Source organism: Bidens hawaiensis, unplaced genomic scaffold (assembly GCF_021521415.1).
Source record: "Bidens hawaiensis isolate Kalapana, Puna unplaced genomic scaffold, B.hawaiensis_p1.1 tig00033584_1, whole genome shotgun sequence".
Classification (NCBI taxonomy): domain Eukaryota; kingdom Viridiplantae; phylum Streptophyta; class Magnoliopsida; order Asterales; family Asteraceae; genus Bidens; species Bidens hawaiensis.
Window position 1 is genome coordinate 127,690 of NW_027495774.1, and position 72,089 is coordinate 199,778.

General features: G+C 34.2%; 3 protein-coding genes, 1 long non-coding RNA gene and 1 pseudogene across 4 annotated transcripts; 2 read left to right on the forward strand and 3 right to left on the reverse strand.

The window, feature by feature from the left end:
• Positions 1 to 13,973: 13,973 nt before the first annotated feature.
• On the forward strand, positions 13,974 to 16,842 carry LOC143585153 (BTB/POZ domain-containing protein At5g47800-like). The gene is made up of 5 exons (XM_077067001.1): positions 13,974 to 14,297; positions 14,371 to 14,440; positions 14,545 to 14,940; positions 15,026 to 15,769; positions 15,882 to 16,842. Exons 1-5 carry the CDS (start codon positions 14,239 to 14,241, stop codon positions 16,365 to 16,367), a joined length of 1,755 nt encoding a protein of 584 aa, XP_076923116.1. The 5' UTR covers positions 13,974 to 14,238; the 3' UTR covers positions 16,368 to 16,842.
• An 11,116-nt stretch (positions 16,843 to 27,958) lies between these two features.
• Positions 27,959 to 29,161, forward strand: LOC143585154 (uncharacterized). The gene is made up of 2 exons (XR_013144510.1): positions 27,959 to 28,586; positions 28,694 to 29,161. It is a non-coding gene; the product is annotated as an uncharacterized LOC143585154 (long non-coding RNA).
• Positions 29,162 to 31,825: 2,664 nt separating this feature from the next.
• Positions 31,826 to 34,301, reverse strand: LOC143585151 (glucan endo-1,3-beta-glucosidase 5-like). Its single transcript, XM_077067000.1, has 2 exons — positions 33,893 to 34,301; positions 31,826 to 33,123 (listed from the first exon to the last, which is right to left on the reverse strand). Exons 1-2 carry the CDS (start codon positions 34,240 to 34,242, stop codon positions 32,022 to 32,024), a joined length of 1,452 nt encoding a protein of 483 aa, XP_076923115.1. The 5' UTR covers positions 34,243 to 34,301; the 3' UTR covers positions 31,826 to 32,021.
• A 9,399-nt stretch (positions 34,302 to 43,700) lies between these two features.
• Positions 43,701 to 50,457, reverse strand: LOC143585148 (zinc finger BED domain-containing protein RICESLEEPER 2-like; annotated as a pseudogene).
• Positions 50,458 to 68,351: 17,894 nt separating this feature from the next.
• LOC143585149 (protein SRC2-like) lies at positions 68,352 to 68,987 on the reverse strand. Its single transcript, XM_077066999.1, has one exon. It carries the CDS (start codon positions 68,985 to 68,987, stop codon positions 68,352 to 68,354), a length of 636 nt encoding a protein of 211 aa, XP_076923114.1.
• Positions 68,988 to 72,089: the final 3,102 nt, after the last annotated feature.

A 72,089-nucleotide genomic window follows, 5' to 3' on the forward strand; every position in this document is an offset into this window, starting at 1 on the left:
TATGATTGGGAATAATATGAAGTGTAAATACCACATGATAAATATCAAATAGTAATAAGTTTACAACAATAAACAATTTATCTTCCAAACAATCATCTTCATCTTCGTCTAAAGAGTGGTCAGAATAAATCATTTCATCATCAGCATCAGCATCTGTAAGGCCCTGGTCCCGGTGCCCTACTTTTCGCATTGGATTTAATTAAAACTTTCGCGGAAAAAATAAAACTTCAAACATCCATTATAATCATTCGATACTTGTCTTAAAAACATAACATAAATAGTTTATTTAAAACATCATGACAAAACTTCTTTGGATACCAGTCTCTTCAATCCTGCCAGGTGTCCTTCTCTCAAGCCAACTACTTCAATCTATTCATCTGCGTGAATACTAAAAGTCAGCTACGCTGAGTGAGTTCTAGTTAATACAGGTAACATACAGTACATCCATATAGTTTCTTATATACGCGTCCGAAGATACATATAACATACTTAGATTTTTACCTTTCTTCGTACTTTCATACTTTCATTCTTTCTTTCATACATACATATATACATACATACATTTCGTCCTATAACCTTCGCAGATATTATTAGGGTCTGTTCCCTTCATTCGCAGATATTATTAGGGTCTGTTCTTCATTCGCAGATATTATTAGGGTATCTTCCCTACCTTCAATCTACCATACTTTCATACTAACATTCATACAATTTCGTACATACCCTGCTTCATCGTTCATACATACACAATTATATATATTCTAACACTTACCTTCCTTGGCGATACGTGCAATATCCGAAGATCGTTTACGTACCGACAAGCTTTCATTTATATTCACAATATAATATCTATCACATATACCATCCATGCATACACTTACCACTCAAGGTAAGTGTATTAACTAATCACATTGAGTATGCACACAGCCCCTAAATCATAACAAGAAAATGGGGCTAGAAACTCACTTGAACTCGGTTACGTTCACCGTTAATGGTTATTCCTTTCTTTAGTTGTGCGTGAATAACTATATAACAATTACACGTATCAATTAACTATCACTTTATAACCCTCAATGAATGGGGGTCCGGGGGCAGCGCCCCTAACAGCGGGGTTTTAGGGGCGGCAGCCCCTAGCAGGGTCCAAGGGGCAGAGCGGCTGGCAGGGGTCGAGCTGCCAGGTGAGCTTGGAAAAATTTTATTTCTATTAACTGTCTTAACACAATTTCATTATAATTCTTAATTTATTATTTATTTGCTAAATCATAAAGTTCGAGGGCTTCTTTGTAATTAAACAATTTTATTCAGTCATTATTTAAATCTTATTTCGTTGTCCAGTTAGTTAACGAAGGAGGCTCCTTCGTTATTTCTTAACTAATAGACCCCTATAACGAATGGACTATTATAACGAATTGGCCTTTATAACGAATTGACGTTTATAAGGAATTGGCCCTTATAAACGATCTGACCTTCATAACGAATTGGCCCTTATAACGAACTGACCTTCATAACGAATGGACTCATTCGTTTGGTCTGGCTAACAAATTAACTCTATAACGAATGGGTTCGTTCGTCCCTTAATTAACGAATGGCCTTAATGAATGGGGTTAGTTTGTCATTCTTCCTTAATGAATGGGCATAACGAATGGCCGCTCATTCGTTATTTTTCCGTAACGAATAGGGTTATTTTTCCGTAAAGAGTTAGGGTTGGGTCAGAGAATGTCAGAAACATTCTGACATACTTAACCTCGTACGCCGCCTTTCCGGCACCGTCGTGCCGAAATAACGTATTTTCGCACTGTTTTTCGTCCCGTTCGATCCAGATCTAAGATAGGGAGACCCCTAAATCTTTTGACCGGTTTATACCCGATTCCATCCGGATTTCGTGACTTTAACGGTTGAGGGTGTCAGCTCGTCGTTTCGCGACTAGATCTAGCGGGTTTGGATCCATAAGATATCATAACATCAATACCTCGGAGCGCTACTCGGTTTTCCTTTTTGGTTTCGGTTAGAGAAAGAGAGAGATGAGAGAGAGCTTAAGTGTGTGTTTTGGATGGTGTATGGAATGAGTGGAATTGGTTGGATTAAGGAGTAATTATGGTTTATATATCATGGGTCATGGGCTTAAGCGCATGGTCTTTCTTCCTTCCTTATTAATCCAAGTTCATTACCCATATTTATTTAGCCCAATTCATAATAACTAGTATTATTATTTTATTAACTGAAACAGGAAACAGGATGTTACAGCATCATCATCAGCATTAACAACGTCACCATCTTCAGCTAGTTCCTCCTCCTCCTGATCGATCATTTGCTCGATTGTAGTGGTGTTTGTAACCCAATCCAAGCGTTCGCTCCTAGTTACTTTTTCTGGTAATTCAAACCGTTCATTAACATGAACGGGCACATTTGCTTCCATGTTTTTACCGTTTTGACTTCGGTTTCAGGTGTAGAAATCTCATAAATTTGTCGGGCTTTTGTCTTGGCAACTGCCCATAGATCTTTTGTATCACTTGTCATAGCAGGGTATGATGTGTAAAATACTTGTTATGCCTATGATGTAAAGATAAATGTGTCGTCACTTTTAAGTCAGGACTTGTGTTTGACATCAACTGTAACATCCTAAAATTTTTATATGATAAATAAAAGAAAGTTATGTTTAGTAATTTCACGTTTTAGTTATTTAATGTCGAGAAAGGAACGGGTCATGGGCTTAGATTACGTAAGATGGGTTAAATGAGAATGGGCCTTGGGTCCGTGGGCTCGAGAGATATAAATACCCATCCCGAGCCCAAAATACCATTTCACTAACTCCCTTTCACTCCCGCACCCAAACACTCTCAATTCTAGAGAGAGAAGCTAGAGAGAGAAAGTTCTCAAATCACAAATCCGAGTCCACAATCTTGTTCCTAATCGTTTTTGGTAAGTCCCTCTCGAAAATCATCCGTTTTCATAACCATTTTCGGCCTCAAATCGAGCAAAAACTCCCATTTTCGTAACTTGAGTTTTCGGGTCAAAAACCGTCTTGTTTTGGTGTCAAAATGCAGGTCTTTGTGTTTAAAATCACTAGGAATTGATAGCCCTTTCAATCCCGAACATTTCCATGTCAAAAACTTCGATTTTGGGTCAAAAATCTGGAAAATCTGGAAAACCCGTAGGTTTCTCCGTCGCCCAGCTTGAAGGCGTCGAATCAGACTTATTCGATCGAATGAGTCAACCGAATCAGTCCATTCGATCGAATAGGGAAGCAACCGAATGGTCTCCATCTTATTCGACCGAATGAGCTTCATATCCGACCGAACGAGTTCCTATTCGATCGAACAAGTGCCATGTCCGACCGAACGAGTTTTCCCAACTGGTTCGATCGAGTGTGTGTCTAGTTCGATCGAGTGTGCCTCAGATTCGATCGAATATGTCCCTATTCGACCGAATCAAGCCAGAACCAAGCCGAACGAGTTTTCCCAACTGGTTCGATCGAGTGTGTGTCTAGTTCGATCGAGTGTGTCTCAGATTCGATCGAATATGTCCCTATTCGACCGAATCAAGCCCGAACCAAGCTGTTTCCAAGTTCGCCTAAGGTTTAACTTCGCCTGAAGTGAAGTTCGTTTAGAAAATAAATTAAAAACCTAATGGAAAATGTGTTAAGGCAGTTATCGAAAATAAAATTTTTCCAAGCTGACCTGGCAGCTTAACCCCAGCCAGGGGCTCTGCCCCTTGGACCCCGCTAGGGGCTGCCGCCCCTAGAACCCCGCTGCCAGGGGCGCTGCCCCCGGACCCCCGTTCGTTGTGGGTCATATATAGATAGAAATACAAAACGAGTAGTAGTAGTAGTTAATTGATATGTGTAAATATTATACAGTTAGCCGAGCCCAGTTAAAGAAAGGAATTACGATCAACGGCGAGCGTAACAGGATCCAGGTGAGTTTCTAGCCCCATTCCTTGTTATGTTTTCGGGGCTGTGTGCATACTTGATGTGTTGTTAATACATTTATCCAAAGTGATAAGTGTATGCCATAGGTGATATATGTGATATGTATGAATGATTGCTTGATGGTTCGTGAACGATCTTCGGATATTGCACGTACTGTCAGGTTGTAACGTTATAAATATGGCAAGTATGATATGTATGTTTATGTGTATGAACGTAAGAAAGTTAATAAAAGAAGGAAATGACGGTTGTATGGTTGTATGGTTACGAAAGGGGTACCGAGCCCTAATAATACTCGAGGTATGATGTATGGTTGTATGGTAACGAAGAGGGAATCGAACCCTACTAATATTCGAAAACATGGGACCAGACCCTAATAATATCTGTGATGTTAGGGACCAGACCCTAATAATATCTGTGATGTTAGGGACCAGACCCTCATAATATCTGTGATGATAGGGACCAGACCCTTATAATATCTGTGATGTTAGGGACCAGACCCTTATAATATCTGTGATGTTAGGGACCAGACCCTTATAATATCTGTGAGGTTATAGGGCGAAAGGCTCTTTAAAACGTATGATTATGAATGTAAAGAAAGTATGTAAGTAAGAAAGAAAGTATGTAAGTAAGAAAGAAAGTATGTAAGTAAGAATGAAGGTATGAGTACTTATGTGTGTATGAAAGAAAGTTATGAGGTTAAGTACGTATGTATGTAACAAGGTATTGTATGGTAGTGTATGATTAACTAGAACTCACTCAGCGTAGCTGACTTTTAGTATGCACGCAGGTGAGTAGGATGAGACAGCTGGCTTGAGTGGAGGACACATGGCAGAAGACTAAAGCCTGGCATCTGAAGATCCGATATGTTTTATAAGTTACGTTTTGATTTTGAAAGACAAGAGGAATGTTTAAAGACATGATTATGAATTGATATGTAATGTTTTATGAAAGTTTTATATTCCGCGTAAAGTTTTTAATTAACTCTGATATTTAGAACTGTGTTTATGAGTAAATCCAACACGAAAGTAGGGTTACCGGTAACGGGGCCTTACATCAACTAACTTATTTTTTTGAACTACTACACCATCTTTGTTATCAAACCATGTACATTTAAAGAGTACAACAATGTGAGACCCGTTGCAATCATATTGGAGCTCAAGCACCTCATCCATCAGTGGCGGATAGAAGTTATGTTGAGGGGGGGGGGGGGTAAGTCACCTACTCAACCTTATAGTTTTATGTATTTATATAAATTCTGTAGTGTTAATTTGTTAAAAATTATAATTAGTCCCCTTTAGTTTTTTTATTAGACCCCTTGTTAAAAGATAATCTGCCGCCTTTACCTTCTCCCAACTGGATGAACAGTGTTGTTTTTAGTTTTTCATTTGTGAAATTTGATTTCTGTTAAAGTAAATATTGTTTTAAGTTTATATCTTTTAATTTATTCAGTTACATAAAACTGATAACGATTGAATCTATTATTGGAACAATTATTGTAAATGAGACTCCGGACCAAGTTTAGCTTATTTAGATAATCCTTATTGGGATTCCGTTGATGGGAAAAGAATTTTGAATTATCATCAAGATAGATAAGCGATACGAATAAAGTATTGTCTTAATGGACCCTGCCAACCACATAAGCATAACTTCTCATAATGAAAGATGGGGAGCAACCACGTTGGTTGTAAGATGCTTCGTCGCGTTTGAAGATTGTAAAAACAAATTTGCATAATCGAATTGGTGAGAATTTTTTGAATGCTTGTGTAATTTATATTGAAAAAGAAACATAAAAAATGTGGTGTGATTAACCGTTTCTAAAAAAAATCAAATCACATAGAGAACAATTGTAATAGGTATATTGATTTGTTCTATTTAATGAAGTTTGTCTTTACATTTTTGCATAGTTTATTTTTTTACCCCCACTGAGTTAATGTTCTAGATCCGCCACTGTCATCCACCAAGCCATAATAGTCAGACGCGTCATCGTTATACGTCTCTCCTCTCACACATACACCACAGTTTGAGGTCATAAGTCCTTTCCCGTACTTTTGTATGTGGAACTTATAACAATTTACAAAGTACCCATTGTATGATTGGACAAAATGGGATGGTTGTCTTGCTAATATCTCTAAATGCCTAGTGCTTCCATCAACTAAGCCAATCTTAACCTACAATGAAGAAGACAAATGCAACGTGTTGGTTAATGATGCACTAACATTAATCATTATGATTTAGTTAGATTCACTTACACGTTTCTCAAACCATTCAGCAAAGTGGTTATCTCTAAGAAGCGGGATCAGCTCATTCAGATATAGATATAATTCTGGTGCCTCTTCATCGAACTCGTCGATAAAAGGGTAAACTTCTTCACAATTTAGAAGAACATAAGTGTGTGCCTTGTGTTGTTATTCAAAGCTCAGGCGTCTCCATGTTCCACTCTTTTGATATAATCGTCTTGATGGAACAACAAATACGCTTAGTCGAGTGCCAAGACTCGAAGAGTCGGGACGGTGTGGTGCTAAATTCCGCAGCTCCCAATTATGGCGTGTCTCAATTGTCTTGTCAAAGTAAAGAGAACAATAGGTAGCGATTTAATTCACTAGGTGTTCCCTCGTGATTGAACCCACAATCCTTGCCTTGTTTCTAATTCTTCTTTTGATCAAGCCAAGCTTCCTACATGTAGAAATCAGTGACAATGTTTTAAGAATGTTGAACGAACCCAAGCATAAAGAATTCATAAGATTACGAACAAGTATGATTACCTCTCATATTGATATATCCATCTATAATGCACAGGACCACCAAGAAGAGATTCATCGGCAAGATGTATGATCAAATGCTCCATTGAATCAAAGAAACCGGGAGGGAATATTTTCTCTAACTTGCATATGGTTACAATGACAGCGCGCTTCATGTTAACGAAGTCATCTACATGCAACATTTGTTAGCATAAGACCCGGAAGAACATGCACAACTCTGTCATCGCAAAGTTAGGAACCTTTTTTCCCTTTTCCTTATATCTTTCATTTTCGCATACTTTACAATGATCAAGATCAACATACTGTCCATCGAATAGCATGCAATGGTTTTGGCATGCATGAATTTATTGTGATGGTAACTCTAGGTGGCTTCAACATCTTCTTGGTCTCATAAAAGTTTGTAGGTAGCTTGTTACCATCAGGCAAAACTTCTTTAATGATCGGAAGTAATTTATCAAATGTTGAGTCAGAAACATTACAATCTGATTTCCAATTCAACAATCTCGTGGTGACAGAGAGTTCACTAGTCTGTTTAGCTCCCTCTCATAAAGGCTCGTTGGCTTGCTCAAACATTTTATAGAATGATTTTACTCTTTGATTTGGATCTTGTGAACCTTGCTGATAATAAGAATCATGATTTTGGTGCATGCCTTCCATAACCATTTCATCGTATTCGGTATATTCACCAAGATCTTCATCGGCATCTTCACCCACATGTTGAGATAGTACGGGGTTTGAACATTCGTCAATGTCCATAGCTTCATCAGGATACCTTTCACCATGTGCGTGCCATAACTGATAGTCTTTCATGAATCCTTTGGAAAAGAGATGAATTTGAACTTCAACTCTCGTTTTGTAGTAGCGATTTTTGCATTTACTACACGAACACCTAATTTTTCCATTTTCTATGTTGGCTGCATTTTCGTATGCAAAATCCAAGAAATAAGAGACTACTTGTTGAAACCTCAGATTGAAAGAACCATTTGTATTGGTTTTCATTGTGTACATTCATTCTCTTTTCAAACTCATTTACTTTTACCTATTAATTAAAATTCTACAGCTGTTAGAACTTAAAAATAAGACTACACATACATACTAACCTAACATTAAAATAATACATATACATACTAACCTAACAATAAATATATACAAATAGAACATGTTAGCAACATCTATATAGACACATATAGGCATGTACGTTGTCATCCCTATCCTTAAATATAAAAGCACATTTCATTACAAAAGGGTCTATATATTAAAAGCTAGTTGTGCACCAAATAGAACAGATGAAGCAAATATTTTTTTATAGTTTTAACTTCTACAAAATGTCAATAAAATCTAAATGGTTCTAAAAAGAAGGCACAAAATCATCTCTAGAATACGCTACTATAGAATTCAACCCTAAACAACTTATCCACAAGAAAACTTAAAATTTGCTTACTAACAAGTAATTCGGCTACAAGAGACGTACCTCGAAAAGGATTATGCCACAAGAAAACCTCAAACGATGTCCACAATACGGTGCAGCGAGATAGGGATTTTGTGGTGGGAAGAGGCGGCAAGCAAGGGTTTTGTGAAGTGAATGAAGGCTAAAGGGTTTTAATTTTGGGAGAGACTTAGCGCCAACTGGTTTAAGTGTTGGGAAATATCCAGAGTTTTGGGTTTTTCACTAGTTACCTTTATAAATATTATTATGTAAATAATATTCTTTTTTCTTTTTTTTAAATAATCAATTAGATTTGTTGAAAGTTTAATAAAATAACTTAAATAAATTGTTTTAACATTTGTCAGAAAGTTATATATTTCCGACCATGTTACGATAAAAGTTAAAAAAAAATCTTAGTTATTTTGATGATTGATTAGATTTATAATTGATCATAATAGATAAAAATAATAGTATTTATAACATTTGTCGGAGAATTGTTGGGCGTCTTGTAATGTTTTCGACCAGTTTCCGACAAAACTTAAAAATATTATTATTTTTCTTATGTAACTTTTTAGATTTTAGTTATTAATATATAAATGGCAAATATTTTGGTAAAATGTCGGAATCGTTTGAATACTACCGACAGAATTACGAGAAAATATAGTTTGTAGGTATTTTTTCGGATGATTGTCGGAAAAATCAGTGTTTATTTTCTACTTTTTATTGTTGGAAAATTTGCGCGGATATGTGAGAAATTGCTTTTGTCGGTATTTTGTTGGAAAAATTTGTAGGAAACTTTCCCTTTTTCTAGTAGTGTTTTCAGTTATTCGATATACATGATATATTATCACCAATACATTATTTCAGTTTATTTTAAGTTTTTTCACGTTATCGAATCTCATGAGGCCTAAATCATTCTACTTTTGTTTTTGTTTAAATCTCTTTGTTTCTAGAAATTAGACACTGAATTTGAAATTTATAAGCCAGGGCAACACATGTAGCATATATCTATAAGAAGCAGTAATTCACATGTATGAATCGGTAACTCAAGAACAAACAAGTTGGATAACTCATAGATTCTATTGATCAAGAAAACTTCCAAGATAATCAGGGGTTGATTGTTGGACGTAATTTTGTACTCTAAGTCATATCTAAGTCATAAGTCGATGAACATGAGAAACAAATAATGGCTTGAGGAACAAATAATGACAAGTCTGTCATAATTGGTTATGTTTCCTAATAACCCTGAATTTAGAAAGCAGAATATAATTCAAGCTCGGTAGAATAATAATCAGATGGAAGATACTACATAAGAGTGAATCATGAAGGCCATGATACTAACATTGATTTCTTGTATGCTCGTTTAGCTAGCTTTTCTGACTCGAGGAGGTATGTTAATCAAGTAATCAATACTCCATCTCTAGTCTGAATATTAGGATAGGTATTGGTTTTTTTATCATTATCATTAGTTCTTTTAAAGTATCATTGGCTTCATCATTATCCATTCATTGTGATCTCTCTTGAATTCTTTTGGTTGCTGTTTTTCAGTTCACATAAATTTTTGTTCTTTTGAATTCATCAATTCAGTGGCGGATCCAGGAATATTTTCCAATGGGTTCACCTGTTCGGGTCATTTCGATGATTCGGGTCGGTTCGACGGTTCGGGTCGGTTATAGTTTATCACGTAATAAAAACTGCTTGTGATTGCTTCGAATGATCGATCGATGATACGACCATCAAACCGTGATCCACAAAGGAGGAGGAACTTTCAGCTGAAGCCTAGTAGGTTTTGGATGTTAAATGACAATGGAAACAGACTCACACTAGTTTGTTTTTTTAGAATAGCAACAATTATATAGAAATTAAAGGATCTCCAGCAGGAAGCTGGAGAGAGCCCAATAAAACAAAACAGAATTCAAGTAAGCTCAAAACATCAGTAACTCAAAACAATAGATAAAGGAGACTTGATCCAATCTAACCAATCAAACTCCTTGAGCGAAGACCGATGTTAAATCCAACCAAAGAGTTCAGACTTGATATTTTCCACTACTAAGTCCGTTGACAAGCACCTCTGTTTAAATCTACCCTCGTTCCTTTGCTTCCATATGAACCAAATCGAAGCGAAAATGATAGCCTTCAAAAGCCTCCTTTCCGATTTTAACCTCGGTTGACTTTCCACAGTCAATTGAATCAAAGCCCGTGACGTCCCACCCGCACCATAACGAAACCGCTCTCCAGACCTCCTTCGCTCTTTTACATTCCAGAAAAACGTGATCCACCGATTCGTATACCGAGACACACGTATGGCATTCGGGAGAAACCGAAACCATACCTCTAGAGATTATATTAACCGCAACTGGAATTCTATATTTCATAAGCCTCCAAATAAAACAGTTAACTTTAATCGGCATCCACCTATCCTAAAAACCGTTCAAAACCCCACCAACCCCATATAAAGCTTCCGCCATAAACCCTCTCAAACGTTGAACCGAAAACATACCAGAACTGTCCCCAATCCATGATGTTGAGATTTGATAATAAGTTTATTCAATTCATTTGTTTAGTTTTTCTTATATCATTTCTGTTGTACTTTGTAATTAATTAAACTATGAGTATATATAGAGTTGTAAAATGTTTCTAATGATTATGATCGTATATTAAGGTCGTTGAGACAAAAGATTATGTATTTATATACGTGTGTGTATATATATATATATATATATATAAACTCTTATTCAGAACATGCTGCACACTATAAAACTTCATTTTATGATGGCTTTACAAACTATAAAACTTCTTTTTATGATGGCTTTACAAGCACATTTTCTTTGAAATTATTTAACCAACTAAAAAAATGGAAATAAATAAAGTTTAACCAGCTTAAATTCTTGAAAAAAGGATGGAAAAACCGGCTAGAATAGGGACTCGAACCTAGGTTCTCACGATAGAAAACCAACTAAAAAAATGGAAATAAATAAAGTTTAACCAGCTTAAATTTTTGAAAAAAGGATGGAAAAAATGGCTAGAATAGGAACTCGAACCTATGTTCGAATGATAGAAAAGCAGGATGTTTACCATTAAGCCAAGGTTTCACTTTGTATATGGGTTCACTTTCAATTTATTTATGGGTTCACTTTCATATTTTATATAGGCATTCTATATAAAATTCGAAACTCAGTGGGTTCCCGTGAACCCACACCCGCACACATAGATCCGCCCCTGCATCAATTCAATTGTAAAAACATAATGTTCTTTAGCATTGCAAATTCTAAGATTGTAATAACTAAACTATTAAATTTCAATAAATATGGTAGTTAACGTGTATTTCATTAGTTTTTTTTTCTTTCTGAAAAATGACACCTTTATCCATTTTTGCATGTATGGGTTTTACATTCATAGGAAGTAGAAGTTCCACAAGGATAGACATTTGCTACAAAGAGTTTATCTTTAATTAGGCCATTAGGGTCTCAACCAAAAGCCTCTAGGACCCTATATATTTTATCATTTTCACTTGTCATCCCATGTTATTGCATGCTATGGGATATGTATATATATGATTGACATATCCTAATTATATGAGATGTGCGAATATAATATATGCCTCTACTAATACAATCATCATGGCACTTATCATTATATTATAATCATCATCATCATTTAGAGTTATCATGATCACCAACTTATGTGTCATTTCATCATTTCAATCATCACTTCCATTCTACATTTCTACAACTTTAAACGTAAGAAAAGTTGTAACATGAAAAAAAGGGAACGTTTGCTTTATTTTGTAGAGATAACTTTAATTTATTTGGTTACTTATCAAAGTGAAAATATTAAAATAGACTAGCTAACTACCAATCCAACTTCCATCATATGAGTTTCAGCACATCAGCATAGATGTTGAAATGTTGGCATGGCCTCCAAACAGTCAATGAATAAGATTCCATTAACCGATCATTCTGCGAGTGCGAATAATACGTACCATCTTACAGTGGCCGACATCGGGTATCAAGGGGCCTTGTGATGTAGTAGCATCTGAAGGAAGAAGATACCAAAGACTAGTGGGAGAAATCATGATGAATTTTGCATAATAATATTCTTTTCTTCTTTGCTTGATGGTCCCAAGTCTACCTCTATTCAACTTTTCATTTCTTTTTCCCTTGAATAGTACAACCCTACCTCCATCTTCCTACTTTCATGCTTATGTTATATTACTCTTTTGACTAAACCCATAAATCTCTAATATGCATCTTTATACTATGATTAGATTTTTCATTTTACGTGTCAGTCTTGGTGTTCTAAGGAATACCACAAACACATGCCAACACATGTGCTTTATTGATACCCTATTTTCCTTTTTTTTTTTCCTTTTTTAATCTTTATCGTATCCTTCTCATATCTCATCATTAAATGCATGAATTTTCTAGAATGTGTCGGTTTATTGTGTGATTAGCTATAGATCATCGTCTAATTAGCAAGCTAAGAAAAATATGGCAAGTCTATACATATGAGCCAGTGTTGTTGGTGCCATTGCCACAATTGTTTCTTGGAGCTTCTTTGTATGTTGATTGATAAACTACTTTTATAACTTTTAAACCATGCTTGATTGCTGCCAACCAACCAACATCTTTAATAATTTCAGGTGAATGGCATATTCCATTTTACATTTTCAAAAAGAAAGTAGCTACAGGGTACCAATATTTCATTAAGTGACAGGATTAATATACTGAGTTGACCTTTTAAGTTATATTATTAATTGTTATAGCTAATAAAAAGTGACCACAAGCAAGAAGTGTGCATTATTTATGTGAAAGGTTGGAATATGAGAACCTAAAGAAGGGCCATATATATGCCAATGACAGAAAGACAAATAAGAAAGTAACAACACAACCTACATATATAGGGATGGGCTAAGCTAGTGCATTCTTTATGAATATGAAAAGGTTGCATAACCATTTACAGTTATGCTACTTTTTTCTTTGCAAGAAAATGGGATCATGTAATGATCTTGAAATTAATTAGATAAAGTATATTTCATGTTCAGAGAGTTGTAAAGAGTGGGTGTCATTCCATATGTGCAAAACAACTTGATACTGTGCCATTAGAAGTTTGCACTGTGGCCTCTTAATTCACATCACCTGTCATTTCTAAGCATGCAAAGACTACTAGATAAAGGGTTCAAGTTGTTCTCAAGCAGTATCTTCTAAGGTGTATCTCTCTCTCTCTCTTATTTTATCATATATCTTTATTAAACTGACACATGAATTTTCTGTAGGCATACAAAACACTGGTTTCCACTTCGTCAGGCAGTATATACTAAATTCCTGTGTGAGAATTCCGATTTTTGTGTTCGTTCGATTAATTATAATCACTTTTTGTTCATCCGCATCTAATGCATCTTATCCAAATGACAATATTTCTCATGAATGTTAGTTTTCTACTCATGTTTAAAGATATTTTGCAACTGATATTGTAAAGAAAGAGTCATATCAGTGCTAAATTATTAGTTATTCACTCATGGTGGCATATTTCTTTTTGAGATCTCAGATTCTTGATCACAACCACCTTTGAGATAAGCAAGTCCTGGTATATTGCCGCCAATTTATGGCGTTAATTTCGTTGGCTTATTACTAGCTTGCATGTCAGACTATTGGCAACCATCTAGTTCAATTATTGGGCATGTGAGAATTAACCACTATTCTGAAAAAACTAGAAAGTTGCAATGCAAAACATGTTTTTAATATATCAGTATTTAGATCAATACCTTCTTTTTATGAGAGGTTTACTTCCATTGAAAATGGCTGGTATGGCAGTTATCATAGGGAAACAATGGAGAGACAATATGGGACATTTATGTTGGCCAAGACTGAGACCTTTGCAAGTTAATGGTGTCTCCTATTATCATGTGGGTCTAGAAGTGGACACCTTTCAAGGCTCTATGTACCTCTTAATCCTCGTTTTCTCCACTTAACTTCATTGTTGTTTAAATCATTAAAAGCAACATAGACTTCTGTGCTCATTTTGTTTTAACACATATGGGAGAAGCAAATGTAGATGTTTGTAAAGAATTCTGACCTTCAAATTGTGGAAAATACAGATGTTATCGTAGAGAAAGAACGAGATACAAAATGAAGTTCATGAGACTTGGGACAAGACCAGACACCTTCTACACGGGCGAAGCCACAAGGTTCGTAGATCGTTGTTCTTTTCTTGAATAATACTAGTAAGTAAAGCAATTAACAATGATTCGCAAATTTCAGGACAATGATCTCTGACTTACCCAGCGACCTCACGATATGCATCAACAATGTCACATACCTTCTTCATAAGGTAAGTAATTGTAGATACAAAACTAGAATATGTAAATGCATGCATACTTTTAGTACTTTTTAACAATAAAATTACATAGACCATTGTGGTATACCAAGTTTCAGGTTCCACTTGTTCAAAAGTGCGGGCTCCTGCAACAACTTTGCTTAGAAAGAGAAGACACAAGTGTCACCGCGGAGCTTCATGACATTCCTGGTGGTGCGGATGGTTTCGAGATGTGTGCCAAGTTCTGTTATGGGATCAAAATTGATCTTAGTGCCCGGAACTTTGTGCGAGCGATATGTGCTGCTAAGTTCATGCAAATGACAGAATCTGTTGGGAAGGGAAACTTTATATCAAAGCTAGAGGTTTTCTTTAATTCTTGCATTCTTGAAGGGTGGAAAGATTCGGTTCTTGCATTGCAGACTACCGAAAGGTTTCCTGAATGGTCTGAGAATCTTGGGATTATCAGGAGCTGCATTGATTGTATAGTTGATAAAATACTCACACCCCCATCACAGGTAATTACTAGAATAAAGCTTCATTGACGCGTTAACAGTAATCAAAAAATTGCCACTGTGAACTTAAAATCATGGGCCTATGCAGGTTAGATGGTCGTTCACATATACCAGACAAGGATATGAAAAAAAGAAGCACCACAAGTCCGCCCCTAAAGATTGGTGGACCGAAGATATAGCAGACCTGAATGTAGACCTATTCAGATGTGTGATTAATACTGTGAAGTCAACAAACATGCTGCCGCCACAGCTTATTGGTGAAGCTTTACATGTTTACGCATGCCGTTGGCTTTCCGATGTGAGGCCGCACCCAGAAACCTCAACAGCTTCTCAAATGAACCAAGAAGAAGAATCTATGAAGAGAAAAAAGCGGCTTGAGATGATCGTAAGCCTTCTTCCAGACGAAAGAGGATCAGTTTCAGTTGGATTCCTGCTGAGACTCCTTAACATGGGGAATCTTTTAGGTGCGTCTCAAGTGATTCGTTCTCAAATCATTAAGAAGTGTAGCTGGCAATTAGAGGAGGCCACACCAGACGACTTAATGTTACCTTCTTCACAAGACTATTCTGCTGATCATCACATTTATGATATTGAACTGGTTGAGGTTGTCTTGGAGGGCTATATCGCGCAATGGAGAAAAACATATTCTAGAGATGCAAATTCACTTAATTTGATTACAAAGGTTGGGAACCTAGTGGACTCTTATCTCATTGTCGTCTCCATGGACCCGAATATGTCGGTACAGAAAGTAGTGTCTCTTGCCAAAGCTTTACCTGATTTTGCGCGGCCTAAACATGACAAACTTTACAAGGCAATTAACATATATCTAACTGTAAGTAATATAAGAAGAAACAAGTAACATTCAGAATCGCTTATTAGAATAGATGCATACATATGTTATTCATATATATTTCTAATATATAAAAAATGATGAACATTAGCAGGAACATCCCCAAATGAGTAAGGAAGAGAAGAAGCACCTGTGTAGCATGTTGGACTGCCAAAAACTATCTGCTGAGGCGCGTGCCCATGCTGTGAAAAATGAGAAGCTTCCACTGAGGACTGTTGTGCAAGTCCTTTTCTTTGAGAATGAGAGACATGGTAGTAAGGCAACAAAAGGCCACGAAAGCCGTCAATCCGTAATACAATCTCAAGGCGGAGAACTAGCAGAAACCACAGAGGATTACCTCAACAGATTAGAATTGGGCTCAGGTGAACAGTCCACTAAAGCAAAGGTTGCTAGACGAATAAGTGGTCCAAGCAGCACAAGCCAAAGGTCGGAATCCGGACACAAGTCAAAGGGGAAAAAGGTCCGGGAAACAGGATCAGACAAGGTAAGGGAAATCATGGAAGAAGAAACAACGCAGGAACTTGCAAAAGTAAGGAAGCAACGAAGTAAATCAGAGCATGGTCGTCGTAAGGGAAAGTAGAACATGGATTTTTTAATTTTGAGTTGGTATCAACTGTAGCAAAATCTCTGCGTAGAACAACCAGCATTTTTAAAGAGTTAACACCAGTGTTCTATGGTTGTACTAGTGCAGAGTTTCCAGTATTGAAGGTGTTATATCCGACATTTAGTTCGTTAGCTACTTAAATTGTAAATCAACATATATCAAAATGTTTTTATATAACCATTTGAATATAATTATATGATTTCATATGTGACCCGTTAATTCATTAGTGGGCTGTTTCGTTTATTCACTTATGTTTTTCATTTATTTTGGTTATTGGGTCTTAGTACGTTTAAACAGTTTGTTTTATGCTTGATTTAAGTTTGGCTCTCTAGGGTTTGTTAATGGACCGATGGATTGGTTCTTTGTTCGGGCTGTAGGAAATCAAAGTGGGGGAACCAAAGTTCGGTGGTGTTACTCAATAATTCATTAGAGTTTGTTTAATGCTTTCGTTTATTTTCAGTTTAGCGAGTCAGTACGTAAAACTTTGGTTAGTTAGTTTTTAGTCCCATTAAAGGTTTGCTTGCTTTGGGCCCTTTAGGGTTTGTTTTGATCCGATGGTTTAATTGTTTGGTTGGGCCAACAAACAAACAGTACGTAACATGAAGTCATGTTCCTTGAAGATAGGACATTTATGTATGCATGTTTATCTGCAACCATTTTAAACAGTTATGGATATAACCATCCTAAGTTATAGATAGATAGATAGATAGATAGATATAACTGCTTGGTTCGCTATATCAAGACTATAATCGGAAATCCAAGTATAACACGGCCTTTTTTGGTTATAAAAGAAAACTCAAAAGTTTTTATTTGAGATTTGTGGAATTAAACTAAGCTAAACTAAACTTTAATGAATTTAAGAAGCAACAAAACTTGATAGATCTAACAGTTTACGAATATGAGCATACGCCATCACTTTCGATTTCAGGATTGGTTGCTAAGCTGTAAGATTAATCTATAATAATAATGTTTAACTAACCAGCTACATGGATCCAACTTATATCGATCATACCGCTGATCTAGAACATGATCCATGTACTAACACACCAACCATTTGATCCTTATTGAACTGAAACGCAGTTATTGATTGAGATAATAGGGTTACGGGACTCTCCATATAAAGACACAAATATTACATAATAAACCCTCTAACTATATAAAACATAACATTATTGGTTTAACATTCCCCCGCAAGTTGAGGGCGGGGAACGACCTACAACTTGGACCTTAAAAATAGAAACTGTTAAGATGGTAGAGGCTTTGTGAAGACATCTGCAATCTGATCACTGGTAGAGATGAATTGAACATGTAGTTGACCATTAGCCACTTGTTCACGAACAAAGTGAAAATCTACTTCGACGTGTTTTGTACGAGCATGGAATATAGGATTTGCTGAGAGATAAGTAGCCCCTAGATTGTCACACCATAGTGTAGGGGATGTGTTAACAGAATTGCCTAGTTCATGTAGGAGAGACCGTAACCATATTTGTGACATTCGTCATTTTCCGATTCGATTCATTTTTGTCTTCGTATTGTAAACCGGCCCGTTTTGTATCCCGAACCTCTTAATAACATAAAGATGATGAATTTTATGTTACATATTTGTTTTATGGTTGTCGGATCTCAAAAACATCTTTTACAACCCTAAAAATGCCCCTAAAACGCTCAAAATGAACTTCAGGGACTAAAACTGCCAAAGTTAAAAATCAAATTTTTCCCTCCGCGGCCTTAGCGCCGCGCTAAGGTCAAGGGCAGAGACCTTAGCGCCGCGCTAAGGAGCCCTGCAGCAACTAGTTCGTTTTTGGCTTGTTATAACACATGTTTGACCCTTTAAACCAATGAGAAAGCTTGGAAATCTCTAAAGCAACCTTATGGATAACTTTAACACCTTATCCTTCATAAAACAAAGCCACACCACTCATTCCAACCTACTCTTTCACATTAAACTCTCTCAAACAAAGTTCTAAGCTTCAACCTTCAAGTTCCTTCTTGTTTGACTTCTAAGAGTCAAACAAGAACCATTCTTTGATTCTAACTAACTCCATATGATTAAAGCTTGTTGTTGCAACATATATATAATATATACACCATGTTTCCTTCGGTTTTCACTTCTTCCAGTCATTGGTCGGTTGTGATGGGATACTATAAGGCAAGGCTACATAGTGGACTATTATAGTCCTTGTTTATATATAATTCGTTTAAGCTTACTAATCTTGTTTAGTTTCTGTTTATTTTAGTTTGTAAACTCATTTTTGTAAGTTCCATGGGTATGTGGCCACCATTTCCGGTTTCATCCCGAGTCAAGAGCCGAACCAAAACTGAACTTTTGTTTAATACTTTATTGTTAACATATTTTATGAAAGATTTGAGTATTATTATTTTTAAGTTTATACTAGAGTTCTATGGTATTAGATATGTGGCAACCATCCTCGGTTTTATCCCGAGTCAAGGAACGAACCAAAACCGAACTCTTGTTTAAATGCTTTATATTTAAAATGATTTACTAATATGTTACAAGTAAGATTTGTGTATTATAATTTCTAAGTTCATTTTAATAAGTTCTATGGTATTGGGTATGTGGAAATCATTTTCGGTCTTATACCGAGTCAAGGACCGAACTAAACCGGGTTCATCCGCTTAAGACACACTATATGTGTTTTGGGTCACCGAATCTCATTTTTCTTTAAAAATATATTATGAAACTAATTTTAATATTTGGTATGTCGGATCCAACTTGATCTTATAACAAGTTTGGACCGACAAAGCCAAACACTCGCATAACGAACGTAGAGGTTCTTCCTAATAGAACTACACACTTGGTTAAGTTTCTTTTAAATTTTATTGAGTTATCTCATAACATGTATCACTTTGGAAATGTTGGGTTCGGGTTTGACAATTTATCAAGACCCGAACCGACTAAACCGAACACTTGTTAAAATCCCGTTTTGGTATATCTAACAAGGGGTCGTGCAATATTGCATTAAATCAATCCCCACATATTTACTTAACAAAGGTTAAGTAAAACTAATGAATAGAATATCGAGACCCAATTTCGAGCAAACTTACTTTTCAAAAACCATTACTTTAATTTCTTATGTATTTACACTTTAACTCTCAAACTTTAATTACTTATATTTACTTGTCACGTTATTATACTTAAAAGTCTTTTAAGACCACCTTCTAAACCGAAACCCTTTTAACCTAGACCTCACTCGTTGAACTTATCATCCTGGTGTATCACAAACAACCATTCAAGTCATTTATTTCATGTAAGTAATCACACTCCCCCTTTTTACGCTTTTATACTTTTGGGGGTGGCATGCGTACCATATTAAACTTACTTGTTTTATGATCTCATTATTAAATCCACAATTCAACATTATGTGTTTGTACGAATACTTGCTCGATCTTTGTTTATGCCTCAATTTGATTATGTGCACGAGTGTTTATTTTTATGTTGTTGTTGGAACGCAATAAGTATGATCATACGCTCCCTAACTATCCTACCTTGAGTGCGGATAGAATAGGGCCTCATTATCCGAGTATGTCGGTTGCTACCAATTAGAAAGGGTCCTCATTCTCTGAGTATTTTGGTTGTTACTAAATAGAAAGGAGCCACATTTTTTACTATACATTTACAATGGTTGTTTGCTTTATTCGATTTACACATATGAATTGTGATTTTTGCCTCATTATATACAGACGTCAAAACTAGTGTATTGCTCACCAACATTCGTTTTGATCAAATCTATTTTTATGCATGTTACAGGTTACTATTTGATTGCTTGTGAAGATTGAAGACTCCTCAATTAGATCATACCAATAGGATACTTTAACGAATGTTGTGTTGACGCAATTGTTTGCATTTTATTGTGAACAAGTTGTATTTGTGATTATTGAATAAAATAAACAAGTTGAGTAAATATTGTCACTTTAATAGTGTCATCGTGTTCTTGAGCAATCCATTGCACCTCGGCATGTTCTGCCGCCTTTGGTCAGGGTGTGACAATATTAATTCTGCCACGGTATCTGCAAGAGCTTTATATTCAGATTCAGTTGACGATCTTGAAATAGTTCGTTGTTTACGGGCAGGACATGAGATGAGATTCGCTCCAAGATATATGGCAAACCCTCCGGTGGATCGACGGTCGACAAAAAAGCTTGTATTAGTGAAGAGACAATATTTGGCCAGTGGGCATCAGTAAATACTTGCAGTGCGGTACCCGTAGCATGACGTAAAGAGAGACCAAAATCTGTAGTCCCCTTTAGGTACCGGAGAATATGTTTAACCGCTGACCAATGATTCTCGGTTGGAGCATGCATAAATTGGCAAACACGATTTACAGCAAAGGCAATATCCGGACGGGAAAGAGTAACATATTGTAAGGCTCCAACAACCTGACGATACTTCACTGGATCTGGGAGAAGTGGACTATCATCAATGGTCAACACTTGGGATATACTCATTGGAGTACTTATAGGTTTGTAAGCCGAGAGACTGAATCGTTGAAGAACATCCAAAATGTATTTCCTTTGAGACAAGACAAGATCTTTCTTATGGTGAAGAACTTCAATTCCCAAAAAGTAGTGAAGTTTACCAAGATCCTTGATGGAAAATATGGAACTTAGGCGCTGTTAAAGACCATTAATTGCCGAGGAGTTGTTGTCGGTTATGATGATGTCGTCCACATAAATAACAACATGGACAAGAGTGCCACCCGAGTTGAGAATAAACAGTTTTGTATCCACAAAAACCAAGTTGTACCAACAGTTGCGACAACCGATGAAACCAAGCCCGCGGGGCTTGCTTAAGCCCATAGAGAGATTTGTGTAGAAGACACACGCGATTCGGTTTAGTTGGGTCAACAAAACCGGGTGGTTGCTTCATGTAAATTGTTTCTTGCAAATCTCCATGTAAAAAAGCGTTTTGCACGTCTAACTAGCGCAAAGGCCAATTGTTTGACACCGCATGAGACAAAAGGACCTGAATTGTAGTGGCCTTGACTACTGGACTAAATGTTTCATGATAATCAATACCATGTTTCTGGGTAAACCCTTTTGCAACGAGACGTGCTTTATGACGGGTGACCATTCCTCGTGCGTCTCTCTTTAACCTACACACCCATTTACAATCAATAACATTAGTATTGTTGACATAAGAAACTAAAGACCATGTTCTGTTCTTATTAAGTGCTTGAATCTCCTCAGTCATGACATAATGCCACTCCGGGGATTTATTGACAACGGTAAAAGATGTAAGCTCGATGGGAGATGGAGATCGGGTAGCATTAAAGGCTGATGAATCATATGGACTTGTTTGTTTTGGTTTTTGATGAAGGTGGGAAGGCTTAGGCCGAGTGGCAGGAGGAGAAGGAGGAGGAACTGGATCAGGTGAAGGTAGTGGTGACTGTGGTGGAGAAGGTACTGCATCACAGTTTGTTAGGGTGTAGGGGCGGTAGGATGAGTGGTATTTAGTGATGTGATGTGTGTAGGAATTGGTGGTTCTGTTTGGGTGTTGTCATTGGAGAGAGGTGGAGAGGGTGTAGGATAGACAGAAACATATGGAGGGGTCATGGGGATAGTAGGTTGAGGAGTAGGAGCTTGAAAAGGAAAAACGTCCTCATTAAAACGAACATGTCGGACAATGTAGATATGTTCGGTAAGTGGGTCAAAACAACGATAACCATGATGATTGGGGCTATATCCAAGGAACACACATGATCTAGAGCGGAAGTCCATTTTTATGACATTTGTCAAATTCGGGTCTCGAGATGTATTAGTTTTTGTAAACCTTTATTTTGTAAAAACCTTTAAACTCATTTTAAACTTTGTTTGAAACATGAGGGTTTGTTTTGAAAATATAAAATACATACATATTCATAAAACCCTAACCCTAATCTCATTCACCTAGCCTCCATCTCTTTCTCCCTCTCCTCCCATTTTTCCGGCCGCCGCCGCCACCTCCGGCGAGCCCTGACGCACCACCACCGACCACCGAATCCCCCCTCTCCTTTCCCCCACGTTTTTCCGACGAACCCCTCACCCTCAGCCACCTCTCTTTCCCTCTCCGGTAGCTTTTCCAGCGACCGAAAAAGCATCTCTCTCTGCCTCTCTCTCTCACAGTCTCTCTCTGCCTCTCTCTCTCCCACCGTCTCCCTCTCTCTCTACCTCTCTCTGCCTCTCTCCCTCTCTCTCACTCCGTCCCTCTCTCTCTTTGGCTTTCTCTCTCTCCCCGCAGTTCTCTCTCTCTATCTCTCTATCTCTCTCCGTCAGTCTCTCTCTCTCCCCGCTGTTCAATCTCTCTGTCACTCTCTCTCTCTCTCCCAGTCGCTCTCTCTCTCTCTCTCTCCGACTGTTGTCTTCAAATCTCCGGCGGTATCGGCTCTGTTTCTTCCTGGAGTAGAGCCACGGCCATATGAACGTCTAATAGGTAAAGTAAATCAGGTTTTAGTGTTGTCAGTTTTCGCATATCAAATATCGGATCTAAATTGTTAATATCGGTTTCATGTTATCGGTTATCTTCTTTGAAACGGGTTGAAACGGTATGGAGTTGGTTTGATTTGGGGAAAAGATGAGCAGTCGGGTAATGGATATATTAAGTTCTTATGAGTGTAATTAACAATTGTTATCTTGGTTTCGTTTTGGGTTGTACGTTAGTTCTTAAACTAGAGGTCTCGGGTTCAAGTCTCATCCTAGACCAGTTTTGGTGTTATTTTTATACTTAACAAATTTTTTTTACTATTAGTACTAATATTACTACATAAAAATTGTTATTAGTATTATTATGTTAAACTTACTATTATATGTATCCATTATTAATATTATTATTATTATCATTGTACTTATAAATATTAAAGTTGTTATTATTATTATCTATTAAAATCATATTTTTATCATTATTACTAGCAATAATATTACTATATTTATTATGTGAACTAGTTTAGAAAATCGAACCAACATCGAGGGTGGTATCATTATTTACTATCAGTATTATTTATTATTATTATTATTTTTATCAACAACATTTTAATTAATACTAAGATCGTTATTCTTTAATTATTATTATTAGTATTATACTATATTAGTATTATTAATAAAAATTATTGTTATTATTATTATCATCATTATCTTTTATATATATATATATCTAACATATCTGTTTTAGAATTATTATTATCCTTACTATCTTTATCATTAATAATATTATTATAAGCTTTATTATCAATTCATTTTTTCATAAAAACCAAACCCTTGATTTAATACCCGTCTTGTTTATATTTAATATTGGTTTAGTTATTTAAAAGCCCAAATAAAATAATATTACTTTACTTTAAATTATCAATTAAGTGTGAGTCCCTAATTGTTAACAAATTAACCGGTAATCCGATTAACAACCGAACCTTCTCGTTTATTGTTTCAAATGTAATTTCAACTAAAGTTCAAGTTCATTAATATATTTTATTTATTCTTTTTCAATTAGCTTTCAAGTCGGATTCGTTCGTTTCGTTCACAAGCATTCTATATGTCGATCACTTGTTAGTTCTCAATTCGTCAATCGAGGTGAGTACTTTCATACCCCTTTTTCCATCTTTCGTTTTAGGGTGCATTTCATACTTATCAAACTAAATGCCTTATTTACTTGAATCTTAAACCCACAAACGTGATTGTATACTTTACTTAAATAATTGCTCGATATGGTGTTCTATGCTTACATGCTTATATGCTTAAGTGTTTACCGTTTTTGGAAGGTTGATTCATAAATCCGTGAACTATCTGGTATTCTCTTATAGCACAGTGCCGTTAATGTATTCTTATTAACGACCTCATGAAATCCGAATCTATTTATAGACGGTGCCGTTAATGTATTCTAATTAACGACCTCATATAAAATCATGAACCATCTGGTATCCTTTTATGGCAGGTGTCGCTAATGTGTTAGCGATCTCATATTATCCATATTGTTGCTTTTATTTATCGTTTCGTATACAAGTTTTGTGGCTTTTTATTACTATATACTTATATGCTCAAACTTATGAATTGTTCACCAACCTTTGTATTGACAAACTTTATTTTATGAAATGTTACAGGTTTGACTTTTGTTTACTCGAGGACTTGATGAAAAACGTTACCAAGACTATTAGGATATTAGTAAAACGAACAATATAATTGTTACTTGTATTCAAATTTGTTTGTGTGAACGAGATGTGTTGATTATTGTTTTATGAAATAAAATGAGTTGAATAAATATTTTCACTTTAAATATTGTCTTGTGTATTTGTCCAATCACGTTGCACCCTGGCATGTTCCGCCGCCTTTGGTCGGGGTGTGACAATTTTATGGTGGTTATATGGTCGAAGGTAAGGGAAGCATTGACACCCAAAAACACGGAGAAACGAGTAATCAGGTTTTCGTTTAAAAAGGTGTTGGAAAGGGGATTTGTTGGAGGATATTCCTGATGGTAATCGATTAATGAGATAAACAGCAGTTTCAAAGGCAAAATGCCAAAAACATTGTGAAATATGGGATTGAGCAAGAAGAGCAAGATCGGTTTCAATAGCGTGGCGGTTGCGGCGTTCACCGATACCATTTTGTTCACAAGTATAAGGACATGAACGTCGATGAATGATGCCAAGTTTTGTGAAGAAGGGTGATAGATTACGAAATTCCCCTCCCCAATCAGTTTGGTCACATTTTAATTTGGTATTAAATTGTCTTTCTACCATGATGACAAAATGAGTAAAGGTTGTATATGCATCAGATTTTGGCTTAAGTGGAAAATACCACATGTATCGTGAGTGATGATCAACACATAACAAGAAAAAACGATGACCATCAAGGGAAATTGTAGTAGAGGGTCCCCAGACATCACAATATATCAAATCCAAAATATTATTGCTTTGAAAATTAGAATTATCCTTAGAAAGTTTGGAAGATTTTCCTAACTAACATGGAGTACATATGGTAGAATGTAATTTATTTGAAACTGGCAAAGAAAAATTTGAAATAGCATATTGAAAAATCTGGTTATGTGGGTGACCAAGACGTTGATGCCAAATTGTTGAGGGTGCTCTTATTGATGTGAAGACTTTCTTGGGAATTGATTTAAGTTGTGGTAGATGGATGGAGTAGAGGCCATTCTCACTTGGACCCATGAGGAGGATATTGTGTGAAAACTCGTCATTCACAACAACAAAAAAAGATGCATGAAATTCAAATAAACATTGTTATCAAGGCAAAACTGTTTAACATATAATATATTCTTTTGAATAGCAGAAGCATGAAGGATGTTATCAAGATTAAATGTTCTATGGGGTGAAAACGATTTAGTTGAACCTATATGAAGGATGGGCAAAGGATTACCGTCACCAACGTGGAGTGCATCATTACCTAGATATACTTCGGAGTTGTCAAGTTTCGATAAGTCGGGAGTGGCATGGCAATTATCACCGGTGTCGAGGCACCATGTGGCTCCTGAAGTTGAACCAGTTTGTGAAAAACTTGCAAAATTAGCATGAGACTGATTCGGGGCCGACCGAGGAGCTGTTTGGTTTGGACACTCATATGGTAAATGTCCTATGCCACAACGGTTACAGTGATCATACACCATATTGTGTGTTGCTGCCCAGGAAAATTGTCGATTAGAATCGGATTGCTGACTGTCACGGGTTCGATTATAACTTTCACGGTAATTACCGCGAGAATTTCCCCGACGATTGCCTCGATGGTTTGGTGGTCGGGCAGCATAGAAGGCTTGTGGTTGCTGGGCTGGTGGTTTAACCGGGTTCAACTGATAACCCAATTAAGCCGCTAACTGGTTTAATTGTTGTAGGGTTGCAAGCTGTTGTTGAGAGGGATTGGTGTTTATTAGTTGTTGTTGAGTAGTAGCAGCAAACATCTGTGGTGATGAGGCGGGAGAAATAGGGTTTGTTTTGTTGAACACAAAATCATGATCTGATAGAATGCCATGTAGTTCATTAAACGTAATAGGTGGTGTCTGCCTAGAAGAGTAGATTTTAAGCTGTTGTATTCTTCTCTCAATCCAGAAATTGTGAGCATAACCATGTCTTTATCTTTCATAGGTTCACCAATATTAGACAAAGCCGACGCATATTCCATTGTCCGGGTCAAATATACAATTGGAGTTTCATCCCCTTTCATCATAATTCTAAGCAACTGAGTTTTTAAAGTATACTCACGAGAGGCTGTGTTTGGTGGTTAAGCACGTTCTAAAGAAAGCCATAGATCACGAGAAGTAGTACCTTGAACATGTTGAAAAGATGCTTAAGATATAGTTAATAAGATAATCATCTGGACGTGGGCATCGTTTGCAATCCACCGGGTATAAGTCGGATTATTAGTTGTTGATGAGACTTCACCTTCTTTAGATGGTTGAATAATGATAGTTGGTTCTAGGCAAGGAATTGTGCCATCCACATAATCGAATAGATTGTTAATAAGTAAGAAGGGTTCAATCATTGCTTTCCAATACCCATAGTTTGTTGGGGTTAAGGTGAAAGCAAATTTATGTGTGTTATGTGTTGTTTTCTCAGCAGTAGTGAAGGCAGCCAAGGTTGCCATAGATGAAGACTTGGCCGCAAAAAAAAATAATATAAGAGAGATTACAAGTGAATGGGAAGTGGAGCGCTTAGACTCCTGGTTGTGGTACCATATTGAACTGAATCGTTGTTATTGATTGAGATAATATAGTTACACGACTCTCCATATAAAGACAAAACCCTCTAACTATATAAAACATAACATTATTGGTTTAACAATCCTTAACTAAACTAACTAGAGTGTACTATAGCTAGGCACGAGCCGGTTAAGTACTATAAACCGTCGGTCGAATCAACGCAAAATCAATCGCACCAAAAAGAATATAAATCACAAGCTTATGATTAATACCAGTTTAAGTGGTTAAACATAACTACCAACAAGCTATTAACACGACGCTTAATATAAATAATTAAATGGTTACATAGCCTAGATGGATTGATTGACTAACTTTATACACGAACCACATCAAAACAACACAAACATCTAGAGTCTCTCTATGATAAAATGACACAATCAAGATTTTCAACAATAACTTGCATTCATGTATCGAGTGCAAATACTAAACATTAAAATTAAATATTTAATCAAACCTCAATCCCTATCGTGATCACCGGAAAGAAATCATCATGGCTGATGTGCTTCTACTCCTTTCATATATAAACTACGTCCTCGATTCTAGCTCGCAAAGGTTCTCCAACTAATTTCCTTCAAAAACCTTGTTTTCATTTCCTTAACTCGCCGACTTCCAAAGCCCTTGTGATCAGCACATAACTTTAGTTTGATGGGCCACGCTTTCTTTCCTTTTTACAACCTTAAATTAAAAAATATTAATATTTCCCATCTGATAGTAATTAAACTTGCATGAACTATTTCCCATCACTTGGATAATGTTATTTTATTTTGATACAAATTAATTATTTCAGCTTGGTTTTTCTATAATCTGCAAAAGTTGTAAACCAAATTAATGTTGCAAGTTTTGTAATGATCGTAACAATCCATTTAATACAAGAAACTTGAAACCCTAAAGTCCAAAACCCGAACCTATTAACAATTTAATACATTTCAATGTCACCCTTGAAAAGTAGGAATGAAAATTTATAAACGTTTATGCTATGAAGCATGTTTTTAGCCTAATGATTAAGTTTATAGTGGGTTGTGAAAGATTGAAGAAGATATGGATCACTACAAGGGAAAGTAGGCTTATTGGTTTCTTTTCAACATTCATGAATGCATCCATCCTAATCCACTCACCAGTCACCACCAATTTGTTTTTTACTTTCTAAACAAAAATATCTTGTTTCATCTAATAACACCATGCATGTACCATTGGTCAATAATGTTGTGCTTGTTTTAAAGCATCTCATCAAATACTCCAACATGCAAGTTCAAGATAAAAGCAAGCCGCACTTCAAAAGGCACTCAAATCCTATCTATAAAACCCAACAAAATGAACAATAAGTTAACCCTCACTTGTTTGATAATACCTAAAGCAAAGAAAGATGGTTACAATGGCAGCTTTAACAAGGTTTCTTGTTTGCTTCTTAGCAATGGCTTCAATGGCTGCAATGACCACCTATGCAACTAGTTCAGATCCCAAAGTATCTCATGCTGCAGCTGATACCAATATTCACCCCTTAGGTTAGATCATTTCAATGAATAATTAAATAATACATCAAACTTTTTTTGTTAAGTGGTGTGATTAATATTAACTGTTTTTTTTATAAATTTTTATACGCTCCGTGTAGCTGGTTGTCGCTGCTGCAACTTCGTTTACAAGAAGCCGTTCATCCAATGTGGGAGAGTGTGTTGTGTAGATGGATGTTGTTGACTGCTATCAATCCCAACAAAGTTGGTTACTACAATAAGAGCTATTTTTCCTTTTGTTTTTTTTTCAAAAAATGGGTTCTTTTGAAAACGCATGGCAAAAGGGATGTTTTTTGTCGGACATTAAATTTTGGTTAAGTCACCTTTTAATATAGCGACTTTGGATGCTTGGAGTATTCTGTAGAGTGAAGTCGCCATCTTAGATGGTGAGTGAGCCAAATTTGAAGTCCAATGAAAAAACACCCACCTGTCATCGTTTTCAAAAAACCTATTTGAAAATTTGCGCTACAATTAATAAATATTGTAATCTTTTGCTTGTAAACAAAACAATGAAATTTGTTTTGAAATACTAATATCCATGCAATGGAGGTGTTGATGGATGGAAGTTCTGATGTTCACATCTTATATTACAATGCACATGTGCAACTCATGAAGTTTTAACATCTAGTATAATAACTAACGAAATCTCTAAATGGGTTATTATGTGTATGATCTACTAAACCTTAATATCATAACAGTATATGGAACTATCTAACTAAGTTCATGTCATAACTTCAAAACTCCCAGCAAAACACCAATAACCAGACAATAATCGATCAACCACGCAACCTCGCACCTTGTGAAACCTGCCTAGTAACCACCTCCCAGCAACACCAACAAGAAACCTGTATTGGCCCATGGAAGGATTAAAAAAAGTGATCATTCCAAGCCCATCAAACTCACAACTCTGAATATTCTGTTTCTGCACCTGATAATAATTGTTAACACATAAGAAATACAGGGTTGTCCCCGATAATCACTATAAATATTTGGGCCGATGGCAAGAAAAAATTTGAATATTTGGTAATTAAAAGACTTTTTATAGGGCTTAAACAATTAAATTTTCAAATGGGTTTATTGGTTATGATTTGGGTTGTAAAAATTTTGAATTTTATAACAATGGCTTAAAACTATTGAGTAATTGGGTTCAAACGTTAAGTGTGTTTGATGGTTTGGTAAGTGTGTTTGGGCCTTGGGCCGACAAACAAAGATATAGTGATGTGCATGAACATGGTGGACTCCAAGATTATAGGTAGGACAGTTAGTTGGGAAAGTTTATCAACAAGCGTTTTAAACTGTTGTGGAGATAACCATCGTGAGTCTTCACCTTGTTTATACAGTGTCCATTGGAACAAAGAGTCTGGAATCATACATGTCATAATCTGGTTAATCAAGTTTGTTTCAGTCACAATCTTTGTTGTTTCATACTTGCAATACTCATTGGATTGTAAGTGTGTGTCTAACAATGGTATCTAAGAAGTTGAAGTTCAATCCACGATCAAGAAGGGCCCAAGAGTCCAGCCATTCCACTATAGGCATCCCAGGTAAACACATTCTAACTTCATCTCTCTTTTACTCTTTTACTCCGATAATTAGGCATGTAAACGAACAGGACGTTAGTGAACAGTTCATGAGCCGTTGAGGGGAAGTTCATTTATGTTCATTCTTTTAATAAATGAATGAGCATGAACAAAAAGTTTGTGTTCATTTAATTAAATGAATGAACATGAACACATGTTTCGTTCATTTATTTATGTTCATGAACGTTTGTTTATGTTCTTTTATTTGTGTTCGTTTATGTTCTTTTTTGGATTTAATCATCTACTTAATATTTATATTTGTTCGTTTGTGTTCATTTAGGTGTGTTCATTTATGTTTGTTTATTTTCGTTTGTGTTCATGTACGTTTGTTAATATACATTTGTTTATCTTTGTTCGTGAAATGTTCCATTTCTTAAACGAACGAACATGAATACAAATATTTATCCAATTAACTGGCTGTGTCCATTTTAAAGTTAAATGAATGAACACAAAGATGTCTTTGTTCGTTTCCATTCAGTTCGTTTACAGGCCTACCGATCATAAGAACATCTAACTTATTCTCATGCCGTGGGCTGATCGCAGGAGAGCTCCTACGGTGAGTTAACGGTTGTTCGTTTTGCATATCCCTTTTAAGCCATTTGAGCCCAAAAGACGTCAACCCCCCCCCCCCCCTTTCTTCCCCTTTAGCCTAATAATTATGAGAATAGTGGGTTTGTGGATTTGGATCACTACAAGTTAAAGTATGCTTATTGGCTTCTTTTCAACATTCATGAATGCATCCGTCCTGAACCACTCACTAGCCACCACCAAATTTGTTTTTTACTTTCTAAACAAAAACATTTTGTTTCATTTGATAACATCATGTACGACACACCAAAGTAATGTCAACATTGTTGTGCTTGTTTTAAAGCATCTCATCACATACTCTTAACATGCAAGTTCAAGATAAAAAGCACTAAAATCTTATATATTAACCCCAACTAATGAGTAACAAGTTAACCCTCACTTGTTAGATAATACCTAATGCAAAGAAAGATGGAGACAATGGCAACTTTAGCAAGGTTTCTTATGTGCTTCCTAGCAATGGCTGCATTGATCTATGCAACTTCAGATCCCAGAGCATCTCATGCTGCAGCTGATACCAGAACTTTTGACCCCCCAGACCCAGGTTAGATCATTTTCAACGAATAGTTGAATATCAGTCAAGTTCTTAGCTTCTTTATGGTTTTTATAGTGGTTAATATTAACTGGTTTTTATGAACTTTAACACGCTAGCTTAATGAAGCAGGTTGTCACTGTGGAAGAATCTGTTGTGAAGATATAGCTGGATGCTGCTGACCACGGAGCTCCAACATAATATCAACCCCAAAAAAGTCGGTTGCTACAATAAGAAGTCTATTCGAAAATGGGATCTTTTAGAAACCCGTGATGACAAATGGATGGTACTTTTGTTAGACGTTAAATTTTGGTTAAGTCACCAGCTAATATAGTGACTTTGGATGCTTGGAGTATTTTGCAAAGTGAAATCGCCGTCTTAAATAACGACTAACCCAAATTTGAGGTCCAACAATATACCACCCGCTCGTCATCGTGTTTAAAAAACCCCATTTTGAAAATTTCTGCTACAAGAAAGATTGTAATGTTTTGCTTCTAAACACAAGAATGAAACTTGTATTTATATGTTAATATGTAATTATGCATGCAATGAAGATGTTGATGGAAGAATGTTCACATCTTATATTACAAAACACATGTGCAACTCATGAAGTTTTAACATCTAGCATAAGTTTGATTAATAACTAACAAAATCTGTTAATGGGTATGATCTACTAAACCTTAATACAATATAGTATATAAAACTATCTAACTAGCAAGTTCATGTCATAACTTACAAAAATCCCCACCAAACCACCAATAACCAAATAATAACCGATCCGCCACGCAACCTCAAACCATGGGAAACCCTCCTAGTAATCACCTCCTCAGCAACACCAACAAGAAACTTGCATTGACCCATGGAAGGATTAACAAAAGTAATCATTCCAAGCCCATCAAACTCACAGCTCTGAGAATTCTGTTTCTGCACCTGATAATAACTGTTAAACGCATAAGAAATATTCCCCCTTTCACCAATCCCGTTACACGAACCACCATAGTTCAAAGTCGTGCAATCTGCAACCGTACACGCAAGTTTATAATGTTCTTCAACACCAGATAAATCCTTAAATGGATCCGCGACACACCATCGCGCTGGTAAATAATGAACATCTTCAGCATTTCTCAACAACCCGTTACCCAAATTTAACGGGTACTTTGCCTGCCCGTCAAATGAGAAAATGCCCCAATGTCTCTCAAAGCTCCCGGGCAGCACGCTTTTAGCCTCTTCATCAAGCAGCCCGAAAAGATAAATATCCATAGGAGGCTGCGCGGGCCGAAGTGGAGTCCCTTTGTTGCTTAAAACATGATTTATAAGCCCTTGGTTGAAAACCCTTGCGGCATTAACATTTGCACTAATGGCTCCGTCTGTGGGCCAACCCACCTCGCCTATAACTATGGGCATCTGCCCAAACCCAATTTTATTAAGGGCGGAAACTAGTGTGTCATAGTTTCCATCAAACGCGTTATAATATACGTTTGGTCCGTCAGTGACCGAATGTGTTGTGCCTTCGAAAAACGCGTAGTCTTGAGGGAAGTCTGAGTTGCCATAAAGGCTAAGGAACGGGTAGATGTTGACGATGAATGGGGACCCGTTGGAGTTTAGGAATGTGACGAGGTCGGTCATGATTTGGGTAAGTTCAGGTCGGAAGGCTCCTTGTGAAGGGAGAGATGCCTCGTATGCATCTGCATTGCATGGGACTACTAGCTTTATTGCGCCTGCTAGATTGGCTTTTGCTAGAGATTGTTGAATGTTTGTTATGGCGGGCATCACGTATGACTGGAATTGACCGCTGTAGCTTGAAAGGAAGGGTTCATTTCCGACTGCGATGCACCTAGATCAAATTACAAGAATTAGAACCACTGATCTATCTTGGACGCAAATACAAAATACCATTATCAACTATCAAGTCGAAAGTGGTTATGGGCTCAAGTATTGATACAAAGCTAGCAGCCTCATATTTGGAAAAGGCCTAACTTATAAAAGAGCATTAGTTGGGCTACATCTGGAGTTACAGGGTCCATAAGTAATGTACAGAAACGTCTTGACGGGCCGGATCATGTGGCAAACTGACATAAGCCCAGTTTCATCATCCGGAACACGGATTTCAGACTTGATGTTTCTTCCCAAATTTACGAGCTTAAAAACCTTTCCTTTTTTAAATAAAAACACATGAATCTTTGTTTTACAAGTTATTCACGCGTTTAAATTGCCTTCCTTTTCTATAAATACAAAATTTTATATATGTTTGTCCAAAACAAGTTTAATATATCATATACTTCAAAGAAATTTGACCAATTTTGACTGAAATCGAATCGGTAGCCCTCCCCAATTAATCGAATCGGTAGCCCTTCGCGTTTAAGCGGCACCTAATCAAGATTTTGACCAACACTTGATGTGAGAAATTCAAAGGTTTCAAGACTCAATTTCTTAAGTATGCACTCAATTCTAGTTTTCCAGATTTGACTTGACCAAGAGTCTGACTTATGTACAAGTTAGGAATATAATGATGTAAACATAAGTTCTTAACTTGTACTATAAGTGACAAAAATAAGAAAGCATCAGATCAACATCATAAATAACGAAACATAAACAAGACATACTTGATATTAGCACCACCTCTAACCATATATCTGGAAACATTCTGCGAAACCCACAAGTCAGAAGCCACAGCAGAGGAGCCAATATCCGCCAACTGGTCATTGGACACACCAACCATAACCTCAATCCCAGACCCCATAAGTGCTCGAAGACACTCCGGGTCAGTATCAAAAAGCTTCACTTTTTGAATGTTGTTAGCCTTCAAAAGATCCACCACCGTCTCAGGAGACAACCGGTGGTTGGATATGGTACCCCAGTTCACCCCTACTGCAGACTCACCCAACTCACAAAACCCACAAAGCATTACTAGTAATAATAATAATAATATTGTTATTATAGCTCTGCCACCCATGTTTGTTGAATGGTTTGAAAGAGGTTCAAGATCTGATTTTTAAGAGAGTGATATTATTGTTCGAGAGGAAAATGAAAATAATAGGGGTTTAAAGAAAGAGTGGTGAGAATGGTTATCGAATCAAGGTCGGTAAAGGAGACCAAATGAACAGCAACAGAGGGCATTTTTCTTAACATTTTTAAATATTATTTAAAAAGGGAAAACATCCAAGTATTTAGATCTGTTTTTCTACTGGGATGTGCTTAATTTAATATTTTTTTTAATATTGGGAACATGAGGGTTGCCTTGTGTGAATAGAATAATTGGATTTGGATTTGGATTTGGATTTGTGATTAGTAAAGTTGGTTGGATGGGTTATTTGGTTTGTTTTATGGTATCGAATCATAACATTTGTTGTAGAAAGAATTTAGCTAAAATGAGATGTGAAATGTCTTGTGTTTTAATATTAGTATTTGCTATTAAAAATATCGGATTTAAATACTTTACAACTAACAAAATGTTTATTATCACTTTCAGCTTATTTCCTTCTGACGGTCTGGCACAATCAAACTAACGGAAACACTAACTCTGTTAGTTTATTGTTTACATGACACTTTTTAATGAAATAATAATAAAAAATGTGAGTCTCACGGCACCACTTTATCTTTCTTCTCCATCAAATACTAACCACCATTGGCATTTTTGAATATAAACGGTTTTGTTTTGCTTTGTCACAAAACATGGGAGTTTGGTAGTTTGTAGACATGTATGCAGCAAATTTGATAATAGTTCAGTTTTTACACGAACGGTGTTTTGGTCAATATATTAATATTAGAATTGAAACAATTACTTTGATCTGGCCTTATCTTCAAAATTTTCAAAAGGTGTGTTAAAAATATTGGACTTTATGTTGTGTGTTAAATAGCTCAGAACAGAGGAAGTTCGATGTGATAAGCATATGCAATTTGATGTTCTTTTGAGCTGAATTTGATTTTGTTTTTACCAATAGTTGGAAAATGGATCATTGTTTCACTGTGTTTGTTTTTAGCTATAATGATTAAAGAGTGTTGTACCATTCAAATTTTGACTCATGTCCAAGTTGGCCAAAATTCTTGATTAATAATTAAACACAATTAAACGAATAACTTTCATTTATAATAATCAAAAAACATAACTATAAATACTTATTACAATCTCTTAAACCCTAACTCTGTTTAACTCTTAATAAACCTTAATTCAGTTGCATCTCATATATTCTATATTGCCTAACCATACTTCGCCTTATACAAACTAACTCTAATTTGCTAGCCAAGATATTACCAATTACATTACAAAGCAATTAGAAAACATATTGTAATTAGCCCGGCGTGGAAGCCTTGTCAGCACGTGAGACCCTTCAAACACCGCCCCAGCCTCCCTCACGTCACGCGTGAGGGTGCTCAGTCAAGTCACGCGAGTTTTCTTCCAATTTCTTTTATTTATTTTTTTTGCTTGAATTGTATTGAGAAGAAGAGGCCCGGTGGCTTTTGACGATGGCGATGGCTGGGTTTTGACGGTTGGCAGATTTTTTATGGTGGTAGGTTGCGGCTAGGTTGAAGATGGCGAGAATGGGTTTTAGGTTCAAGGTGGGCTAGGTGGAATGGATGGGTTTTATATAGTTTTTTTTCTTTTATTTGCTTTCTAATTTAATGATTATATAATTACTAATATTATTTATTAAGTTTAAATATATTTTATAAATATGCATATAATTTATTTATAAATATATAATTTTAAATAATTAAAAGCATAAAATGGAAAATGAAGAAATGATGTATACTCCTAGGTTGAAGGGTGTCAAAGGATGATGTTGAATGATGGGGGAAAATTGACATGACGCAGACATATATATCCCTTAGCCTTATGAATTAAACATAACCAACTATGACCGACTCGTCAATATTGATATATCAAGTTTGCCGACTTGTAACTTGGAGTTGGAAATTACTAACAAATAGGATGTTTTTGAAGGAATTGGAATTGCAATTTGAATGAATTCCTTTGAAATGTAATGGATGTTTAGTTTGTAAATTTAATAAAGGAATTGGAATGTTTACAAAATTAAAATACTAAAATACCCTTCTACGAAACCTCCTCCACCTTCCCTGATATCTGAATAAAGTCTAATTGATCGAGACTATAAATGCAACCGACTCGTGTTCCTCTAAATTCATAACTATAAAGTTTATTTAAAAAGAATATCAAATCTAGAGTAGTTTACTTGAAAACTAGGAAATGCTATTGTGAGGTTAGAAAAAATATCTATACCATTGCAATGTAAATTATATTAAATCAAATCACTAAACTTCGAATTTAATCACAAAATCTAGAATTTCAAGTGCAAAGAAACTGCCGATAATTAATTTGTGGAATGAAGAATAAAAAAAAAGAGAGGCTCTTTTAGTAATTTTGCAATGAGTGAACTGTGGTTTTCATCCCTGTGGTTTGTCCAAATCTGCGGTTTTAGTCCAATAGTTTCAAATTTGTGATTTTCGTCCCTATGGTTTCATTTCACTTGCAATTAAACCCGAATTCAATAACCCCGTTAAGTATGGTCGTTAAACCCATCAGGGTGCCCCTCACGTGAGGGGCGGTTTTGTCCTTTTCTCCCCAAGTACACCTTAGCCCCTCACGTGAGGAGGCTTGCAAATTAGGACTGGGGTTTATTTGAGGAGAAAAGGGACAAAACTTCACCTCACGTGAGGGGCACGCTGATGGGTTTAACGACCCATCATAACGGGGTTAATAAATTCGGGTTTAATTGCAGGTGAAATGAAACCACATGGACGAAAATCGCAAATTTGAAACTATTTGACTAAAACGACATATTTTGACAAACCACAGGGACGAAAACCGCAATTACTCTTTTGCAATTTTCCAATGAAAAGTTAAAAAACCCATCCATATAGTGAAGGATTCTTCTTAAATCTTAAATTTCTATAAATGGTGGAATATATTCTTCTAATTTCAATTCCATTAGTGTTAACCTGACATAGTTTTCTGTGGAATTCATTACAAGACCAATTTCAATTCCTATGAATTTTGTCAACTAAATGGGACCTAAGCATTAGTTTGAAACTACATCATCTAAAATTATATATATTGAGGAAGGTTAACCGGATCATAAAAACCCACTTTCCGAAGATCTCTTCCTTCTCTTCGGGATCGAACATCAATTGCAACGGTACAAAGAAAATTAACATGCTAAACATGAGAATCAAGTATAGTAATTATGTAATTACTCTATGATAATTACTCTATAATGTAATTACATAATTACTCTACTTGATTTTCACGTTTAGCACGTTAATTTCATTTGTATTTGATCCAAACCCTATATATATTTATAAATGGTCATTATAATCATTTATACTATAATAGATCAAAATATTAACTATAAATTATTATATATTTGTTTGGTAGTTGTTGATGGGTCATATTACTCTTACTAGCTAATAAAGGGTTTTCCCTTATGTATATAAGAGAGATAAATATTAACATTGTAACCTAATCACACACACATAACAATTTTGTATGTGTTCCTCTCTTCTAAACTGGGTTCCTCTCAAGAATCCTAACACCATCCTTAACTATACATCGTAAAGAGGAACTCGACCAAGCTGACAATCATATCGTCTACATCCTTCTCTGTTGCAGTTACTACTCTCATTGTTGTAACATGTTCATAAGTTTAAATTTATCATGTTTTACATTGCTTACATGAAAAATTGATTATCATGTGGTATCAAAGCGATGTTGATTAATCAGTTCTTCATGTTTTTCCTAAATCTGGAATTGAATCAAAAAACATGAACTAAAACTTGATAAAACCTAATTTTTTCGGTTTCTTTTTTTCATGTCCTATTACGAAAACAATATATGAAACGGTTTAAAATCACTAAAATTCATATTTAATAAACCCTAATATTTTCGAAATCTGTTAAAATCATGTTTAAATATTTCAATTCCAGTTTTTGAATATGTCTAATAATTAAAATTTCTGACGATGTTCTTCGTGTTCATCATAATTTTAAAATTATCTCATATTTTGGTTCAAATCTGGATTAAAATTTGTTAAAGTTAATTTAGAGATATAATTTTTCAAATTTTGAATAAACTAAAAGTTTTGGTATTTTCTTAAAAGATTGGAATCCCATTAAAATAGGTAATAGATATAATTATTAATCCGTAAAAGATTTGAATCAAATCATATTATTATCCTTTTAGTTTTCGAAATCAGTTTAGGGATCAACTAGTTTACGGAATTAATTGTATGGGTCTTATTAATTTTTTTGTGTTTTCAGTTTAATTAGGATAATATTAATTTTTGGATTTTAAAGTTCTTGGATTTTAAACTTTATGGCCTTATACGGGTTTTTTTTAATAGTTTTCCAATCTTTTTCCCGTAAACACGCTAATTTTCAGAAAACTCGTTACTTTACCTGAAAACCCATAATACTCGAAAACCTACTAACCAAGAACCCATATCATCCGAAAACTATAATTTACCCGAAAACATTATTTCTTGAAATCCTTAATTTTACCTAGAAAGTTTTTGCTATTAACTCATTAAAATGTTTTGTAAATACTTAAATATTATAAAATTTTATAAAACATAAAGGCTTAACTTGAATGAACTTTTAATGTATCACTCCTGCCCAAAGGTGATAAGTTACATTTACCAGATCATTCAAGTCTAAGTGAAAGCTTTTGTTAGTTTTGCCTAACATGATATAAATGTCTCACTTTTGTCTAAAAGTGATGTGTTATATTTTTATCAAGCAAAACTAGCATGTGCATAATTAATATAATTGTCTCACTTCTGCCTAAAGGTGATGTGTTACAATTGTTTTGCACACATACTTCAATAAAATTTAATTATGCCCAAAGGTGATTTATTTTTTGTTTAAGTAGAACTTTTAATTATAGTCTATTAGTTTGATGTCAATAATATACATATCACATCTTCAATAAAATATAATAATCCACACATTAATAATCATTCAGTAATCTAATGATCAAAAACTTTAATCTATCTTACTTTAATATCTCATAGCATTACTCACTATAATTTTCTTCTATAAATAACTATATCATCCAAATCATCCACTCTAATATTAAAACATAATATAAGTTTTACATCATAAAGAGTTTCAATAATATATAGCTCTTCTTACTTTTAATTATCCCTTAAGACATGATATGACTATCCTAGTACTCTTTCTAATAACACTCATTCCATTGAAAACTAGAGCATAAAAAATAGAATGAGTCAATTATAATGTCTCTTACGATAATGATAATCAAGAACTTATATAAATAAATGATATCACTAGAGTTATTCTAGATTTAGTTTTTCCTAAGACTAATCAAAATAATTCCTAAGATTCATGCACTCCTTAAAAATTCTAACTATAAAGTTAAATGGTATTAATGAATACATCATAATGTACAATCATGACCCATAAAATTAAGGGCTCACACATGAAATTAAGTACAATATTCTAGTACATTACATACTAAAATTTTCAATAGTACAATTTGGTGTCTTAAGAATCAACTATAACACTTAGAAGTGCCAAAGGAAAATGAATGTATTGATCACCAACATATGTACAAGAAAAGAAATGTCTAATACTGGAAATAAGATGTTATTCAACTCACTACCACTAAAACCTAAAAGTGGATAATTCTAAGGTTCATAAAAAAAATACAAGTATTACTTTCAGCTTTAAGCTCTTTAAGGAGAAGTCTCATTGCAAAAATATGTCATTAGATTAGGCATAAGCAACAAGATTATTCATAATTCAAAAGGACAAATGGCTAAAATTGATAGTTGTATATTAATGATATTTAAGTATGCTAATCCTAATATTCCCAATAACGCTTAATTGGTTGAGTCTAGTTCTATATGTTTACCCGAAATCAACATATTACTAACATGAGTGTTAGTGACAAATTTAAATGTTAAGGTTATTAAAACCATTATAAATTGTTTTCTAATTACTCTTTATGATACATTGAATATTCTGGAGATTAATCAGAATTTAGTATTAATACTTAAGCTACATTATGACAGTTGTGAGGTTTACATAGCCAACATAAAGTCACAATTACCTTAACTCTCATATTTTTTGTTATCAATATCTGGATTGAAACATTTATAAAATAGAACTAGATGATACTATATACTTTCACAACTTTTGTTATCATGCAAATAAAAATTTAACAAATGACAAATGAGACCTATAAAATTCATCCACTAAAATCAAATTTCATGAGAAATCATGACATGGTTGATGAGGGTGACTTTTCATATAATCCCATTCTTAGTGGTTTTAGATGTCTTAAACATTGTTTGGCTTAAGAAATAACTATGGGTCCACCAGAAGTTATATTTCACTTACATTAGTGGAACTTATTCAAACGGAATATTCAGACATAATTCTTTTATCATTAAAAAGGTTATATACTTGTACCTAATCTGTCTTCAATGGTCCATGGTCTTAAAAAGATCCATTCATATATACTTAATACGATTTCTTCTAAATATGTCCCTAAGTTTATTATAACATCTGAACGTTAATGAAATCAAATCAACTCTAACATATATATGACAGATTCCCACATCACTTACATCATTGAAACTTCTCTTGTATTTTTCCTAGAGATATTAAAAATCAGTGGGAGCCTTAAGTGTCTCAGTCATAACTTACAAGATTTGCAAGAGGTGGGGGAGTGAAAACTTGATATTATCTTAATTACACCTCTTGTACAAGACACTGCTCCATCACAACACTATTCCATTAAAACTTATCTAATAATTTACTACTACTCTTACAAAAGTTTCATTGTTGCTTAAACGTGGGCAAATTCATATTTCTTACTAAACTAATCCTTGCCAAGAGAAACTGCAACAACTTATATTATAAACTTGTTTCTTTGTTAGAATCTATTGGTTTTTAAATATTGACTATAAGCATGCTAATTTCCTAAAGGTTTCTAAGGTCAGTGGGAGCAGTAAAAGTCCTTATAATGACTTGACAAAAGTACAAGAGGCGGGGGGAAGTGAGTCACTAAATTTTACTCCAAATTTAACTCCGATCACACCTCGTGTACATCATAACCGTTACATATTTAGAATCCTGAAAATTGATAGCAACCTAACCAAGAGCTTATCCATAAAACCGAGACTTTTAAAATTACCCAATAATCAACTTAGGAGGCCATATGGGTTTTAACCTACTAACACTGATGATTATGTAACCTCCCTAACTAAAGTTGAAATGGATGTTGGAAAGTTTAATGATCATACCCCTTCTAATTAAACCATTAACATCAATCAATCTTCTAAATGGAATAAAGCTATTATTAGCAGAATAACATATGAGATTTGGTTGAATCACCTAAGAGGGTTCATAACTAAATTAAATCCCAATAAAAAAAATTTAAGACACTAAAAGCACTATTGATTGCTAAAGGTTATATTCAAGGAAAAACCAATTATCAAAGAATCTTCTTACCTATATTACAAAAGATTTTTTGAAGGATCATTATTGTTCTAGTAGCTTATAATAGTTAAGATCTACATTAGATGGACATTAAAACAAATTTCCTTAACAATCGGCTTACATAATTATATGTTCATAAAACAACATAAAAGTTATAAACTGAAAGTCAAAGAACATTTAGTCTATAATTCAATAAAATCCATATACGGGTTATGCAACCATCAAAATGAGATAAATCTTTTATAAAATTAATTTTGTCAAAAACCAAGTGGATTAATGTACCTACCTCAAAATGAGTGGGAGCAACTAAAAACAAGCGTGTCCTTATGTAGATGACATTCTTCTAACAGGTATATGTTACATAAGTCAAAGCATTGTTCACACATACTTTGATATGATAGATCTCAGAGATACTCCTTACACATGCAACAAACAATATTTCTCTCTTCTAGAGAATAATAGGATCACATGGATTATTTCCTTATGATTCATTAAGTAGAAGCCTTATATAAGTTCAAGTATATACTCGTTTAGATATTACTCAAATTGCAACACACTAGATATTTCTAGACTAATATGAAGCATCTAAAAGAGTAAGGTATCTTTAAAGAAAACGAATACTATAATTTAAAAGAAGAAGTGAAAATTCAAACTAGCAGATTACTCTAACTTTGTCATATTCAGAGATAAGTAAATGTAATTTTCGGGATATATTCTTATGTCAGTCAATAAATTTATCTTACGAATAAGTCATAATGAACTGATAACAACAATCTAAGTCATAACGACATAATATGTTGATTAATTACAACGATGTTGTCAATAAATGTTGTTGAATATTTATTAGTGGGCTCATAAGTTTTATTAAACTCCATATAAATTATATATTGAAGACTTATTGTGATAAAGTCAGCTACCATGTTTTCTCAAACAATAACAATTTGAGAGGTGCTGCATTAAATTCTGATATGAAATTAATTATTCGTTTATAAACGAATTGAGAAATCTAAATTTTCATATCGAATACATTCATGATATGTTTAAGGATCCTATAGCTAAAGGTCTATTACCCATAAGTATTATGAAAGCGCTTATAAACATGAGGGGTTTATTTGATGACCATGTACAACTGCATATCGTACTTTGAATGGTTAACTACTAATTTCCTCATTAGTTTTGATTTTGTATGTCTCTTAATATGTTTTTCATGCATAATGACATATAGACAAATTATTATACAAATCAAACGTTTGAAGGGCTTACTTGAAAATTTTGATCATAATTACTTAGGTTTTAAATAAGGACTGCAATATGATTAATGGGGTCTTGAGCTGATGTTCAATTCAATGACTGTATTTCTGCTCCAATTTGAGTTTAAAGCTAAAATAAGTATTAACTTCTTATCAGACTAATCTAATACTCATAATAAATGATTATTTGGCCAAGTGGGAGAATGTAAGGTTATATATATTAATATACGGTCATTATAATCATTTATATTATAATAGATCAAAATATTATGACTGTCATAACGTGTCGGACACGACATGATAAGACACAACACGAAAAAACACGAACACCTGTAGAGCTATACACGAACACGACACGATAACTAATCGTGTCATTATTTCCAAACATGAACACGAACCTGTTTAGAAACGGGTTAACACGTTAAGACCTGTTTAGAGACCTGCTTAAGGACACGATACATAATACACGTGTAGTTGAACAAAATTTGGCAAAACAAGCATAAAAGTCTAGAATGATACATAATCCATGACACATTTGAAACAAAAATTCACAAATCCAAAAGCAAATCTTAACATTTATTAAAGCAAGTACGAGTTCAAACGGATCTTCTTAACCACATCTTCAATTTCAAATCATCACACAAAAATTTTCTAAAATTTCAAACTTGAAAACAAAAATTTACAACAGCTTTCAGTGCAATAAAAGTTATAGCATGCACATTATAATGTTTAGGAAACTAAAAATGTATAAAAATTTAGAAACAATGGATTTGGTACCTCAAAATTGTTTACCGGATTTGAAGCATCTGATTCACTATTAATATCAAGCGCCATTATATTTTCAGTGAGCTCATCTAACTTAACTTGATTAGAACCTACAAACAAACATATAATATTGAAAAGAAAAACTATGTAAAAAACTTAATAAAAAAAGTAAGGAAATGGACATTCTGCATATAACCAATCTTTTGTGCTAACAAGAGCCTCAACGGTATCTTTACCAAGTGCACTTCGATGTTGATCAAGTACCCTTCTGCTAGCACTAAAGGTAGACTCCGATGCGACTGTAGATACCGGAATGGTCAAAAAGTCTCTAGTCATCCTTGAAAGTGTGGGATATCTAAACTCATTGGCTTTCCAAAACGCCAACACATCTAGTTCCGTGTTCCTTTTAATTCTAGGCCCATCCAAATACAATTGCATTTCTGACTTTTGTATCGTCAACTACATTGCTCGCATTTGAACTACTTGCATTATCCGAAGATGGAGATGAACCATTATCAGCATTTAACATGGCATATTCATTAAAAGTAGAATGCACAAACTGATCAACAATTTCATATTCAGCGCTTTCGGCTCCATAAATTACTCCATAACTCCAATCAATGAAATGTAATTTGAATCTAGGATCTAACACCACTGCCATGGCTAATGTAAGACTAAAATCAGACCAGTATTTCTGAAACTTCGCCATCGTCAACTCAGCCATTTTTTTTCATGTACTCATCCTTTGAACTCAAATTTTTATGTAGTGTAAAATAAGCAACATAAATGTGTGGATAGTATAAGTTGGCGGTAGGATATTTAGTACCCGAAAAAAACATTAGTCACCTCATGAAAAACTGCAAGAAAACTACATATCTTTTGAATGGTGTCCCACTCTAATCTACTTGGACAACTCTTATAATTAGAATCACTAATTTCTAAATGGCAAAAAGCACGTCGGTAATAAATGCTACTATCGAGCATTAAAAAGGTAGAATTCCATCTAGTAGGAACGTCTTGCCCTAACCCCTTTTTCGAACTTAAAGAAAGCAACTTAACACACTTCAAAAACTTTTCTTTCCTTCCTTGTGATCCTTTTACATACTTGATGCTCTCTCTAACTTTGTAGACACATTCATCAATTTCCTTATGCCCATCTTGCACAATTAAGTTCAGAATATGTGCACAACACCTCAAATGACAAAATCTACCATTTGAAACAAGTGGTGACTTTGTATTCAATTGTTCTCTTAAAAGCCCAACATATGTGTCATTAGAAGATGCATTATCTAAAGTCACACAAAGTATTTTTTTTTTCTATGCTCCATTCTACTAGAATTGAAAACACCTTTTCAAATAAAGAAACACCGGTATGAGGCGGTGACATGAAAGAAAATGATAATACTCTCTTTTGCAAAACCCATTGTTTATCAATAAAATGCACTGTAATTGCTAAATACCCATCAGTAGTAATAGAAGTCCATAAATCTGAAGTTAGACATAACATCCCAGGTGCCTCCAAAAGCATTTTTCTAACCTTATACTTTTCTCTAGTAAAAGAGTTCAATAAATCAGATCTAGCAGTATTCCTAAAAGGGACATTCACGTTGGGTTGCAAGTATGCAAATAAATCTCTAAAGCCTTTATACTCTACAAATGATAAAGGCAATTCATGCATAACAATAGCAGCTATAAGCATGTCACGAAAATTATTATTATCATAACTAGAAGACCTTAATTTCATGTCACTATTAAAAAGCATTTGACCAACATCTTGATAGTTACTACCAATGCAACTAGTTGGTGTCGTTTAAGATTGCCTGTACCTTGAGTACTAACATATAACAAAACATGGCTGCACTTTGTGCACTTGCATTGAATCTTTCCACTTATTGGTTTCTTTGTGAAGTTTAATAAAATACTTCCAAACTATAGATGTACCCTTTCGTTGTCTTTTTTCCCCTGCTTTTTTATCACCAGCATCATTGTCATCTTCTATGTCCACAAACTCAACCTCATCATCTTTCATATTCATATTCTTTGAGTTATCACCTTCTAAGTCAACTTTTTTACCATTGGAATCCATCTACACTAAAGGAAAAATAAATAAGATTACAACTTTAATACAATTATAAGGTATAAACCATCACAAAAGAAAAACCTAAATGCTACATGATTTACATAAAACACTAATATATAAATTATGACATCCCTACTGTTATATCACCACCCAATCAGCCATAAATTGAATCACCATAATCACCCATCCTCTAATTAACATTAATATTAATGTTATATTATCTCCCAATGTTATTAATAACTAGAAACTTACCTTGGAACAAAGGAGATGGAGTATGAGAATTGAGAAGGAGAAGTAATTTGTAAACGGCGGCAGTGAAGTCTAAAAATATATATATCGATTATTGATATAAATTAGGTATTTAGGTCTAGGGCATTGAACAGTCAAAGCATGAGGCAGTATAACTATTCGGGATTTGAAAATTGAAACTGAAGATCTTATCTATATATATAGAGATATTTTATAATTTACATTAAAAATATTAACATGTTATTAACGTGTACTAACAGGTTAACAGGTGTTTTACCTGTTAAGACACGAATTTAAACAAGTCTTAAACAGGTTGACATGTTAAAGACACGAAACCTGTTATGCTCAAACCCAAACCTGTTAAGACCCGTGTCGTGTCGTGTCGTGTTAGCAGGTTCGTGTCCGAAATTGACAGCCCTACAAAATATTAACTATACCTTATTATATATTAGTTTGGTAATTGCTGATGGGCCATATTACCCTTACTAGCTAATAAAGGGTTTCCCCTTAAAGAGAGATGAATATTAACATCGCAACCTAATCACACACACATAACAATTTTGTGTGCCTCCTCTCTCCTAAACCGGGTTCCTCTCAAGAACCTTAACACCATCCTTAACTATACATCCTAAAGGGGAACTCGACCAAGCTTACAATCATGTCGTCTACATCCTTCTCTGTTGCAGTTACTACTCTCACTGCTGTAACAAGTTCATAAGTTTAATATTTATCAAGTTTTCCATTTCTTACATGAAGAATTAATCATCACATCAATTCAGCATTCAATTCCATTAGGGTCTGTTTGGTATGAGGTAATGAAATGGGTGATGAAATGGAATGAGCGAGGGAATGTAATGAACGTAGTAATGAAATGACTCATTACCATTCCATTGACATGTTTGGCTACCATGTGGGAATGACATGAATTATTATTTTTTATTTTTTGGAAAGCTAGAAAAAGCCTGAATAAAATAAAAATGGTAGTGAGTGGCGATGGTGGACGGCGAGCGGTAATGGTGGTGGTGGGTGGTGGCGGTGGTGGGTGGCGATGGCGATGGGCGAGAGCGATTGTTGGTGGTGGAAGGTGGTGGGAATATTGGGTGGTTGTCACCCCCCCCCCCCCATCTTAGGCCTAGGCGCGTGACCAACAGTTGGTACCGGTTTTGTAAATAAATTAGAGTTGCGGATTAAATGCGGAAATATTAGCGTGAATTTAAAATATAATATTTACATATCAAAAGATGGGATTTAAAAATACCCGTTAATGTTTACAAAATGATTACTTGTTTATCAAACCACCATTTACATATTTTAAAGTTTAACAAAATGATCTGAGCCATCAGATCGCCTATTGAGGACTTCGATTCTTCAAGCGCGTCTAACCTTCGTTACCTGTAAAAATAGTTTGAAAATACGTCAACAACACATGTTGGTGAATAAGCTGCCGCATAAAATACCTTATTTACTTAATTACCCCTCGAGACATAACTTAGGTCTCGGCCCATCGTGGGTTAGGAATAATTAAGTTTAAAAACATAAAACATAATTACAAACTTAAGCTCTACTTGAAACCACTCAGCAAACACCGCAACGTTCGAGATTACTTAGCTACCATTAGTATACACATGATTACCCTCTCTCGAACATAAATTAGGTCCGGCCAGTCATGGCGGAGGCTTATAACCAGGTGTGGCGCGGTGTGCCCACCGTCTAACCACATATGTAAGGATCCAAACAAACGTACACGACAGCCTGAGGGCTAGCGATTATTTTTGTTTATAATGTTTTAGAGATACGTAATCTCATGTAATTCATTTATTTGACTCGATAATACGAGTTATAAAAGTTGGGCGTATTCACCTTTTGAAAGTATCAACTTCACTTCACTGATCGGTTCGTCTTTGCTATCTCGGACTTATAGTACGAGTATAATCTTTTGTTATTACTAGATCTTTAATTTAGTTTAAGACCTTTAGTCTCTTTTTGTATAATCTTTACCTCGATTATATTTTCTTTAAGAACCTTTAGTTCAAAACATCTTTTCTTATTTTACAAGTTTAAACCATTAGTTTTACTTGTTTACTTTTCTAACACTACGTTTCTTCTTCTTGAAGAGAAGAAGAAACGTACACTTTATTTTCTTACATATTATTTAAATAATAAACTTAAATAATAGTAATAACAAAGAATTACTTTACATTCATATTTCTTATTTATATTTTCTTTGTTATATTTTCTTTAGTTTATTCTAGAGGAATCGAGTATACCCTCGACTAGGGTCTAAGCTTTTAATATTATATTAATATATTATTCGGGCATTACCCCTACCTTGGTTGGCTTATAATTTCTAGACTCTCGGGCAACACTTCGACTCTTGCAAGTTTATCGACAAATCTTGATCGACCCTTCTTTGTACGTAAATCGAGGCACGTCGCACGCCAATCTTTGTTAGCACGTACTTCGAGGTGGACGTCGGCTCGTCTCTTGATGGCACGCGCTTCGAGGCAATGTTGTCAATGTGTGGCATGAATTTCGAGGAAACTTCGTTATTGGTACGAATTACGAGGAGGGTCGGGGCACGCTTATCGAGGTAGAGAGATGAATTCGTGTTAGTGTGAATGAGGGCTGATGACCCTATTTATAGGCGCTGATCAACTGACCCGTCGCGATACGCGACGGGTCTTGTTAAGGATTCATCGCGTATAGCGATGGGTTAACGGATCCTTAATTATTATTTTAATGAATAGCGATACGCGATGGGCCTACCTGGAGGTCATCAGGTATCGCTACTAGGCTTGTGGCGGTTAAGGTGACAATGGTGGCGGTGGCGGTGGCGGTTTTAGCGCTGGTGGTGGTGGAGACGACGACAGTGGCGGCGGCGGCGGTGGCTATGGTAGTGGTTGTGGTTGATGTTGTTATGTGGTCGTGTTGTTGAGAAAGTGGAGTGAATAAGGAATGGAATGAAAAAAAAGGCGGATAGGAATGAATGGTTTTTAGGGAATTGGATTCCATGTGTAATGGATGATTCCATTCCATTGAGCAACCAAACACTACTTTTTTCATTTCCAAACAACGAATCATTCCATTCCTCCAGTGATTAATGCATACCAAACGCTACCTTAGTGTAACGCATTGTCCTTCCCCGCTTTTCACAAACCGACTCTAAACAGCTTCCAAATCCTCAATTTAACAATTCATGTATTTCTCCTCTAAACTTTCGTTATTTTCTAGATTAGTTATTAGATTATTCACTAGTGGAATAGATTATGTGATTTATTTGATTTATTAGTTTACTATATAGTTGAACTAGTTTGAGACCCGTGTATTACACGGGCAATTAATGAAAATTTTAATATTTAAACATTAAGCAAAATACAATCAATAACACAGTTGTCATATATTGTTAATACAATTACAAATTACATTAAAATTACAAGAATTGCAAAAAAATAAAAACTTTACACAAGTATTTATAAATAAGAAAAAATTTCCTTGTACACAACATTTGTTGTTTTATTGGTCAGTTTACCTTGTTTATCAAGAATCAGAATCTTTAGCCCACTCCTGCTTGTAACTCTTGACAAGGCGACGTATAGTTGTCCATGTGAGAACACGGGTTCTTTTAAGTACAAACCTACCCTTGATAACGATTGACCTTGGCTTTTGTTTATCGTCATCGCGAAACATACTGCAAGAGGAAATTGTCGTGTTTGAAATTTTTAGGCTATTTTGTTGTCTGATGGAGTCAGTGGCGATCTATGAATCAAAACTCTATGACCAATGTTAGTTCCAGAAATAATTTTGGCTTCAACTACACGAGTACCTAAAGATATAATCTGTAGTTAAGTACGGTTACATAAGCCTTCTTTCTGGTTAAGATTTCTAAGGAGCATAACAGGAACACCAACTTTTAGCACCAGTTTGTGGTTTGGTAGTTCGGATATTCTTAGACTATTAAGCAGTTCAGGAGAGTATAAAGTTGTATCATCAGTGTCATTGATATATTCTGAACTGCATATAGTATCTGAACTTAAGTACTCGACTTCATCACCTGGAAAAAACTTGAGCAAACTATCATTAACTCATCAACAATTTCGTTTGTTGGTGCATGTATTGCTCTATCCTGAAAGTAATGTTGGTTCTCGTAATTCTGTAGAATATCAGGATATACAAAGTCAAAAAGTTTTGATATAGGATCAACTGAATCTTTTATTAGTAGATCGTCAAGTATATCAATTGTTGCAACACCATCATTAGGACCGCCAATAGTACCTTCACCTATATCTAAAATCCATTTAGCAAATAATCTGGTTTCCTCAACATCAGATGACGGCGTACCCATAGTTAACCTTAGGTTTTTTGTTAATCTCAAGACATTGCATTCACTCCAAATGTAAGAAGAACATAGAGAGGCGTTTACTATGTCTTGTATAGTGCCCTTATGAACTACAGGTAGCATTTGTCGAAAGTCTCCTCCAAATACAACAAATTTTCCTCCAATAGAAAATTAGAAGATAAAACATCTTTTAAAGACCTCTCAAGAGCTTGAAAGCCATGTTTGTGGTGCATTGGAGTTTCATCCCAAATTATTAATTTGGTTTTTTCTAATAATTGCGCCTCATCTGTACCTGGATCCATGTAGCAAGTAGAATCCTCATTAAGATTTATCGGAATATAAATCTGGAATGTGTTGTGCGACCTCCGGTTAACAAAAACGAAGTAATTCCACTTGAAGCAACAGTTAGGGCGATTTCGCCTTTTGATCTTATGGCAGTTGATAAGGTCTTCCATAAGTACGTTTTACCTGTTCCACCATAACCATATACGAAGAACACCCCCCCCCCCCCTTATTCTGTTGAACAGCCATCATTATACGATCAAAAACATTTTTTTGCTCATTAGTAATTGAATTAAATAGAGTTTGGAACTCTACTTTTAGCAAGTTTTGATCGTATGACAACTCTTCTTGAATCAAACTATTAGATGCAATAGATATACACTCGGCATCGGGGAAAGGCATGGTTTGATATTTTCTTATGCTTAAGTTGTTGCGCAACAAGATTTTTTCATATAATAACCTGTTTAGGCAGAAAAAACATAGAAACACAAATTTTAGTAATGAAGTATTAAAAATGTTTTGAACAAATCAAGTTACCTTATAAAATTCTTCGGGAGTTCAATGATATGACAGAACTCGGTTGAGTTAAGAAACTCCTCGCGAAACGGAACACGAATAGTTGGTGCAGAAAGACGGCTACTTGATGAAGGTTTAGAAGGCAATGAACCAAGATACCTAATAAACGACAAATAAATATTATATAAAATGTGAAATAAATTTTATACTAATTAACAAAAAAACAACGGGTAGTAAATATAAATGAAAACAAAACCTCATCTTGAATTCACTGATTTCATGTATGTCTTCGTTGATGTACATCTTACTAACATTAAGTGAATCTAAACAGCGAGACGCCCTTGAAATAAACAAAAATAATAAAGTAGTCAAAAAAATTATAAATTTAAAAGGTATCTAAGTTTAACAATATCAATAAGAAATAATCAACGTATCAAACCTTTAATGTTAGATACATCATCTTGGTCTCAACACCATTAGATTTGATTTTGTCTTCAATTGGTTCATATTTAGCTACAACGCCAATCACATCTATATTGCAAAAATTAGATTAGAAATGAGTGATGACAGTTATAAATAAGTAAGCTCCAAAACAACTAAGACAATAGAAAAACAAATATGTTGTTTATTTTTTGCATTAAAAAATTTCAACTTGTGTTTATTGTCGTGTTACACATATATAGACAATGTTACTCACAAATCCACAAAAAATATCCATATATCCTGTTTTCTCGTTTTGGTTAATATAAATAATTGATGTTATGAGATGGGCTTGTATTGGATTAAGTAATATGGGTAATGGACTTGGGTTATTAAAGGAAAGACCATGGGCTTAAGCCCATGACCCATAATATATAAACCACAACCCATTAATCCATTCATTTTCACATATTCCATACACCACCCAAAACACACACTTATGCTATCTCTCTAGTTCTCTCTTTTCTCTAGCCGAACCAAGAAGAAGAATTGATTTCCGACCCGAGGTAATGATAGTATGATATTGTATGGACCCAAACCCGCTAGATCTAGTTGCGAAACGACGAGCCGGCACTCTTAAACCATTAAAGTCACGAGATCCGGATGGAATCGGGTATAAACCGATCAAAAGATAGCTCAGATCTGGATCAAACGGGACGAAAAACGGTGTAAAACGGGGGTAATACACGCTTTTCCGGCCATCGCCCGTTTTTCCGGCCCGACATAATGAATTAGCAAGCAATTCGTTATGCCCTAGTTCGTTAGCGGAGACATAATGAATTAGCAAGAAATTCGTTATGCCCATTCGTTAAAAGAGATAACGAACTAGAAGTAGTTCGTTAAGTGATTCGTTACTCACCTAGTTCGTTATGTTAAGACAACGAATCAAGTGATTCGTTACTCACCCAATTCGCTATGCTGAGATAACGAACCAGATGACGAACCGGACCATGATAAGATAACGAATCAGTTAGTTTGTTACTTATCATTCACTATGTTAAGATAACGAACCAGACTAACGAATCAGATCACGAAAGATAACGAATTAGTTAACGAATCAGGCTTAATTCGTTAAAGCAAAAGAGTGGGAGAATAAAATAAAGTTTAGAATTCTAATGAAAAATGTGTTAAGACAGTTAATGGAAATAAAATTTTTCCAAGCTGAACTGGCAGCTCGACCCCAGCCAGGGGCTCTGCCCCTTGGACCCTGCTAAGGGTTGCCGCCTATAGAACCCCGCTGCCAGGGACGCTGCTCCCGGACCCCCGTTCGTTGAGGGTTATAATTAGACTAGAAACGCGATATGGGTAGTTATAGTTAATTGATACGTGTAAATGTTATACAGTTAGTCGCACGCACAGTTAAAGAAAGGAATAACCATTAACGGCGAACGTAACCGCACTCAGGTGAGTTTCTAGCCCCATTTCCTTGTTATGTTTTAGGGGTTGTGTGCATACTCAATGTGAAGTGTGAATACACTTACCTTAAGTGGTAAGTGTATGATATAATGATTGATGTGATAGTAAGTATGAATGTTATGAACGAATGTTTGTCGGTGCGCGAAGGATCTTCAGATAGTGCGCGTACTGCCAATGTGAATGATTTCCTAAGTGGTTATTAGTGTGTGTAAATGTTATTATGTAACTTGGTTATTATGTAAATGATGTAATGATACAAAGTGTGCTGTAGACAAGTAGAGGTAGAGTGTGATAGAAGTGGCAAGGGTCTAGTAAGGGTGTTAGTGGCATGACAATAGTACGTTGTAGGGTAAGCCTATACGTGCCTTCGTTATTAAAGTGGCATGACATGAGTGTGTGGTAGGGTAAGCCTATACGTGACTTTGTTAATAAGTGGCATAACGTGAGTACGTGGGAGGGCAAGTCTCTATGTGCTCCCGTAAAACAAGTGGCTAAGACGTAGGGGACAATTAAGTGGTTGAGTGGTAAGGTGAACAGGTCAGACAGTGGACTATGTGTCTTCGTATATAATTGCATGTAATGGTTGTATGGTAAGTTGCTTGATTAACTAGAACTCACTCAGCGTAGCTGACTTTTAGTATGCACGCAGGTGAGCAGACTAAGGAGCTAGCATGAGGATGGCACATGGCAGGATTGAACGACTGGCATCTGAAGATGGAAGAAATAATGTTTTAAATATGATGTTTTATGTTACGGTTTAAAATAAAAGATTAAATGTTTTGTAAAGAATAGTTGAAGTTAACGTTTCTGTGAAAAGTTTTAATTAACTCTGATTTGTAAAAAGTATGTTTATGAGTAAATCCGACGTTAAAGTAGGGCACTGGGATCGGGGCCTTACACATATAGAACAACATTTATATAGACAACTTGTGTTTATTGGTTTAAAAATCTTATTATTATTAATAATTAATATCTATAACTAATATCCACAAGCACAAGCAGTTCGGTTAGATTAAAAATTACAAATTTCATTATTTTTTAGATTAAATATCCCGATACTAAAAGGGTTTTCTTATTTTTACTACTTAGAGAATATGTCTTATATTAAAGATACAAAATTTAATTACTATAAATATTAATATGCACCCAAATTAAAGATACAAATAACCTACTTAACCGAAATGTTACTGACAATTCGGTTAAGTCATAATTGACTAATCAAAATTTAAGATTTGGTTATGGTTTCGTTGTGTGTCAAAATTGATTAACCGAAAATAGATTGATTAAACTTTTTGGACCTAACTTTTTGGCATAACCGAAAAATCTAACAGTCATTTAAATAATAGTAAATGTTGGTAATTGATTAATTGATTATATTTAACCCAAACAATCAATTAAATGTCAGAAAATATTTTTTCTTGTATACATAAGCATACGACATGGGTTGACAAAACCATAAAATAAACTTTAAAAAAATAAGAAAAAAAGGTTGAAATTTTATGATTTATAATTATTTTTCATCAATCAGTTAGATGTATATATTTTTTTTAGTAACATAATACTTACCAACAATGGTGTTCGGTTTAGTAACCATGTCAATAAGTGCATCAGTGCTTTGAAATTTGAATCCGTGTAAATCACCACCAAAATCTTCACAAGGCGTAACAGTTGATTTCAGGAAGAGATTGACCTTTTTGTCATTATCCACATACTTGTATTTAGTACTGCAGTCGCCAACCGAAACATTCTTTATGATGTAACATGCATTTTCGCGTAAATATCTCTCAAATTTGTATATAATTTTTTTTAGTATGCTCCCATGGACCATGTTTCCCTAGTATATAAAATGAATTAATATCAATTTATAGAGGCAATATAAATGAAAATATAATGAAACTAACACATATATATGTAAACACATAACATAACATACCTCTTCATCAATTAGACCATGTCCTTTGAGATTAGTTGCTCAAGTTTATCAAAAATGTGATTTTCCCAAAGTCGGATCACACGCACTTGGATGATTGAGTCTTCCATACAGTCCTTTGATGAGGGAAGTTGATTCAGCATAATGATTTTCTTGTCACCAACCGATCTGTATTGAAATAATTCAAGGTTTTTTTATTTATTACAATTAACAATCATATAAGCATATGAAATAGTTGAAAGTAATAGATAAGGAATGCATATGGGAGGAATATGAAAAAAAACATACTAACCTGTTGTTCTGAATTTGATTTGTGTGTGTGTGTGAGGTAGTAGATGACAGAAGGCTGTGTTATATATAGTATTAAAAATAGTAAATAAGGAATTTTATTTTTAAATTTTAAATACTATTCCCCTAAAATTAGGGGATATTTGAAGAAGTCTAAAATTAGGGGATATTTGAAAAATAAGTTGACCTGTTAGTTATAGAAATTAGTTTGAAAATTTATAGATATCTTCCATATAAAACGCTAAATTAATTAAGTTAATGATCTATAATTACACATTTTTTTAAAAACGAATATTAGTAATATTAACATAAACTTTATATTTATATATATTGATATCTTCCATATAAAAGGTAATTGATATCTTTCAAAAAAAATTGATAAACAATTGTTATTCTGAACTATATTGATAAACAACTAATAATCCTTAATTGTAGTTTTCCATAGTTATTTACAAATAATCATGGTAAAGTCATATTTAAAAAAAAAAATCCCAATTTTATTCGAAATCTTCCTATATTGTGAAATATTGTTGAAAATTTTAGTTGTATTTGTAGATTAGTTATACGATTGGTTATACTATTTTATTGAAATTTAAACAATGTTTCATGTCTACCATTAGTTATACGATTTTATTTATAATAGAGTAGTTATACGATTTTATTTAATTCTGTTTAAACTCAAAATTTGATATTCACCTTAATTCGTAGACAATTTGGTTAAGTTTGATGACCCAATAATTTCAGTAAAGTCATATTTTATTAAATATATTAATTTAAAATAGTTCAAACTGATTGATAAAAAAATTTTAATTTTTGAATATTAACAGATACGTCATTCTTGATAACCAATTACCAAAATAAAATTTGATGTTGTATTTCTATGAGACTACATCGTTTTCTAAAAAGCGTAACATATAAAAAAACCGATATACATAATGTCAATATAACGAATTTATTAAAATTAAAGATATTGAAACCCGAAATAGTGCGATTTGTTAATTTTTTTTATTTTTTGATATACTTTTTAAAGTAATTTGAAAATCTTTCCTAAAAAAAATCTTTATTTTTGGTTTAAAATGAGTTTCTAATAAAAAAACGAAATTATTTCCTAAAAACATCTTTATTTTTGGTTAAAATGAATTTCTAATTTGAATTTCTTTCCTAATGTCATATGTTACAAAATATGCTAGTTTTAAAAAGTTCACTGATTGAAAGAAAAACTTAAAATTTGAATATTAACAGATACGTCATTCTTAACAACCAAGTACCATAATAAAATTTGTTGTTTTATTTCTTTGAGAGTACATCGTTTTCTAAAAAACGTAACATACCCCAGCTTTAAGCGGAATACGCCTGGGTACAACGTACAGATCACTCATAAGCTCGTAACACTATTAATAGTGACCATACATTTATTTTATTTCATAATTTTCACAAGTACAAAAATAGTTTGATAATGAAAAAAAGAACATCACATTTAAATGAAGCAAATATTATTCATTGAAATAATCCAAAGGTATAACTAAGTTTCTTGTCCTGTCACTTCATCATATCAACCTGCAGCACGTTTAAAATAATATATTTTGTCAACAACACATGTCGGTGAGTTTTCATAAGTTTTTGCGTATATAAATATATATAAAATGTGTGATTCAACGATCGTCATGTAATAAACATTCAAACATAATGTAAATGAAATCAAATAGTGTCGTCCTCCCGTTCATTTAGCCGAAGCCGCAGAAGTCGGGGAAATGAGAACCACCTTACGTAAACAACCGAATTCGTAACGTTAGAAGGCGCAGGTACGTCCCGTCGGACCCTCGCACTATGTGTATGTGTATGCGTTTGCGTAACTTCCACCATAAAACAGTAAACACGTTGCAAGCAAGTTCACGTATAAACATAAACAATATGCAAGAATAATATTAACATGTACGATAAACTTGAATCGTTTTCTAAATAAGTGTATAACTAACGAAATAAAAACTTGTGACATGCTACACCCCAAAAATATTAAAAGAGTTAAAAAATGGTTATGAAAAACTCACTTGTTAAGTAAGCGAGTCGAGAGAGAAAAATGCCTTTAAGCAAGTGAACCGACAGAGTTCGGTTCAACGAACGACCCTAGATAAATAAATAGCTAGGCTTAAAAGAATTTGCGAAAAGAAAGTAATTTGGCGAGGACGTTCGGTTTATGACAAAGCAATTTATAAAGAAAAAATATATATATTTTGGGTTTATTAAAAAGAGCTTTTGGTTATTTGATTTGTTATGTTAATTTATTTTAGTCTTAGAAAAATAAATTGGTTATAATAAATATTAATTAATTTAGATGAGTCTGGTTTGTTCCAACCGAACAATTAATTAAGAAAAATAGTTTAACGAGTGGTTCGTTTTTTGGTCGGACACGAACCCGGTTATTGAGTCGGGTTTGCGAGTAACATAATTTGAAAAGGATGAAGTAGTATGTTAAAAAATGTTTGTTCTTGATTATTAGTTTGTAAAAATAAAAGTTGACTTTTAAACATAAAATTCATAAAGCGAACATAAGCGAGCCGATTACGAAGGATGATATGTCTCCATGAATGTCGTTTGGGTTGTCATCATGGAAACAATCGTTATGCGGAATGATAAGAAATAAACATTACCCAGGGATTGGATCGAAAAGAAAAAGAAAATAATAATTCTTGAGCAATTGTCTTTTTGAAAGTCAAACTTGAGACTTGGGAGAAATTGACAAGCTTGAATGATTTTGAGTGTGAATTAGTTGTGCAATGTACGTAGAGAATGAGTGAGCTTTATATAGGCTCAAAATCGTTAATAACAAGGTCAAGTGAGTTAATTTGATGGCTAGTCAAGAGGCTAGTCATATGGCTTGAAATCATGGATTTTAACTAATTGAACATTTAAACCCATTAAATGTCTTTGACTCAATTGATTAAGGAAAGATAATATAATACTTAGAATTAAATTTGTAACATCAAAAATAATAAAACAACATTATAAACCTAAACAACATCATGAACATAAATACAAAAACAATTCACCATTTTATTAATAAATGAAGATCCGAAAGATGTCGAAATTTTAAAATGGGTCGGGTTTTTAGCTTTCAAAAATGACGAATGTCACAATATATATAAAAAAAGGATATACATAATTTCATTATAACAAATTTTAATTAATTTTAAAGATATTGAAACCCGGATTAGTGGGGTTGTTATTAAATTTTAGCATTATAAATCGGAATTACCCAACAAATTAAAAAAAATAACTTACTTGATAAAACTTTAGTGAATGTCAGCTGCATTTTCATGGCATTACGTAGTCTGGAAAAAGTAATAAACAAAGTATTTTATTTATGTGTTAAAAATAACTTTCTAATTAGTTTGACTAAAATTATGAAAAATTATAATAAAAAAAACATTTTAAACGTATATATATTATGATATTATTCTGTATCAAAATTTGTAACCGCAAAAAAATATTAGATGGTAGTTGTACCTGATTACCACCTTCTTGAAGGCTTCAACTTCTTGTTGGGTAAAGTTAGACATTGATACGGATTTAACACGGTGAGCAAACTCACAATTGCAAATTGAATTAAGACAACTTAATTATGAATTATGATGTTATACAATGAGTAAATTATACATAATGCACAATGCATTTTGCAAACCAAAGTATTTGTCAACGAACGGATGCATAATGCAAAACGGAAATTTAAAATTAAAAAAATATGAATATCATCATGTTTTCACATATGCATAATGCTAGGAGGAAATTGAAAATTTATCAAAAGAACTTTGTTATTGTTAAAACATTACCTGCTGAAAGCACGTCACATCAAGAACTTTATGCTCCAATTTGAACCTGATATGTAAAATGGTAAAATTGAGTGGGTCAGGAGGGAGGGTCTGTGAGTGAATAATGAATATAGTTTCATAAATAAATTACCGTCAAACGTGAATTCTATGATCCAAACATTTGTTGGCAATTGACCCCAATCGAGAAGTTTAAATCTAATGTGACGAGTAAAATAATTATTTGCGACATGCCATCAGTATGAATACAAAATTTAAGCTTTCTTATAAATCTAAATAAATCGGAATTACCCAACTAATTAAGAAAAACAACTTACATGATAAAACTTTAGTGAATGTCGACTGCTTCTTTATGGCATTATCAGACTTGGGTTAAAAAATAAGTGGCATCTTTATTCTTTAAATGGACAGCAGATGCAAAACCAAAATATACGCATTAAAAATAATACCGCGCGGAAGATGACATTATGAAGTCAAAGTCAGAAATCGGATAGCTCATTCATGTAAATTATCTACCATTTGAAGATGATGTAAGTACAGAGTGTTGTTGGGATCTAAAAATAAGTAAATTCTTTTTGTTTATGTTTAGCAAATTATGAATATATGTTTAACAAATTACAAACGCCTTCTGGCCACTACCCATTCCCAAAGTTATTGTGTATCATGTGTTATAGATGCACCTTCTCCTATGCATCTAATTATTATAATCATTTAAAATTTTAAAGTATATTATGGATGATGAATTTATATTCCAGGCCATAAAGATATTTTAAAAATAAGAACAGTCACAATATTTTGATTTGCATCTGTTTTTCAAACAACCGATTTTTCAAACTCTCAACCATAAAAATAAGAAACACAGACTTAGGGCAGGCTATGTGATTTTTCCTAGTAGTAGATAATTCTGAAACATAAAGGAGGGAATTGTGATTTACCTGATAATAAGCAGCAAAGGAGCAGGTTCGTGAGATCTGAGAATGCGACTGATGAGTGATGGTTATTGCGATGGGGTTTTGTGAGATTTTGGTGCCGACAATGGTGGTGGCGGCGGGCGTGGAGAGGGGCAATAATAGTATTTTCTACTCAATATCTATAGAGGATCGATATCTAATCATTCAAGCCTTGACTGATGGTTATTGTGATGACGGTTCGTGAGATTTCGGTGCCGGCAGAGGCCATGGAGAGGGGGATGGATAATGGAGTTGAGAGAGTTGTGATTTAGGGTTTATAAAGGAATAAAAGATAGCAGATCCGAATAACATAAACATGGTGGGTAATGACCCATGTATGATTCATATTTAAAAAATGGGTTAAAAGTATGAGAATAGATGTGAGTGTGACAAGTGGTATAAAATGGTAGTTATTTATTAGAGCAGTAAGATGTTTTATTATTTGAATTGTGTGTTAGCTTGAAAATTGAAACTTATTAATAGATTAATTTTTAGACTATTAAACTTGTTATATGTGGCCCAAACTAAATCGAGTACTCTTTTAATATTTAGCGCTAGTCAATCATCTTTAAAAAAAATTTTGCCCTCGTCAAAAAACTTTTGGGACCTGTAAACCATAATCTATCATACAAGATGAATGGGCCCGGGCATCATAACTTTTCGATTTTATAAAACATAAAAGAAAAATGCATGTAAAAATAAGAATCAAATTTGACTACTTTTGTGTATGATGATAATATATTTATTTCAATACTATAGTTATTAAAGTGAAAAAAGCAAATAATTTTTTAAGTCCATGAATTAACAATATGTATGTCCTTTATCTTATAGAATAATTCACTTAAAAGAGTATGGAAGTCTAGGTACTCAATAAAGTTAGCCATGAAAATCTTTTATAAATCAATACTTTGATACTAACTTGGAAAGTATTAATTTTATAAACTAATCATTAGTGAAAATAATTCGATGAAGGATTTAAAATTTAGGGCACGTTCGTTTCACGGAATTTCTTTAAGGGAATTTGAATTGGAATTGAAATTTGAATTGGAAATGGAATGGAATAGAATGGAATGCTTGAAAATCTCAATCATGTATTTGATTGGTTAATATGTTATTGGAATTGAAATCTTCTCCATTTTCAACTCCGTTCAATTTACTAACATAATAATAATAATAATAATAATAATAATAATAATATCCAGCTTTCAACCCCAATCGCACCATCACCAAAATAATAATAATAATAATAATAATAATAATAATATACAGCTTTCAACCCCAATCGCACCATCACCAAACAACAACAACAACAATAATAATAATAATAATAATAATAATAATAATAATAATAATAACAGCAATGAAACATAATAACAATATGTATTAATATTACATATTAATACAAAAGCCTAACCTGTAGTGTGGTGGAGGAGAACGATAATGGAGAAGAATGACGGTGGAGGTAGACGAGCAAGACAGTGGTTCACAGTGGAGGAGAACGATGATGGTTCACGGTGGTCGAGAGAGGCGGTAGAGCAGAATTGGTGAAGATGATAATATGAAAGAGGGCTGTGTTAGGGTTTATAAAAATTCCTTGACATTCCTTTCAGTTTTGGTGGGATTTTAAATTCCCATAAAAATGGGAATTCATGGGATTCTCTTTCCATTCAGGTTCCAGTTAATAGTGAAACGAACACAGGAATCTATGGGATTTAAAATCCCATTCCGCCCAATTCCATTGAGTTCCTTGAAACGAACACGCAGTGTTTAAAACGCTTTATTTGTGTGTTAGCAGACTCGTGACTCAACATATATACTTGAATATTAAATAATGTGTGTACAAAGAAGAAAAGACGGGGCTGTCTTCAAACTGTTAGTGTTTATATTCTATGTTTATATTCTAGATCGTTTGATCAAAATATAAATATGAACATTGTTTTATAATAATACTAACTAGTATTTACACCCCTACAAGTTGCGGCGTGGCCGTTAAAAACTAATATTGTGTTTGTAATTAGGAATGTCTATAAAGCCCACAAATTATATATTACCTCAACTAGGTTATTGACCCGTGTACGACACAGGTGGAAATATATAAAACGTTTAACAACACTCGAGGAGACAATAACATGATATATAGTTGTTATTATAACGTATTATAAACAAAAAAGTTGATTCAACATAAGTACAACCAAAATAACATTGGTTCTACAATTACTATATACATAATACGTTTCATAAAAAACAAAGTAACTTTCGTTTTACAATTATTTGATAGATAAAAAAAACTTGAAAATTAAAATTTCATAAATAACTAAATAGTTCCTTATAAACCACATTTGTAGTTTTATTTGTAACATTACCCTCCTTATCTTATATAAGCATTTTAACATCGGCTCTACTCTTCACTCGTGATAAAGCCACATATAGCTGACCATGTGTAAACACCGGTTGTCGAAGTAGATGAAAGGGCTTTTGAAAATTGAGGAGTTGATATTAGAAAGTATGGTTATAAATTTATTATAGTAATATTATAATATTATTATGTTAACTTTCTAGACTTGTATATTGTATATTTTCGTATACGATGTATATTAAGAAATTCTTTAATATGAATTACAAATATAGATTGCATATTTTTGTATACGATGAGATATTTTTTTTTTATGATATGACGTTTTTAAAATTAAGTAGTTTGTTTTTATGAAACATTTATAATTGTCGGCATTGTTATATGCTTGTTTACCGTTTAAAGTAAAAACGGTTCAAAAAGACATCTCAAATTTATAACTAGTTTGTAAATTTGTAGTTTGATAATGTTAAGTTTCAAAAAACAGCAAGTCAGTGGTGAAAAAACACGCGTTTTTGTTGGTTTTACAAATCTAAATGTTACATTTTTACAATCAAAATAGTTTTAGTAAAGCAAAGATGTTTAAATATTGATAAGTTAAAACTTTATTTTTTATAATATTAAAGGATTAATAAACTTATAGTTATATTAATGTTAATAAGTTTGAAAAAAAAAACAAATAGTTGTATCTCGTACATAAACGTTGGTGTTGCGTATAAGTATTGTAATAAATATTCTTTGACTTACTTTTATTTCCTTTCAACTTATTTGGTAACTAATACATAGAATTATAGGAAATACATCATTTCCTTTTAAAATTTTTGTAACATCATTTCCTTTTTCATGGGATTCTCTTTCCATTCCGGTTCCAGTTAATAGTGAAACGAACACAGGAATCTATGGGATTTAAAATCTCATTCCGCCCAATTCCATTGAGTTCCGCGAAACGAACACGCCCTTAGAGTTTTTAAAACGCTTTATTTGTGTGTTAGCAGACTCGTGACTCAACATATATACTTGAATATTAAATAACTAGTTTGAGGCCCGTGTATTACACGGGTAATTGTCGAAAATTTTAAACTTTGACCACTAAGTGAAATACATTCAACAAATTGATTATATATTGTTAATACAATTACAATTAAATTAAAATTACATAAATTACATAACTAAGATTACACAAATATGTTACAAATAGGTAAAAACTTTCTTTTATACTACATTTGTGATTGTATTAGCAGGTATACATTGTTTATCAAAAATTAAAATCTTTAGTCCATGTATGCTTGTAACTATTAATAAAGTAACATATAGGCCTAATTATAACTTTTGATATAGCCATATATAGTTGTTCGTGTGACAAAAAGGTTCTCCAAGTACATACCAACTCTAGATAAATGATAATATATCCATGATACTAATAAAAAATATATTCATACACATAAAATATCATAGCATTGAATCAATTAATATAATGTCATTTAAGAATATATGCTCATGTTTATAAAAAACATGATTATCTCAAAAACCATATACCTGAACTTTGATGTTATAATCATCCTTAGAATATTTACAATTTGAAATTGATTGATCATGATAAATTTGTTGTTATTAATATTCTGTTTATGAAAAATTTTTAATTAACTATATATTTTACAATTAAAAATTGTATAATCAAGCAAAATAAAAACCGAAAATTTAAATATAACAAAAGATTTGTTTGTTCCATATGAATGTAATTGCCAGGAAAATGAAAAATACATACTAACATTAAAACCATGTTCAAATAATAGTGATTATTCCGAGTTAGAAGAATATTAGAAATTTAAAGTTGCATAAAGTGAATTAGTGATTCTTATATATAATCGTTGAAAGTAGGGCTGTCACTTTTACCCGTAACATGAAACCCAACCCTAGAAAACTCGTACCTGAACCCAAACTAACTCGACCCGAGAAACTCGAACCCAAGAAAATACTAACCAGAACCTAAACCGAAGTAATTCGGGTTGGTTCTAGGGTCCGAATTCTAGGTTACGGGTCAACCTGAAAACTTTTAGTTTTAAAAGCATATGTATTTTTAGGTATTAAAGGCTAAGCCTTAGCCGCTGACGTTATCAAGATTTAGTCCAAGTTGATTGTTCTCATTCCACATATTATGAATCGAATTTTTATTGTTTATTGTTTTGAATATAAACCATAATAAACACTAATCGTCTCTTGTCAATCTATATGGAGAATACTTATTATATGTAGTAATGAATTTAGTTGAAATAAATCTATAATTTTAATGTCATATATTGAAATGACTTAAAAGATAAGGACCATATATGAAAATTAGTTGAGAAAAAGGTGAGGAGGGCTATGTTATTGACAAGTGGTAAAAGTGGTAGGCTTTTATTAGAAGAGATAGATGTGTGTACAAAGAAGAAAAGACGGGGCTGTCTTCAAACTGTTAGTGTTCATATTCTATGTTTATAATCTAGATCGTTTGATCAAAATATAAATATGAACATTGTTTTATAATAATACTAACTAGTATTTACACCCCTACAAGTTGTGGTGTGGCCATTAAAAACTAATATTGTGTTTGTAAATAGGAATGTCTATAAAGCCCACAAATTATATATTACCTCAATGTCAAACATTTAATTACATATTTCTCATTCTAATATACAATTACTCTTTTAATTTTTTCAATTTACAATAATCTAATGAAAAAACCAGTCGTCGCTTCCATATTCACACATCAGAAAACAAACAAAGCAAACGCAACAAACATGACAGAGCAGCGGTGTTGCTTCCATTCATGTGTTGGCTTCCAGCAACAACGACGTTGGCAACAGCTTTTCGATATAATTTTGACCGGGCTTGATTTTGAACAAAATTTATATCAACACGTAGATAAAAAGAAGCATGTCTCGTCGGTATATTCAAAATTTCGTAGAACCTTATACGTTAAAAGTAATTAAGAAACCTAAATATAAGTAAATTAATTAAAATAGTTAAATATTAAAGAAAAACAAATAATTTTGCTAGAAGTTGTAACTCACTGAAACATTGGCTAAGCATAAAGTACAACTTGTTAAGCATAACAAAGTTATAATTTAATATATAGATATAATAACTTATAAATGGAATCTATATAATAACTTTAATTTGGGTGGACATTCGTATGGTTCATAAGATCTCTGTCGTTTATATACATATAAATTTTACAATCAATAAGATAGCACCATCATCTTCCTCTTGATTATATTTATATGCCTGGTTCTTAATTAATAACTAGAGACAAAAGTGGAGCTAAACGTATGAATATTGATAGTTTGAGGACAACTCATGTATGTGAAAGAGAAGTGTGATCGTTTCGAATGAAATTGTAGGTGTGCAAATTCTGGAGTTTTCACATAACTAGGCTAGTGTTACAGGACCATAATGATTGTGATAATGAGGAGATAGCCAACTAGGAAGAGTATTGTTTAAACAACATTATCGTCTCTGATTACAACCGACGCTTCAAGGACATCAAGTCTACAAATAGTTGGAGACTAGTTGTATTTTTACAAGAGACGTCTCAAACGATTAACTTCAATCCTATAATTAATAAAGTTGGTCTGATGTGTTATTTAGTTTGTTTTATAACTAGATGTTGGTCTCAAATCATAACATTTGTTGTTGAAAGAATTTAGCTACAAAGAGATGTGAAATGTATTTTGTTTTGACAAGTGCATGTTATGAGAAACTCGTCAATACTTTTTAATTAGCAGTAGCAGGCACCACAACTTGTGTGGGAAAATGAATTTGTGGTTATTAACTTATAAGAAACATAATGTTTCAGATAAAGAATTTGAGGGAAAATGAATTTGTGGTTATTAACTTAGAAACTAGTGAGAGAATTTGAACCCGATGTATATATCAACTAGAAAAGAATTCGAATATTTACCATTACATCATCTATAAGTAACATAATGTTTTAAGTACAAATAAAGAATAAATTAGATCGTTAACTTTTTTGCATCAGAAGTTCGTATTATTACAAAAAAATTTACTCCTTACATATAAGGGTCAAATTATTCTATAAAAGGGAACAAAAATGAGAAAGATGAGAAGGATTTGTAGCCACACAAGCTCCTAAAAAAATAATAAATAAATCATAATTCAAAATTTAATAAAAAAAACAAAAAAAGTAAAACCACAAAAATGTTTCCACCATCTTTCTCGTTCTCATAAAAAAAAACCACAATAGTAAGTGAAAAAAGTCGTATCTTTTTGTTTATCATTGTGTTTTGTGTTTATTTTTGTCATTGAAAAATTCATAAGTACCATCATATTGTTTCAATCTAAAGTTCAACACGATTCTTAGGTATATTAAGCACGATTCTTAGGTATATTAAGCATTATACTGAAGAGGTATGTACCCGCCTCAACACCGAGCGAGGCGGGTCAACCCACAAAGATACAGACAAGTGACTTGAAATCAAGACATTATGAAGGCACAAACGCCTCAACACCGAGCGAGGCGGGTCAACCCACAAAGATACAGACAAGTGACTTGAAATCAAGACATTATGAAGGCACAAAGCCAAAACCTATGCGCATGGCGCATATCACATATGCTCAGGCATCATATGCCCAGGCACCACACATGCTCAGGCATCATATGCCCAGGCACACATATGCTCGCGCATCACATATGCTCACGCATATCACATATGCGCGTGGTGCATCAGCGCGCGGCGCATATCACATGCTCGTGCATATCACATCTGCGCGTGAGAATAAAGAGAAGACCTCGCGCATCCTCAGGATTGGCGCATATCACACATGCACATAATCAACCTCGTCCTTATTCAAATCAGGATTAGGGCAACCTTGATTGTGCACGTCAGACAACCTTCCAGAAGGTATCTTTTTAAGAAATAAGAATATGCTGATGTTGACAGCTGCCAAATGAAAGGTGGACAACTCAGCATAACCCATGTGCTACCACGTGATTGTAACCAATGAGAAAGCACCAGGTGTCCCAGAGGACACGTGGCGCAGAGCAATTGGAGGAGGCCAACAAGGCTGAGCCCAATCAGTGGAAACCCTAGCACTATAAATACAGCATCAACTCCACAAGGAAAAGATCATCCAACAACACACAGTTACAGCCAGTAACACAATCATATCACATTCAATCATATTCAATTACATTCAATCACAGACAGTTACATCCAGTAACACAATTCACACAGAGTATTCAGCTATTAAGCAATACTCTCCAGATTTCCTTACTCTGACATTATTATCTTCTCCACAAATACTTATTCTCACACCGGAGGGTTACCCCAAAGAGGACCCCTCTGTCCCTTTCTGAGGGGTAAGTTGACGGTGCTGTTCATTTTGTAGGTGGAAGAACCCAGATCCAAGAGAAACCATCGGTGAAATTGCATAATCACACCCGAGGAAAGTAGATCGTCTACCAGTGAGTCGATCCACGCTTCTTCATATACAATCATGAAAACATTGGATTTTCATCAAGACTAACGTGAGGCTATGAAACAAAGATTACAAAATTAAGAGCTAAGAAATATTACAGAACTAAAGTTGCACCCAATTCAACATGCTCAATCTATAGATGATCATTTTGCTCTTTTCTTTACCTAAATGTTCCTCAACAATTGATATATTACGCTGTGAGTTAAGTTGCACTGTCTTCAAAATCCACGGCCATTCCACTTTCCATTTAACGATAATCATCTATCTATGTATCTATCCCGACGAATTAACTACAAAATCTTCGTGACAACAAATTACCATTACCACCCTCTTTATTATTATTATTATTATTATTATTATTATTATTATTATTATTATTATTATTATTATCCCGCCATCACAACGCTTTCCCTGAACACCGTTATGGTGGTGAATGAAGATTTTTCTTGACAGTATAAGTTACATGAAGATTCAGCAGCTTCTTTAGATGCGGCATGTTCGCTTCTTTTGGATCCAACATCCCGTGGGGTTTTGTTATTCTTTCCGATGAGATCACGGACACAGATGGCAGAGATTCCGCTCAACGACGGAAAATCTGAACCACGGAAAACCGTGGCGGCAATATTTAAGACGCCTTGAACTCTACCAGACCGCCGGCGGATATGAAGGGCGGAGAAACAGGGAATTCCATCTGATCTAGGGCTGCTGCTGCTCAAGATGTAACGCACCGTGCCGACAAAATTATCTCGAATGTAACCGACGGCGTAGATTTGGATTTGGACGGCGGAGATATCGGCGTTGATGAAGTCCTCAGAAACTCGGAAGAGGAATTTGTCGTTCCAGGTAGGGTTTTCGCCCCCTACTCGATCAAGATCGCTGCGGAGCCTGGTGCGGGGATCCACCCATGCGAGCACGTAGGTGTGCATGCGGCGTATAGGCCTAATCTTGTTCAAATCTTGTGCCGAGATCAAGTTGATCTCAAGAATCCTTGTCTCCGGTTCATCTGTACGACTAATTTCCATCGGAATGAATGATCAAGAATTGAATTTCATCCCTCTAAGAGTTTTAGGAGGTTTATATACAAGGCTGGGCTTTCTATACATGTACTAATTATAATTTTCTAACTAACAAATCATTTCAATCCAACTGAAAAACCAAATTAACCCATAACCCTGTTACTAACAATAGGGGGACAAAAAACCCCAACCATTAACCAAAATTAATAATAACCAAACAAAACCAAAACTTATGATTAGGTGAATCTAATTAACCGACCATTTGGTTATGCTTACGATTAATGTGTCTTTATTAACCGAAACCGTCATCCTGGCTCACCAAATGGAAATTTATCATGCTAGAGTATAACATGTTTTTGGACGAACTCAAACCACCTCGGTTGCTTGAGAAGTTTGGGATCTCTTTAACGGGTTTATTAGATCTGAGAAGTTTGGGATCTCTTTAACGGGTTTATTAGATCTGTGAGTGGGATCAAACGAGTATAAACTACATGTATTCTACTTTCGGTAACTCATTGGAGAGATGTTTTTGTTGGATTAATGTTGACTAAGCCACCAGAAAAGAGTTGTTGGTGTGGTGAGCCGAGTAGGGGCTGAATAGTTACGTTGGAGTCCAGGAATAAAGGAACAGAATGAAGACCGAGTATCTGCTTAGTTTGTTATTTTTTTTATCTATTAAGCTTTCTTAGTTTGCGTTGTTTATTATCACTTTTCAGTTTTCAATCAGTCGAAACTTATCCTTGTGAGCATTTGAGTACGACTCAAACATTTGATTATAATAAACATTCGACTGTTTATATTTCCTATTTCTTTGATTAACCCTAACTTGCCTGATCCAAATCTTACAGTTTTGTGTTCCAGATCTAGCGCCTGGAGTTGAAGAATCTCGGTGTTGAAGCTTTACTGAGTCTGCTTAAACAGTTGAGGTAATTATATTAAACAACCTATGGTTGGTTCATTTCTATTTTGTTTCGTATATATATGGAGTCCAAATGAGCGATCCAAAGAATGGTTTGGATAAGTACGTACGTTTTTGTTTCTGTTGCATTAACTAATAATTTTGTTAAAAAACCGCGTACGAATGCCCGTACACCAAACCACCTTCGCTGCTCAAATGCCGCTGCAGATCGATCAACGCCAACGTTGAAACACAAACCGTGAAAGATAACATCCTACTTTTGATCATAACAATAAAATAAAGTCCGTCTATTTTATTGTGGGTCGTTATCGGTTTAGATAAATAGAATATGAGTTGGGCTAGTGTTGGGTTAAATGAATATGAGTTATGGACTTGGGTTATAAAAGAAAGAAAGAAAGACCATGGGCTTAAGCCCAATGATCTTAATTATATAAACCTTAAATCACCCATTTAATTCATTTCACACATATTCCATACAACACCAAAACACACACTTAAGCTCTCTCTCTCTCTACTTCTCTCCCTATCTAAACCGAAACCAAGAAGGAAACCGAGCACCGACCCGAGGTAATGATAATATGATGTTGTATGAGCTTAAACCCGTTAGATATGGTCACGAAACGACGAGCCGACACCATTAAACCGTTTAAGTCACGAGATCCGAGTAGAATCAGGTATAAACCAAAACCTATATGAGTTTAAGGATCACCCTGGCTCAGATCTGGATCGACGGGACGAAAAACGATGAAAAACGGTGTAAAACGGTGAAAATACGTTTTTCCGGTGACGGAATTTATTAATTAGTGGTACAATTAATTGCTCTTGATTAGTGTACTAGTTACATGTACGTGTAGCCGTGAATGCCACCTCTGACCCACCATTCGTTGCGACATGGGAATTTCTGGCCCAGCCTAAGGTTTGGCAACCAGTATGAACGATGAAAGTTGGGATCTAGTAGCTAGTTAATATGTAGTATAATAATTCTGACTCATTTTAGATTGGTCAATTTGGATATTTTGAGGCCATTTTAAACAACTAATTTGGATAACTCAAGTCCACTAGTGACTAGTATATAACAACTAAATAAATAATGAAATAAATTAGCGTTAATTTTGAAACTTCATCAATTCATCGTATCATAGCCCAAAATAAGGAATAGTCAAACAGTCACTCCAATGCATTCTACCTTGCCCCTCCACAGTTCACCACTCCGGTCCATCAGCCACCGCTCCATTTTCCGAACCGACTTTAAACAGCATCCAAATCCTTAATTTAACCATTAAACACTTTTCCTCTAAACTTTACACTATTAGTCCATTATTTGTTAGATTAGATATTAGATTATTGACTAGCGGAGTAGATTATTAGTTGAATGTTTCATTATTTGAATTATGTGTGTGTTAGTTTGAACAATGAATCTTGTTAATAGAATAGTTTTTATATACTATTAAAACTTGTTATTTGTGGCATAAACCAAATCAAGTTTTTTAATTAATATTTAACGACAGACAGTCATACTTAAAAAGAATAATGAACGGGGATCATAAGTGTTCAATTTTATAAAACATACAAAATATATAACTACATGTTAAAATAAGAATCAAATGTGTACTTTGTGTATGATGATATATAGTTATTTAAGGGTGTCGCTAAACGTCTCTCTTACTCATTTTTACTAAGCGTACAACATTCCTCAGGTTTACATTAATACGATTTAAATCGTTTTGTTTTTCTTTTACCATGAATTAACAATTAATATGTATGTCCTTTGATAAATGTTATCTTATTAATTCACTTAAGACCATGTGTAGTCATAAAGCTCCACTACCAGGGCATTATGCGTCACGTGACGCCCAGTCAGAGTTATGGTTTTTTACAAAAACAGGCTGTTGTCATAACTCTCCACCCCCAGGCATTATGCGTCACGTGGCGCCCCAGTCATTATTAATTTTATTTGTTTTTTAAATACTAAATCATTTAAACAAATTAACATAAAATTAAAAAAATACATCAAATTAAAAAAAATACATAAATAATACTAATAAACTAAAACTTATTTATATCTTTCTAAATTTTCGCTCGTTCGAGCGGCTTTTAGAGATTGGACTATCGGGTCGTCTTTGGATAGCTCATTTGATAAAACATCGATGTCTTTGTCCATTTCATTCCTTCTAAGTAGGTTGACGGGG

What these genes read in the sequence shown, in the direction of transcription:
- LOC143585153 (XM_077067001.1), top strand. Translation starts at nt 14,239, where the DNA reads ATGAAGTTCATGAGACTTGGGACAAGACCAGACACCTTCTACACGGGC. An exon ending in TCACATACCTTCTTCATAAG is followed by an intron (nt 14,441 to 14,544) that starts GTAAGTAATTGT and finishes ACCAAGTTTCAG; the next exon opens with GTTCCACTTGTTCAAAAGTG. An exon ending in CAATTAACATATATCTAACT is followed by an intron (nt 15,770 to 15,881) that starts GTAAGTAATATA and finishes GAACATTAGCAG; the next exon opens with GAACATCCCCAAATGAGTAA.
- LOC143585151 (XM_077067000.1), bottom strand. Translation starts at nt 34,242, where the DNA reads ATGGGTGGCAGAGCTATAATAACAATATTATTATTATTATTACTAGTA. An exon ending in AGAGGTGGTGCTAATATCAA is followed by an intron (nt 33,124 to 33,892) that starts GTATGTCTTGTT and finishes AATTTGATCTAG; the next exon opens with GTGCATCGCAGTCGGAAATG.
- LOC143585149 (XM_077066999.1), bottom strand. Translation starts at nt 68,987, where the DNA reads ATGGAAATTAGTCGTACAGATGAACCGGAGACAAGGATTCTTGAGATC.